The sequence below is a fragment of the Ipomoea nil genome, unplaced genomic scaffold (assembly GCF_001879475.1).
Source record: "Ipomoea nil cultivar Tokyo-kokei standard unplaced genomic scaffold, Asagao_1.1 scaffold2735, whole genome shotgun sequence".
Lineage (NCBI taxonomy): Eukaryota > Viridiplantae > Streptophyta > Magnoliopsida > Solanales > Convolvulaceae > Ipomoea > Ipomoea nil.
The window spans coordinates 1733302-1797500 of NW_017619163.1; the positions used below are offsets into that span (position 1 = coordinate 1733302).

At 40.0% G+C, this 64199-nt stretch overlaps 1 protein-coding gene and 1 long non-coding RNA gene across 4 annotated transcripts; one reads left to right on the forward strand and one right to left on the reverse strand.

The window, feature by feature from the left end:
- Positions 1 to 40678: 40678 nt before the first annotated feature.
- On the forward strand, positions 40679 to 43597 carry LOC109156549. 3 transcript variants are annotated; one of them, XR_002050040.1, is made up of 6 exons: positions 40679 to 40949; positions 41045 to 41094; positions 42302 to 42391; positions 42655 to 42724; positions 42819 to 42876; positions 43427 to 43597. It is a non-coding gene; the product is annotated as an uncharacterized LOC109156549 (long non-coding RNA). The 3 variants fall into 3 exon arrangements; XR_002050042.1 differs by lacking the exon at positions 42655 to 42724; XR_002050041.1 differs by lacking the exon at positions 41045 to 41094.
- A 4196-nt stretch (positions 43598 to 47793) lies between these two features.
- LOC109156503 lies at positions 47794 to 51331 on the reverse strand. The gene is made up of 4 exons (XM_019304357.1): positions 51118 to 51331; positions 48777 to 50605; positions 48558 to 48676; positions 47794 to 48424 (listed from the first exon to the last, which is right to left on the reverse strand). Exons 2-4 carry the CDS (start codon positions 50560 to 50562, stop codon positions 48017 to 48019), a joined length of 2313 nt encoding a protein of 770 aa, XP_019159902.1. The 5' UTR covers positions 50563 to 50605; positions 51118 to 51331; the 3' UTR covers positions 47794 to 48016.
- Between the last annotated feature and the right edge of the window lie 12868 nt (positions 51332 to 64199).

The window sequence follows — 64199 nt, forward strand, 5'->3', positions numbered from 1 at the left end:
GTCGAAACCCTAGCTTCGCGACCGGACTTCTCCGCGAATCTCCGACCATCCATCTGTGCATCCCAATCAGTCCCAAGAGGTCCCTGGACCTCTCCGCATCCATTAGAAGGGCCTTCAGAGCCATGGATGGCCGGCGACGAGACCTCGGCCGAAACCCTAGGTACGCGATCGGGAATCTCCGCCTTCGTCCGATCCTTGCGATTTCGGTGGCGATCAACAGCCCTTGGGTTGACGACGGCTTTGGAGGGCATTGGGAGAGGACCGCCGTTGCGCATGGCCATGATCGCCTCCTCGGACAGCACGTAACCCGCGCTGCGTAGAAGCTGTGCACGCTCCCGGAGCTCTTTGATGGTCTGATCGACGGAGAAGGGCCGTCGATCACCCATCTCCTTATTCGCCTTGATGAGACGCACGCTCTCACCTGATTCAATTTGCTCTCGCCTTTCCTTGCGTGTTAAGTTTCATCAAAGTGTATTTTTACTTGATATTCAACTTACTACTCTTCTTCATCTCCGATTTTGGGATTATGCTCTAAGGAAAAATCCTTGTACTACCCTTTGTTTTCTTTTGGTTGGAATTATAATCTGAGGATTATAAATTTCATTTTGGTTGATATACATATATCTTTTTCGTAGATGTAGATGTATATAACTAGGGGTGTCAAAGTGGGCCGAAGCCCGTGGGTTAGCCCGCACCCGCCCCGCAATGGGGCGGGTTAGGACCGCAAGAAATTAGGCTCGCGAAAATGCGGGCCTAATGGGCATGGTCCGCGGAGGGACAGAGCCCGCGCGGGCAAACTCGCGCGGGTTGCGGGCCGACCCGCGGGCCAGGCCCTATTTAAAAAATAAATAAATAAATTATATGTATAATATCTTTTTTTTATAAAAATCATATATATAATATCTTAATTCTTAGGCAATGTGTAGATCTAACTATCTAAGAGTACGCAAAAGGGGAGAAATCCAATAGTTCTATAATCCTTCGCCAATTCTTAATTCAATAATTCCTAGAGTACGTAGTTCTTCGGTTCTCTCGTCTCCATCCGCCTCCAACTCTATAAAATAATTACTAAAACTAAATCATCAATTCATACATATTTATGAATTACTAAATCGCCTCCAAGTCTAGTAAAACATACATATTTATATATGTATTATACACAGACGGGAATTGTAGAGGGAAAATCTGAAGTCGAGAGAGAAATCGAGTGTGCTGTTGAACCCTAGCTTTGATCACCCTTCTACAGTTCTGCTGAATGCGCCGTATCGATCCGGGAGATTTGGGCGAGGTTTATGGATTTTATGGAAGTTTCCGGTGCCATATCTCAAGCGGTTTTAACATGTTTATATACTATTTAATGTTTTTTTAAAAAAAATTTAAGTGATGGCCCGCGGGCCAGCCCGTGAGACCCACAAGCCCGCATGGGGCGGGCTTAGGTTGTATAGTTCCAAGCCCGCGGGCTTTGCGGGCCGGCCCGCCAAAGCCCGCCAAATAAAAAACCCGCGGTGGGGCAGGCCTAATGAGGCGGGTCAGCCCGTATTGACACCCCTATATATAACCGTGGGGTCTGATTTATATATATTTTTGTGTGTGTGTGTGTGTGTATATATATATATATATATATATATATATATATATATATATATATATATATATATATATATATATATATATATATATATATATATATTTCGGAGATATATCGAATAATATTTTGTACACTTTCGTGTGTATATATAAATATTATTTTGCGATATTAAATCGACTTTGGTTCATTATCACCAACAATCTTAAAACCTTATTTCTTTTTGCATATAATGAACAAGTCGATGGATTCCAAAAGTGTTGGATCCGTGAATGTTGCTCGTGGTGCACATTCAAATGGTCGGAACGGCAACGATGTTGCACATTCTGTGATGCCGGTTGATGGCAGCAATGTTGGAAATGATATGATATTTCCATGGGAGTTGTAAAATCACACGATAGTACTCCGGAGAACTTTGGTTCACGAACCGGTAGACTAGTGGCTAACGACACACAATTGGTATCTATTGTGATGCCTAGTGGATCGGCTACAAGCCACGAAGGATCCAGTGTTTATGTGACCACTACATGGTCTGAGGACTATTGTAGTGTGACCAGTGACTTCAACCGTAATCAAAGGAAAGGCAAGCGTAAGCTTAGCTTTGAAGAAGATTATGAGAAGAAGGAGAAATACCACTATGAAGCGAACCGTCATCCTGGTGAAACGGTTGAGGACAATTTCGCTTGGGTTAAAACATGTGGATGGTCGGACGAGTGAGGTCACAACCGAGGTACCCCGATGTGCGCTATGAGACCACCCTTCGTGGAGTGGACGATTGGAAAATAGAACAAGGCACACGGGTTGAAGGATTACTGCGAGATAGGAATAAGGAAATTTGTTTCCAATGAATTTTCCTATTTATTTATTTGTTAAATAAATGTTGTAGTATCCTTGTGATACATTTTTATTGTTGAATAAAAATGAATTGTTCCATTGAGTTATTGAATCATAGTACATACGAATTATTTGATGAAATAATGTTAATTGTATGTAATGATTCAATATGGATGCCTACTGCATCAAGTAGCATTATTTGGAATAATGTTAAAATGACTTAACGGCTGGAACGAAATGTAACAAGCGTGTTAAATGTTTGAAATCTCATAAGGACTTCGGTTCTAGTTCATGATGAAGGATATAGATTTCAAAGTAGAATCACTTTGTCAAAATTTGGGATAACTATATAATCGTGAGCGTCACAGCTCAAGTGTTGAATAGTTTAAATAATATTCTGAGAACAATTATATGAGTTTGAATCAACTAGTCGGAAATTTTGTTGATTTGTTCTTGTTAATTGTGTTATAATTAACTTGATCAAAAAATTTGAATTATAGTAGTATGAAATATAATTTGAGACAAATTGATTGGGACATCAAAATTAAGCTTGAGCTTAACGGAAAATGATAATTGAATTTAGCATTGTTGAAGTGCTAATTGCAGTGCTTATAAGCACTGGACGTCTAAAATATTAAATTAGCACTATGCAACGGGCTAATTAAATTTAGCATTGTAAAGTGCTTTGTGACTAGCACTTTAGGAGGTTTGGCTAATTGTGTAATTAGCTAATAATCTTAGTGCTAGGTAGCACTAAATTATAAACTAACCAGCTGAACGGTGCTGTGAGTTTATAATTTAAAGCAATAGAATATTGCTTTAGAATCGGTGCGTTAGTTTGGGAGCAATGATTCGTGCTTGGTAGAGCATGATTCGTGCTTCATTCCAAAGAACTGATTAGTGTTTCACATTTCGGAAGCATTGATTCGTGGTTTTGACCTTTCGGTCAATTCCGAATGGTTTCGTAAGGGCTAATCCAGTGGTCCAGATTTTCTGGCGTACATGTTAGAAAGTGTTGCGCATGTTCTAACTTGTTTACTAGAAAATAAACTGAATTTTCTAACAAGGTTGTTAGAAAACGAGCCTCGAACGTATATAGAAGTGGTGACTTCTACAGATGGACCAACACGAGAGAGGCTACCGAGGTGAAGTAGATTCTATCTTAGAGAATCATACTTGGAACTGGTTGTTTTTCCTCCGGGTTGTAAAACCTCTGGATCCTAAGTGGATCACGTGTCGGAAGATAAAACCGGTTGGTTATATTGAAGTAAAATGTTCGGGCTTGTAATTGTAGATTACATGCAACGCGAGTGCCACAGTTACTTCGATATATATTCTCTCGTGATGAGAACGAAATCCATTAGTATGATACTTGCCATAGCCGTTTAGCGAGACTTGGAAGTTCATCGAAATGGATGTATCGCTTTCTTAGTAGACAAGGAACGACATGAGGGTTTGTGGTTCCACGCTGTGAAAAGAAAATGTGTAATTGGTAAGATCATTGTATGGCTCGAAACAATTTCCTTAGTATTTGGCATGTAGGTTTTATCATACAATGATGACTAACGAGTTTAGTATAAATAAAAGTGACAAGTGGGTTTACGTATTGCGTACGATAGACATTGATATCACTGTTTGTTTATACACGATAAACTCATCTTGGGTAGTAATGATCAGATGGTCAAGTCTACCAAAAACATGTGAAATTCGATATTTGACACGAGAGGTGTGAGTTTGGCAGATTTAATATTCGAGATTAAAATCCTAAGAAGACCGGATGGTCTGCGGTAAGCCAATCTCATTGTGTTGATTGAATCCTGGGAGAGGATATTAATCAAGTGGCTTGAACACCATTAGATACTAACGTACAACTAGCTAATAATCACGGAGATTGTATGTCTCACGGAGAATACATTCAAATTATTGGTAGTTTAATTGTATCTGATGGGTTGTACTAGACCGGATATTGCCTTTGTTGTTAACAAACTCGGTAGACTATACGAGTAACCCTAGTGATGCGCACTAGAAGGCAATAGTGAGAGTTATGAGATACTTAAGGTATACTCGTGACTTTGGACTGCACTACGTGGGATATCTAGCTGTACCTGGAAAGTATAGCACGTAAGATATCAAAGGATGCTAAGTCCATTAAAGGCTACGTGTTTACGTAGGCTAGTGCATTCGGCTGTATGGAAATTCCTGAAACAATTTGTGATAGCTAAGATCTATTACAGGATCTAAGCTGAGAGCCTTATACTCATGTCTCGAGCAAGTAGGCTGAATGGTTATGCCATTTTTTTGGGAATGTTCCTAGAGGTAAACTCGTACCTCCAATTTGTGTGCGCTGCGATAGTCAAGCCAAAATTGGTTAAGTACAGAGTTAGATGTGCAATGGTAAGTCTAGACTTATGAGTCGTAGACATACTACCATTAAACAATTTCTCACAATAGGGGTTATCTCTATTGACTACGTGATGTCAAAAGATAATGTAGCGGCTGCTAACTCGCTAACCCCGGGGTAAGCAAATGGTTGTGGAGAATTTGGAACGAGGAATGGGTCTAAAGCCCTTGGATTAAAAGTTCTATAGTGGATACCCAACCTAGCTGGCACCTAGGTTCAATGGGACAACTAAATTATGGAACGGAGCGTGTCACTGTGGGGGTCTCAGACTCCGTACCACTCCTCGTTAGAAACAGTAACTCCGGCACAAGGCTAGCACGTTGATGCTTTAATGATTCGAATGTCGTTTGACATAAGTGAGTATGCGAGATACTCGAGAAAGAATCACCTATGTGAGAGAGAAGTGAGGGTCGCTTCAAAGGAGAATTGATGGGCACAATTCTTCACAAACTCTTGCAGAACCAAGAAGGTGACCCACGACCAAAACGGGCATACTCATGAGAACAGAGCATGGTTGGGAGGTTCCTGTGTGAGATATGTCATCGTTTACAAAAACGGCAGTCGGTTCAAAGACATCGCGTTCTACCATACAACCAGTAGAGTAAACATAACTTCACAATGGAAGGTTCAAAGGGTATTGTGATCCCTACCTATCCTATGCAGGGATCGACCGTTGAACACAGTTGTTGGAAAAATAGCATTAAAATGGCCTTTTAAGTAGCTATTTTGTGTTACAATTATCAGTGGGGTCCACTTCCGATTTGGGTCGGGTCAAAGTGGATTCGGGTTTTTCATAGTGAGACGAAGAGATTGATATATTGTACGCTCAAAATGGATAATGGGTGAATGAGATATTGATTCTCAAAGTAGACACATTAAGTTGGGAAAATGAAGGGAAAAAGTGAAGCTTTTGTCCCACATTGGTTTGGGAAGAGGATTTTCCCCACTATTTATACAAGAGCTCTTTTTAGATTTATTGAATTGTAAAGCATAGAGGCTCTTTCTCTCTCTCTCTCTCTCGCGCGCACGTGCGGGGGCGGGGGGTGCAAATCAAATCCCAAACCGAGATTGAAAAGGGGCATAAGTAATGTAACTTTTCGAAAATATGCGCCTTCGTCCGTGCAGCGGTGCGGTCCGGTGCACGGTGAGCGGTTCACGCATGTCTGTACTGTTGGGAGGATTAATTTTCAACCGTTACGGAATTAATTCTATATTAATTTCAGAGTTAATCTCCATGCTAAATAGTCAGTTTTGAAGGTTATAATATGATTTAAAATCATATTTAATGCTATTGTTGAATTCTATTTACACCTCAATCTCCTATATAAGTTTGTTGTTGGAGCGGCAGATTTACAACAAGGAAGAAAGTGAATGAGACACAACACACACTAGTTTTTACTCTCTCTCAAAACTCTGCTCTGACTCTTGTCTTGCTGCTGTGTTCTGTCCATGCTCTAGTTCGCCGGGTTCGTTCGTTTGGGTGTTCAAACGTCGAACCGTAGTACGTTTTATCCTGGGAAGCCTAGGCCACAACGCTGCTAGCACTTTTGGGAGGTGGCAAATAAGGTTTTAAGAAAAATGAGTTTACACTCGACTCGTACTTACCACTCTTCTTCATCTCCTTTCATCTCCGGTTTTGGGATTATGCTCTAAGCAAAAATCCTTGTACTACCCTTTGTTTTCTTTTGGTTGGAATTATAATCTGAGGATTATAAATTCCATTTTGGTTGATATACATATATCTTTTTCGTAGATGTAGATGTATATAACCGTGGGGGTCTGATTTATATATATTTGTGTGTGTGTGTGTATATATATATATATATATATATATATATATATATGTATGTATGTATTTCGGAGATATATCGAATAATATTTTGTATACTTTCGTGTGTATATATAAATATTATTTTGCGATATTAAATCAACTTTGGTTCATTATCACCAACAACTAAAACATTAAAAATGATAAGTGAAATAATATTGTATAGAATATATATTGGCTGTATATTTGTTAGGCTAGTCAAGTTTTTAGTTAGTATTATTGGTTCACATTAATTAATTATGTCATCGATCTTTTAATGCATGGAGACAAAAAGATGTGGTTCATGTTTATTCAAGCAAAGTTGGTTTGTGATGAGATTGATCGCACAAAGATTTGAGTGGTTGTCTCACCATGATTCAAGTAGATCTTCATGCAGCATTATTTCAAGAGTTTTAAGTATAAATAGATGGTGAATCTTCGGAGAGTTTTGAAGCTAAAAAATACAGAAAAATTAACGACACCTTCCTTGTTGTTTTAACATTAGCCCTACTATTTTAATATTCAATGTTTGTTAAATTAATTCAGGCTTAATTTATTATAGATGGCAATCTAGTCTAGAGGTGTGTTGTAATATGATATTCTACAAGGAGTGGAAGTCTTATCAATTGGTCCAGGAAAGGTGAAGAAGTTGGGAACCTTGATTCCTACATCATTACCAACTTAGAAGATGATGGTGATTAGTTGGTGTTGGAGATTTGGTCATAGCTATTGTATGGAAATCTATTGAACCTTGAACCTTGTACCATATGTGATCATCTAGTGGAGTTGAATTTCACCTGTGTGTGGGCCCGCAGATGTAGGAAAAGTTCTCCGAACTGCGTGAACATATTCTGGTTCCATTTTTTTCCTGCACTATTTTTATTATCTATTTTTTTTCCTAATACAGTACTAAATACAAATGAATAATTTGTCTTAAAAGCAAAGTAGGAATCAGATAGGATTTCACTTCCATTGAAGACTCACAATTTTAACAATTAGTATCATAGCCTGGGGACTTAATTTATTAGTCCATAGATCTGGGTGTTTTGTGTTTCTTGAACTCAGGAACTCCTTTTATTCATGTGTCTTTATTAATTTTTTTCTTCTAGTTTGAACGTTCTAACTGGTTGTTGAATGTTTCAGAATGGATAGACATAGGCCACCAGAATTAACTGGAGTAACTATGCCTATTGGAAAACCCGCACCAAAATGCACCTCAAAGCTCACGGTGAATTAGTATGGAGATCTGTCTTAACTGGACAGAAACATCCAACTAAGGATGGAGCAACACCAAATGAACCACCTATGTCAAAGCCTGAAATTGAGTGCTTCAAATCACAACTGGGGATCATCCTCTAAGAGTTCACAATCAAAAGAAAACACCAAAGAAATCCGCTGCTACGAATGTGAAGGATACGGGCATGTTCAAGCCGAGTGTCCCACATATTTTAGGAGGAAAAGGTCCATGTTTGCATTAACATGGAGTGATGATGAACCCGAGTCAGATCACTCTAAAAATGACTAAGAAGAAATTACAGGAAACTTTGTTGCATTCACAACTGTAGTTGGAACCGAATCAGAATCAAATGGGAAATTTTGTTAAAACTTAATTGTTCACTGTTTAGTCAGGTTAGAACGTTAGAAAATGCTCAAAAAGTGTATAAGAATCGAGTCTCTGACAGAGACATACTGATAAAAGAAGGACAAGACTGTGAAGACAAGTTAAAACTGGAGCTGGAAATGCTAGAACGACGAATAAAGATGATGGACAATACATCCACTCTAGATCAAATACTTGATTCGGGAAGGAAATCCACCACAAAGTATTGTTTGGGATTTACCGGGGACAAAAATCAATGCAACACCGTTTTTGTGAAAGCGGCTATTGGAAACACTAATATCCCTGAATCTAGCAAAACTCAGCAAGAATGTCGTAAAGTAAGACAAAGTAAACCAAATTATAAGACTTATAATCCTGTTTGTCATTATTGCAGGTTACGAGGGCATACAAGGCCAGAATGCTATTACTTTTATAAAGATCAAAGGCCGGAAAAGTACATTCACAAACATATTGCACCATTTGTAAAATAAGTTTGGGTTAAAAAAGCAGATTTTATCCCAAAAGCATCTCAAGGGAGGCAAAATGAGATTCAGGAACTAGCTGAGGATAGAGAGAATCTCCAAATTCGTTGTTTGCGTATCGCAATCTAAAATAATAAGGTATCTCTAAAATTGAATCAATTTCGTTCTTATCTAATAAATTGTGTTAATATTTTCAAAAACAACGACATTATTTACAATCAAATAGGGATGGCAACATGCCCCGTCCCTGACGGGGATACCCAATCCCCGCCTCAACGGGGATGGGGATAGGAAAAATTTTCGGGGAACGGGGACGGGGATGGGGAATGTGAGTGATTCCCCGTCGGGGACGGGGACGGAGACGGGGATACCCCTCCCCGCCCCGCCCCGTCCCCGAATAATATATATATATATATATATATATATATATATATATATATATATATATATATATATATATATATATATATATATATATATATATATATATATATATATATATATATATATATAGTACAACATTAATAGAAATATCTATATATTTATATTATAATTATAAAATACATATGTAATATACATAAAAATACATGTACATATATACTAATAAAATAATATAGTAAAAATAGTTTATTTAAAATAACATTTATATAGTAAAATAATTTATAATTTACTAAAAGAAATAATATTTATAGCAGAATATTAAAATAACCGGGGTATCACAAGCAAAGGGCAGGCAGTTTGTTCGAAGTTAGAGGTTCTAATAATGAAGAAAGGGTAGAATCTGTGTATGTCTATAACAATAAACAAACCGAGTCAAAGCATAAATGGGGGAATGATTAAACCAATTAGTTACAAACGCACAAAACAAACATATAAGCGAACAATAAAGGGAACATAATTGAGAAGAATACATACTGTAAAAGAATAGGTTGCGGCTACAGTAACTCGCGTCAAACACGTTCCGCATACGCAAGTAAATACTCAAAGAATGTACTTGATGATTTCTTGATACACAACATTGTCTGTAACATTTGTCAATTGCAATCCAGCTGAATTATCGCATATTACCATTTTCAAAGACGCACCAGTTTTTGCACGAGACATAGCTACATATAACTGCCCGTGACTAAAGACTGGCTCCTTCAAGTAAATATCAACAAAATCGAGAGTTTGGCCTTGAGCCTTATTGATTGTCATTGCAAAACAAAGTTTAATTGGAAATTGAGTTCTTCTAAACGGAATCGGATACCGTTCATCCTTCGATGGTTGAAGTGGTATCCTCGGTATCAATACATGTTTACCTTTGTATTCTCCTACTGCAATAATGCAACTCATAGTATGATCTCCAAATACATCACATATAAGTCTTGTACCATTACATAAGCCTTCGCATGGATTGAGATTCCTTAATAGGATCACTGGACAGTTTTCTTTCAGGTTTAAAATATGAGGAGGTAATCCAGCAGGAGACAATGTATGTAAATAGTCCTAACAATGCATATACTTTGTTTCGAGTGGTTCATAATAGTTAACGTAACAGTTTGTTTCGCCTGGGAATTTTTCGAGCAACAACATATTGACCTCATCGACAAATTCATTTTTGGGAGTCAAAATTGCTCGGTCCATTAACAGGAACGGGTCGCTTAAAAAATAGCATATATTTGGATAAACAGTCTTACACAGTTGCTCCAGCACAAAGCCGGACCCAGTATTTTGGATCAGAAATTCTAGGGGAACTGTTATTTTGTTTTGCTGAACGGTGGGCTCTGTTCCATTACCAACTCGCATCAAGTAATCTGCAAACTCAGGATCTGATTGCGCACGCATGTTCTCTACCAAGGTCAATCGAGAAATGTGCGGCCATATAGAAGTTGACCTGACCAATGATGCGCCAATGAAATCATCTTTTTTTCCAAGCCTCACAATCGGCAATGTTTACCTAAAATCTCCACCGAAAACAACAACTTTCCCTCCAAATAAATCATTGCAATCCATAATATCTCTGAGTGTTGTATCAAGGCTCTCAAGAATGTTCCTGTGTGCCATCGATGCTGTAACACCCCAGATTTTCGAAACTTTTGAAACTTATATAATAAAGGTAATTTCTCATTAGGTCCCAAAATAGAGCATTACTAAACATAAGTGTTCGGGGTGCTATGCGACATCTGAGCTGGAGAACTCAGATGCACAGGCTATACTAACTAAATATCCTCAAAGCAATGTCAATACATCATCATGGCACGCAGGCCGAAAGGAAAACTAGCTATCTACGCTTCGGATCTCTAGCGCGCTCCGGAGTCTGCTCATCTGTGCCTGAAAGCCAAATATATTTGTTCAGCGAATAATGCTGGTAACCCACTCTAACGCGTTAAAATACAATATAGGTAAGTATATATACATAGATATAGGAAAAACCCATTTTGAAGCAGGAAGATATATACCTAGGAGACTCTAGCTTTAAAATCGAGAATAGACTAAACAAGTAGGGACCAGCACATTCAACAGTTATGATGACGCATATAAAGATACTAGCATATATCCTAAGGTCACAAGATTATTTCACATCATTCATATCATCATTCAATCATTATCTCAACACAAAAGCACACTTTGGTGGCGCCACGGGACCAATCGCATGCCCAAACATGAGGGCTAGCGCATATAGCGCTAACACGGCCCCGCAGCACCCTACCTCATACCGCAGCATGAAGGAATTGACCGCAGCCAATTGTATAGACCATCGATGAATTCAACGGCGGACCACAGTCCTACACACCGCTGACGCGTTCAGTCGGTGGACTGTGATCCTCTTTTGGGGACTACGATCCTACACACCGCTGGCGAGCTCAGTCGGTGGATCGTAGCCGATCATAGCCCTACACACCGCTGAGGGATTCAGTCGGTGGACTATGATCTTCTTTTGGGGACTACGATCCTACACACCGCTGTCAAGCTCAGTCGGTGGATCGCAGCCGACCATAGCCCTACACACCGCTGACGAGCTCAGTCGGTGGACTATGGCCTTCCTCATGGCCTGTAGCCCTACACACCGCTGACGCGTTCAGTCGGTGGACTACCGCACACGAGGCCCACTTGGTGAACTGCAGCCCTACACACCGCTGATGAGCTCAATCGGTGGACTGCAGCCTATGAGAACCAACTTGACCGCAGCCAAGAGTCATGCACATATATCACGTAGCAAGCACATGCAATTCACATTAACACGTTGGGAAAGGGAAGAAAACGTATAAAGAAGCCTATGTGTGGTCATCCACGTAGTAGGAAATATCCTAAAGGTTCATGCACCTTTCACCTAGGACCACGGAGTACCAATTCAACTAGCATGCAATACACGAGACTCTTTTATCTTACGAATGGTAGTCGAAACATCAAACTAGACTTTAGGCACGATAAACGGAGTCCGTCGGGACACCACGAGGGTCGGGAAACATCAAACGGGGAAGCCAAAATCCCAAGGTCGGAAAAATCCAGCGGGTGGCCGGCGGGTGGAGGACCACCCGCCGGCGGTCCGGGCAGCGGGTGCCCGGCGGGTAGACGTCTACCCACCGGCTGCCCGCTGCCGACGAGGCCAATTCAGGCAGCGGGTCCCCCTACCCCCACCTACCCCCCACTGGCTCTTTTTCAATATTTTGGTCCCGGGATCTTTCGTGGAACCCGAAACCATGTTTAGACACTTTTAAACACAAACGACGACACCACGTAGTCAAATAATGGATCGAAATCAAGAATCATACTGAACATATCCTAACATGACTTCTAAACATAAATAACACCCTAACATGCAAAATCCCACCCAATTATATCAAGAATATTATAATACGAAATCCCCAATTTTAACCTAGGGCTCTAATCATATTCAAATCATCAAAATCATAGTTTATCTTTAAAATCAAGAACATCAAGATTTATCATGAACATCACACAATCATCAAGACCCTATTATAATCATCAAGATTATCAAGATCAACACATAAAATCATCTCATCAATTATCAAGATCGTATCATCATCATAAAAGATTTTATCAAGACTCAAGCAATAGAGAAGAAGCCAAAGAAGAAGATTATAGCAAAGAAAATAGGTTTTGTTGAGACATGGGTTACCTCTTACCCTTAATTAGATTCCTTGGCTAATAAGGTTCTTTCTCTAAGATCTCTTCTTCTTGATTTCTCCTATGTTGGTGATAAGAGAATTCTTGGAAATTCTTGTGTGGTGATATCTATTGTGGTGTGACTTCTAGGTGCCTCTTATGTCCCTATTTATATATCTAAGAGTCCTAATTAGGGTCTGAATGGTATGGGTTTGCTAGTCCCAAAGAATGAGTTTGCTACAACGAAGTAGTCTAGCCGTTGATGTTTGTTTACCTATGTTGCACACATATTTATCTGCACCATCGAGAGGGAATTTAAATCGAGAGTGCGCAGTACGACCACTTGGCAAGATTGAGGCCGATATACCAGAAGTTGTTGTTGCAAGAGCAATCCAGTTCTTGGACCGTACAGCAACCAGTAAACACCGGTACAAAAAAAAAAAAAAAAAAAAAAAAAGTCTTGTTAGTCCCACCTGGGCCATCAACAAAGAAAACTGTTCCTTTGCCCTCAATGACTGCATCCAAAATTGTTTGAAACGCAGCACGTTGGCAAACATTTAAGTTTGTGAGTAGCCAACAAGTCAGCTGCATCAACTTGCAAGCTATGTTCGTGTGCAATTTCATTTGTAATAAGACCAGGTACATCACTGCGCTTCCACAGATTTGCCAAGTTGTAATCTTCTAGTGTTTTGCTCATGTCATGCAAAATATTTGTGACAATCTGAATGACCATTAACTATGCCTGATTTGGCGAGTGCAATCCACTCTTCAGGAAATCTTCAGACATATGCGTCTTGTCACTTCATCCATAATGCAAGTGGATCTGAAACATCGCAAGACACCAAAAGCATCACGAATAGCCTACGCAAGCCTGATGGAATCTGAAACAAGACACCCGCATTCAATGACTCTTGAACAATAAAGTCACCTGCCAAAAGACCAAGCTTCTCAGCTGCCTCCCGGAAAGATCAAGCGGTACAACCCTTAATGGTTTTTAAGCAATCAAATGACGTTGGCGCCCTAACATTAAGCAATAACAAGCGCAGATAATACCGTTCTCCTTCAGTCGGTGTAACAGACATAAGCCGACCAACAACTTTAAGCTGTTTACGCGGTTTCCATGACCTAGTCGATATACACCAGACAAAATGACATGGAAATTCTACATATAGCAAATTCAACAACTTTGCATACTCATTTGTCAAAGTTCATCGAAAAGAATTCAGTTAACATTGTACGACAGGATTCTTCCCTACTTAGTATATAGGTGATCCTCTCATGGCCATACAAATTAATATACTGAGAATTTTCTAAATAAACCTACAATTGTATAACAGGCGGCTCATCTCAGCAATTGCGAACCCAAAAATGCGCCAAGCAGCATCGAGAGGAGATATCCACCTTGCGTTTTGGTACTCTTTAATTTCATCAATAATCTGAGATTCCTTATTATCAGCTAAAGACATGCTTACCCTATCATGTCCTTTATAAATATATTTGTAAATATACTTCACAATCTTAATACTTGCACAGACCTCAACATTGATGTGGCAATCAAACATAAGCAATAGCTGTGGATTATAAGGGACAATCCATCTGTTATCAAGTTTGGCCCCCTTAACACGAATAGAAAATGACGTCTTACGTCGCCGATAAACAGGATCAGAATCATCAGCAAACAAAGTTTGACAAGAAAATGGCAGCGGGTATTTACTCTTGCAAGAAGGCAAGGTTGGTATCTCTGCTTAACCATACAAGGGTAAGCAGGATTGAGAAAGCCACAAGGACCATGGACCATATGTTTTTTAACAAGTTCATACAGTTGAAGATGAATTTGTGGATAAGGTATTTCTACAGAAACAAAAGCATCGACAAAAGATGTCAACGCAACAAGAGATTTGTTCCTCAGAATAAGAAGAAAGTGATTATGCGGCAACCCTCTTTTTTGAAATTCAATAACATAAGTGTATGCCGATACATCACCAAAAAAGGAATTTTTTGTAAGCTCATCTTTTAACGCCTGCAACTTAGCATGGAAAACCCGTTCAATGAGGTCAAGTCTATTTTGCGATTCATCAGCGTGTCGCAAAAGGCTCCTGATTTCTGGCCAATTAGGATTACATGTAATAGTTAAGAACATATCAGGTTTTCCAAAGATTTGTACAAGATACATTGCATCCATATACCGACTACGCATATCCCTAGGGCCTCCAATGAATGAAGACGGCAAAATAACTATGCGGCCAACATCAATTCCAAACACAACACCAACACTGTCCACAAGGTCCTGATAGTTATACGCCCGGCAAAACTGTTGTTTTTACCTAAAGTAATCCAGCCGCTGTGTCTCAACTTTAATGTAAATGTCAACAATAAATTATTGGAACAGTCGTCCGCTATGGAGCAGCATAGATCTGTCTCCTTGACGTATTTGGAATTTATAAGCGTAGTATTCTCTACAGGACACACTTTGCCGTTTACGTCCTTCACAGAAGACCGCATCCTCTGCCCTAATCAATTCATCGGCAGTCAATAGATCAGCAGCAGTAATAGAGACCGACTTGGTATAGCCAACAGGTTGCATATGTGATGACCCTCGAATTTTCTAAATACCCTCATGCCATCCGACATCACCAAGGGGAAACAAAAGTGGATACAGTAACGGATCATAACAATCGTAATAGTATTGAATATTTTGACTACGACCACAACGCGCATATACGTGAATATTCCTATCATCACGAATGCGATCAGAGTCTTCACTCCAGACAACTGTGACCTGCGAAGTTGTTGGGGTATTATAAACTCTCTGATCAAGTGAAGGTGAAGAGTTCAAACAAATACTGAACTCATCAGAATGAACCACATCCTTTAGACTCCTAAAAACACCTTGCGTACAGATTGCAACCTAGGAGCTCTACCAATTTCTTTACAGTATTTTCATTCAACCGCGCAACCGACCCGATTCTATTTTGAATCTCATGATCCGTATCATAAAAATACAGTTGAAGATTACGCGGCGGGCAACCATCAGGCAACATGTCATTGATAAAATGATACATCTGACCTTGAATTTGGAAAGTATAAATGCCCTTATTACGCTTGCATAAGTTCGGGTCGGACTTATGTATGCCAAGAGAAGTGAACGCAAATGTATTATTGTAAGCCCTAACAGATGCCCTGAAATTTCTGGCCTCATCATCATTTTCAGTATACATCTACTTTAATAATGTTGGCATCTCATTTGACACAAGTACTACTTCACCCTTGCAACAGCAGAACTGAGGTTGTTCATAAGCCATATCAATTGCTCCACAGTAGCTACAATCAGGGACAGCCGGCAAACTAAGAGGTTCACCTGTATCGCACTCCCGGTGGATAAAGAAGTCCAACGATTAGGTTTGTATTATCAATCATCAATCTGAACAGGAATACATACGTGAAGTATATACAGAGAGTAGAGACATATACGGACTAGAAGTATATTATAACAAGAGTCCTAACACTCCCCCTCAAGCTCAGGTAGGAGCAACGACCTGCAGCTTGTCACGCAAAAAGGCAAACCGCGGAGCAGCAAGCGGTTTTGTAAATATATCAGCAAACTGATCCTTTTTCGAAATAAAATTAACCTGTAGATCACCCGCAGCTACCTTGTCCCGAACGAAGTGATAGTCAATCTCAATGTGTTTCGTACGGGCATGAAACACCGGATTGGCACACATATAAGTTGCACCTAAATTGCCACACCATAGCTTGAGAACAGGCACAGGCGAGATACCCAACTCACGTAACAATGCCACAACCCAAGTGACCTCAGCACAAACATCAGCAAGAGCCTTATACTCAGCCTCAGTGGAGGACCTGGCCACCGTACGCTGCTTCTTGCAAACCCACAAAACAAGATTGGAACCCAAGAAAACAGCAAAGCCACTAGTAGACTTCCTATCCGTAAGGAAACCAGCTCAGTTCGAGTCAAAGTACGCATGAATATCAGTGCTAGAAGACTTACGTAGCAGCAAACCGTAGTGCAAAGTCCCCTTAACGTACCGCAACACTCGTTTAAGAGAAGCCCAATGAGCATCCGTAGGAGCATGCATGTTCTGACTCATAAGAAATTGACCGCATAAGACAAATCAGGACGAGTAACAGTGAGATACTGCAAGGCACCAGGCAGACTTCTATACTTTGTCGGGTCCGTAAACGGCTCAGCAACACCAGTTACAGGCCGGGACACCGGAACATGGCTCACAAGACTTTAAAATCTAGACTGACTAACCAAACAAGACTTTAAAATGACGTAGAACCCATTGATGAGGGTGACCCAAACGCCCATGCCAGACAGACGTCGAAGCACGAGCAGTCAAGAATGCAGACGGTGAAGATGAAGACAACGGAAGGAAATATAGGCCATTCGAACTACTACCCCGTAGAAAGACCTCCTTGGTTATTGAATCCTTCACAACAAAAAACGACGGATGAAATTCAAAAAATACATTATTCTCATAAGCAAATTTCTGAACAGAAAGCAACGACGCAGACAACTGAGGAACATGAAAAACACGAGACATAGAAAACAACCTAGAGAGGGTAGAAAATGAAGTACGACCAACACTAGAAATGGACAAGGCCTTACCATTACCGACATGGAGAGTGTCAGTACCCACATAATCCTCAGAGACACTAAGAGCATGAATATCCAGCGTGGCATGATCCGTGGTACCAGTATCTGGGAACCAACTCTGGGACGTCAAAGCTGCACCTGAACCAAAGTCATCGTGATAAACAAAATTAGCCTGGGGACCATCCGAATACCGCCTATAACAAGTCACGGCAGTATGGCCAAACAAATCACAAATTTGGCACTTAGGCCCATTCCTTCGCTGCCAATTATTAGAATTGAAGCCACGTCCCCTCATATTATTATTATTAAAGCCATGGGAGGAATTAGTATTAAAGCCACGGTGGGACCCTCCAAGCTGCGAACCAGAGCCTGTTCCACGCTGCGAATTTCCTCCACACCAATTACCGCTTCTAGAACCTCGCCGGTCACTACCAACGCGACTACCACCGTGTCGCACCATGTTCGCAACCGGATCCGGAATGCCACCAGAGGGCACCGCCGGAAAGTCATCCGCCATGAAAAATTCCTGAGAACCCAGGAAGTCTGCCAACTCTTCAAGCGTCGGTGGCGAAGCACGCGTGGACAGAGAAGCCGTAAGAGACCGGAACTCCGGACGGAGACCACGCATCACCTCTTCCGAGGGGGAGGAGATAAGCATGGAGAGTAGTTGCTGATCCTGCTGGACCCAATAGGTGTATGCCGGATTAACCACCAGCTGGGGAGCAGACGAGGCCTCACCGGACGGCAGCGACAATGTTGACGGTGGGCATGGATTTGTTCCGTCAACGTAACCTACCAGGTTCTGACCACGAAGAAACGAAACCAGTTGAGTCCGCCAGAACAAAAAATTATGGTTGGTAAGCTTAAGGCTCACAAAGTGATGAGCCGTGGAGAGAGACGGGGTTAAGGTAGGCACAGGAACGTCTGAAAAAATCAGCTCGGAAGAAACACCGACAGAGCTGTCGTTAGCCATGGAAAAACCCTAGCTACTGATACCAGATTAGGTTTGTATTATCAATCATCAATCTGAACAAGAATACATATGTGAAGTATATACAAAGAGTAGAGACATATACGGACTAGAAGTATATTATAACAAGAGTCCTAACACCAACAAACAGAACAGAAAATCCCGGCCGTACAAATACATTTTGTACAAATACATTCTATACAAATACATTTTTATAAAGGAGAGTAATCAAATAAATGAATAAATGTTGGTGGTTGAAATTGTTAGAAATATGTGCATTTATAAGCAAAGAATACAAATGAGTGGATTTGTGTGAGTAAACATTCGCAAAAAACACATTCTAGTAACAGCAAACCATTCCACATCGTGAACACAGGAAACATAACAAAAGAAGCAAAATGAACACAAGTCAGCTATAACACCATAAAAGAATAACCAGATAAATTCCAAAATACCTAATATGATTGTGCACCTGTGTTATGTGCATTACACACAAAACTTGATGCCTGGCCATTTGATAGCCTAGCAACAACATCCCGTGGTGGAATAGTACTGCGTTGATCAGCAGTCAGCTTTTGCCATTCAGCTGCAGCCCTGGTTCTTTTCCGTTCGCGCGCCTCCTTAGCACTAAAACGCTTTCGACCTTTTGCCTGCGGCTGCATTGTTCAATACAATTGCAAACACAACCATTTTTTATCACAAAAAATGCAAAGAAAAACATAAATATGTAACAACAACAATTATAAATAAACAAGGTGACATCCAAGAAGGGAACAACATTTCAATAAATCGTTAAATAAATTGGCCTGTTTCTTCGAATGTACAGAACACAAGCACAATTTGCTAGCAAATAAATATATACACAAATGTAACATTTATGTGTATAAAAACTTTTCAGAAAAACACGCATTGCACAGCATATAATTAAGCTACGCCGATCACTAATTATATGATGAATCTCTGTAGCCCCGACAATTGCACTCGGCGTCCCCAAGCGGTACCTTTGGCCCTGGTGCAGCTAATGGCTGAGCCCTAGAACGGACAACGCGTTCATAACAAGTCACAAAGTCCATATAGTCATTGTCAACGCTAGGGTCCCTCAGCATACAACGACACCATCCAAAATGAAACTCTGTATTGACCAACTGCAGCACCCTTTTGTCCATGACCGAGGTAGGCACACCACACGCATGTTCAGGTCCACGGATCGGCAAGATCTGCTTCAATGGATGCGGCATGAGGTCCTCATCAGAGGAATCACAGAAAAACCAATCCCTGACCGCCCTAGAGACATTGTCTTCGTTTGAAGAAACGTTTATCGGAAAAGTCTAGGAGTCGCCTGCATAGGCACGAACTTGAGGGCGGAATTGCGCAGTCGACGGTGAAAATCGTCGCCGATATTCTTTAGGCGTAATGTTTACGCTGTCCTTTTTGTAATCCATTAAGGCTTAAACAAGTGAAGAACAACAAAAGACCAATAGAGTACGCAACCAGGCGGCTGATTAATGCGGTATGTTTATGGCGCAATTTAGAACTACGGCTAACCGGCATACAATGCGAATATAATAAAAAAATAATTATAAATAACTAATAACTAATTAATGAATAATAAGAATAAGAATAAGATAATAATAATAATAATAATAATAATAATAATAATAATAATAATAATAATAATAATAGTAATAATAGTAATAATAGTAATAATAGTAATAATAATAATAATAATAATAATAATAATAATAATAATAATAATAATAATAATAATAATAATAATAATAACATGGGACCGGTTAAAGCCGTAATGCATTTCAAGGTTCGTTTCAGTTCCACCAAGTAAGCAGGGGCAAATGACGTCGTGTGCATGTCTACCGCGGACACGCACCTTGAACCGATTACCGAACAAAATTTTGGATCAGCAGTGGATCCGGTAGAGGATAAGGCACACAAATCGGGAATCGGCCGACGCGCAGCCAAAAGATAGATAGAAGGGCAAAAGCAACGACAAGAAAAAAGAACTTAATGAGGACAGAACAAACGGCAGTATTAATTTAAGTGTATATACCGTAGACGATATATATCAGCAACATGGTAGTTTCATGACGACAAAATGCACACCCAGGTGCATCTCAGACCAAACGACCAAGAGGCAATGAAACAACCTAAATACAAAAGGCGGTGAAAATATAAGTCAATCGTAGCAAGTTTATCTGAAAAACCTAGGGCGTAATAAAACAACGGCAATTAAAATTCACAACAGACACAATGAAAAAAAAATTACCGGTCAAACACACACCGAACACAGAAGAGTGTATTTGCGAAACGAACACTTGCGACAGAGATATCGCACAACCCCTAAAAATAAATGACAACCGAAGAGGCCATCTGCACATGTGCAAAACATAAACGTTAGAACGAAGAGAAGTTGTACTCCAGTCAACACATAAACAAACAACAGATTTCTGGGCTGGAATTTGAGCAAACGGTAGAAAACCCGCAAACGCCAGGCGACGACCTTAAAGCAAAAGGAGGCAACTTGTATATCTCTATGAACTGATGAAGCGAACGCGCATTAGAAACATCCAACCCAATCATAGTATAATGCGCGACGTGCGCGTCCGGTAAAAGTAAAAAAAAAAAAAAAAAAAAAAAAAAAAAAAAGAGACGCAAAGTCCAAAGAACAGTACATGTTAGAACGTTCATTGTTCCTTTCGGCGAAGGCTTGGGCCACAACAACAGTACTTCAGTTGTACCCCAAGTAGACGGAGGCAAACCGGCAACATTTACAAGGGCATAATAGAGAATTCAAACTGAAGAACCAAGGGCAGAGTAGGGAATACAAGTACAGAAGCACACATGCTAAAGCACAGCGTAAAAAATTTTAGCTTATGTCATGGTCAAATATCATCTCATCAGTACAGTCAGTATGGCCGAAAAGAGATGGCCAAAACATGGATGACGAAAGCAGGTGTCATATGCGGGCCAGTGTCCCCCGGAAGACGAACCGATTTTGTCGGCCCTATTAACAGCCGATGCATCGGTAAGGGCAAAAGAGTCAAAGCGCGCGAATGCATCAGTAAGGGCAATACCGTGATAGATTATCTCGAGTACTAGAGCAAAAGCACAGAGTACAAGGAAAACCGTCTGAAATTGTCATGGACAAATATCACTGAGCCTTTATATATATATATATATATATATATATATATATATATATATATATATATATATATATATATAATTGCACTCAGGTGCGAATGCTTCACCCAGGAACGAAATGGGAATGGATTCTGTCCGTCCACGTGTCCAGATCTAATGGATGAGAAACGCTGATTTTTTTAAAAAGCGCGGTGGCATTTTCGTAAATAATTGAACATCGAAGTGCAAGCAAAATGTATTACAAGTGCATGTAAAATGTATTATAGGTGCAAATAAAAATTTACACTGAGCATCAATACAAAGTGCACCTATAGTTATAAGTAGTTGCACGTATAGTTCTAAGCAGTTGCACATATAGTTATAAGTAGTTGCACCTAGGTGCATGAATGTTTGCGGGTGGTTTTCAGGGGTATTACTACCTGCTGAACTCAGATCAATGAATGTTAACAAGACAAAATTACATGCACTTATAGGTGAAAGTAGGTGCACCGATAGTTATAAGTAGTGGCACCTATAGTTATAAATAGTTGAACCTATAGTTATAAACACACCCAGGTGCATGAATGTTTGCGAAAAGTGAATGCTAACAAGGCAAAATTACATGCACTTATAGGTGAAAGTAGGTGCACTTGTAAGTGATTTTACTTGCACTTCGATGTTCAATTATTTACGAAAATGTCACCGCATTTTTTTAAGGTATTAGATCTGGACACATGTTGCGCGCTGATTCGTTCGCATATTCCTTCCTGGGCACTTATTCGCACCTGAGTGCATCCCTATATATAATCGCACTCAGGTCCGAATGCTTCGCCCAGGCGCGAAATAGGAATGGATTCTGTCCGAACACGTGTCCAGATCTAATGGATGAGAAACACTGATTTAAAAAAAAAAATGCGGTGGTATTTTCGTAAATAATTGAACATCAAAGTGCAAGTAATATGTATTGCAAGTGCATGTAAAATGTATTATAGGTGCAAGTAAAAATTTACACTGAGCATCAATACAAAGTGCACCTATAGTTATAAGTAGTTGCACTGATAGTTCTAAGTAGTTGCACAGATAGTTCTAAGTTGTTGTATCTAGGTGCATGAATGTTTGCGGGTGGTTTTCAGGGGTATAACTACCCGCTGAACTCAGATCAATGAATGTTAACAAGGCAAAATTACATGCACTTATAGGTGAAAGTAGGTGCACCTATAGTTATAAGTAGTTGCACCAATAGTTATAAATAGTTGCACCTATAGTTATAAGTAGGTGCACCCAGGTGCATGAATGTTTGTGGGAAGTGAATGTTAACAAGACAAAATTACATGTACTTATAGGTGAAAATAGGTGCACTTGTAAGTGATTTTACTTGCACTTCGAGTTCAATTATTTACGAAAATGTCGCCGCGTATTTTTTTAAGCTATTAGATCTTGACACGTGTCGCGTGCTGATTCATTCGCATTTTCCTTCCTGGGCACTTATTCGCACTTGAGTGCATCCCTATATATATAACAAGCGAGCACTTCGATGTTTTATCAAAAGTGTGAGTAGATTTTTTCAAGGTGGAAATGATTTACGTGGAGGATAGAAGGATAAAATAAAAAAAAATAAAAAATAAAATTAAAAAAAGGTTTTGATACTTCAAAGCCAAACAACCAAAAAATCTGCCTAACACCTAGGTGTTTATATAGTCGAATTAGAATTAGAATTTAATAGCATTAATTAATAGCATATAAGTCCAATTTAATAATAAGATTATAATGTTTAAAACGGTCATAATTATTATTGAAATAATATTTGCGCTTACGAAATTAAGTACAATTAATTCAACCATAATAATTTGTTTCGAAAACACTTGAGTAACTGAGAAGTCCATATATCCAAAAGATTGATTTAACTTTTCAAAAATTACCAGGAGTTAATTAACTCTTTGGAATTTTCAAAAGGAAACCTTGATAACCTTTCGTAATTAAGGTGTTAATGCATAGCACCTTTCGTGAGGTGCTTAATGTTGCACCTTTCGAAAGGTGCACTCTTCGGAGGGCCATCGTAAGGTAGGTGCATCTTCTCACACCGTAATATTTGACTTCTCTTGTACAAGTTGAAAACTTATTTCATAAAATTGGTATGATGTAGCACGTAAGGCTTGTCAATTTTCGAATGACATACATATACTTAAGTCGCGGGTGCATACGAGACAAGTCTTTCCAGATGTAATTTTTTAATTTAAATGGGTGACCCATTATCCATTTTGAGCGTAGAATAAATCGATTTCTTCCTCTCACTACAAAGAGCGTGAATCTACTTTGACCTTTCCCAAATCATATCGAAAGTAAATCTCACATATATTTGTACAAAAAAATAACTACTTAAATATCACTTTATGGTAAAATTTTAAAGTTCCAACATTAAATCTAGAGTTAATACCCAAAATAGTCCCTCGACTATGTTGTAATTACCAATTTGGTCCTCGACTATCATTCTTACCCAATTAAGTCCTCAACTATACAATTTTTACCCAATTTAGTCCTTTGTCAATTTGACTGTTTGTTGACTGTCAAAAGTGGAAATAAAGTTGTAATTTTACAAGTTTTCTCCTTCCTCCTCATTTAGTAGCGCCAAACCATGTAGCAATAAGCTCCGGTTGGGTTCTAAACCTGTCAGTATCGAAGTAGTGGTTATGCATCGGATAACCCATGAATTTGATTTCCAACGATTTTTTGACGATCGAAATCTGATCGGAGTGTATTGCTGCATGGTTTGGCGCTGCTAAATGGAGAGGAAGGAGAAATCTTGTAAAATTATAATTTTATCCCGACTTTTGACAGTCAACAAACAGTCAAATTAATACAGAGGACTAAATTGGGTAAGAATTGTATAGTTGAGGACTAAATTGGGTAAGAATTGTATAGTTGATGACTTAATTGAGTAAAAGTTACATAGTTGAGGACTTAATTGGGTAAGAATGATAGTTGAGGACCAAATTGGTAATTATGGCATAGTCGAGGAACCATTTTGGGTATTAACTCTTAAATCTAAGTATCAGTAAGAATAACTTAAGAGTAGAATAATTTAAGATTTTTTTTTTTTTGTGCTGCTTACTCCGATGCAGCGTTATTGTATCGGGTCTCACACAACTTCTCGTTCCTATCCATTATAAGTCTAGAGATAGCAAAGTAGGCTGGGGACGTCAAAGTCTTTTTCTGAAATTTAATTCCAAATGCAGACAGGGCCGGTCCAAACATTTTATAGGCCCAAGGCGAAATTTAAATAAGGGCCCCTATATGAAAAATCGGCTGACCAAAGTGACTTGCGATTGTCGATGAGTGCCAACGGTATTGGTAGAATGGGTAGATTTGCAAAGAAGATTTGTTATTTGGCGACAAATGTTGATTGCCCATTGTTAATTGACTTCTGAGCTTTTAATAACTTCATTATTATCGTTGAGAGGAATTGAATTGTTGGTGTGGCGTAGGCGCGACCGGCGAGGCGACGGCTCTTACCCTCTTGGGCAGCATGGGTGTGCGACATCTCTTCTTCAGTTCTTCCGTCTTCTTGACTTCGATCAGAAGTCATCAAGTCAAAAGCAATTAACCAATTTTTTAATATATACTCCGTACTAAGTAATATATATTATATATATAATATTGATACTGCTAATTCTACGTAAGCAACATAAAATAAACCCGAGACCAATTAAAGCAAGTAAAAATCTTTATTGATCACGGTAAAGGCCCTAAGTACAATCTACTTGGTTGCTCTGAGTGCCGACTGACTGCGGTCGGGATTCTCTAGCAACAACCTATCGATCGTCCAAAAGTCCTCTATACTGTAGCTACTGTGGGTATTTATAGCCGCTGTGCCGGGGACAAGAATCCGGTCGTTCGGCATGTTCTCCACGTAGCCACCACGTGTCATCCTCCCGGGTGCCCTGTCTGTCGTCGTAAAGAGCTGCCACGTGTCCTTTGTCAGCTCTCTCGCCAAAGGGCTACCGCTCGGTGGTCGACACTACTGCTCGGGCAACTCCCGGTCGGACCCCGACCGGTTTCTTCACATGAAGCCCGACCTGTTACCTGCAAAAACAAAGAGAGAAAAACAAAGGCAAGTTGGTCGGGGTAAAGCTTATGTCGGTCGGGATACTCCCTACCAAAAGCCCCCCAGCCCGGGCCTTTTTGACCGTCCGGGAAAAAACGGGACGGGATGAAGAAGCCCAAACGTCGGCCATCAAACCGACCGGCCAGCTGTCATTCCTTTCCTCGCCACGTGTCGGCCACTGCCGGCCTCTACGACTGCAACGGTCGCCTCGGAATCAGCGCTGGTCGTGTCACGCAAGTGGATTGGTTTCCCGCCCAAATGCTCTCCTATAAATAGGCCCTTGAGGCCTTCAAAAGAACTTTCCTCAATCTTCTGATCCAATCGGCACCCTCTAAGAGTCCCGAGCGAGCTACTCAGCAGATCAACCGAGCAACTTATCTACCAACTTCAGCCAAGTTTCTCCAATCGGTAAACTCTCTATTCTTTAGCTTTTACTTTGCTTTTAGCTTTGCGTAGGAATAGGATAGAACTAACTTCGAACTAACTTCCCGAACCCTGTACTAACCCCGACCGACCTTTAGGTAGAAAACATGTCGGATTCGGATAGCCAGAATGCCTCGATCGCAGACTACGACAACACGATCGAGCACAGCAGCGAGGAGGTGGACATCATGTCCTATTCTCCAGAGGTCAAGCAACGACCACAACACATACCCGACCGAGCCCCCGAGCCAAAAGGGTCATCGAGCTCGTCGGGGACATCGGGGTCGAGCTCCAGCAGGTCGGGGAGCGACGACACGTCCGCGAGCGGACGAAACTCCCCGAATGAAGGCGTTAAGGAAACGCCTACGAGGGTAATAGGGGATTACCCTTAGGTCGAGCCCGAGGAAGGACATCGGGCAAACGAAACCGAAGCGGACGAGGAAGACCCGGCCGGGCCGGGATCGCCGAGCGGGGACGGGTTTGAGTTCCTCAATAGCGAGAGCGTCGAAGGCCAGACGAGCTTGCTGCAAAAGGAGAAGCAAGCAGAATCGCGGCAACTCTCGCTGGTCGGGTCGAGTTCGACACCAGCAGGCAGCTCGGGAATATCATCGAGCGGCATCAGGGGAAGTGGATCGGGATGCATTACGATTCGCTAATGGCCCCGATCACGTTCCCCTTCTCCAGCCTCCTCACCGCATTCCTGGGCTACTACCAGGTTATGCCCGGGCAGATTTGCCCGAACGCGCACCGTATGATCGCGTGTTTCCCCCAGATCTGCAGTCGGCACAACTTAGCCTGCACCATGGAGCTCTTCAACTTCGTCTACCAAGTGAAGGTGCTGGCGGCCGCGTACGGGGGTGGATTTTTGATGACCCAATCCCGAGCGGATAAATGCTCGATTGAGGGGCTGCCCGGGAACAACCGGGGGTGGAAGAACCGGATCTTTTCTGTAAAGTACGATCCGTGGATCTGGAGTCAACGCTTTCGAAAGCAAGTCATCCCAATCGAGACCCAGGCCCTCATAGATGCTGTGACCAAGACCTCGAGCGAGATTTATGAATATCGCATCTTCAAATCGCCCGAGTGCTACGAAGCGGCCCGGCTGCCCGAGCCGGTCTACGATCTGATCGAGAAATACAAACCCGAGCCGGCGGGTGTAACAATTGCACGGATGCCCGCTCGGGGCAAAAGGAAGGGTAAGGGTTTGAGGCCAACCCTATTCCGGACCCTCAACATCCCGATCACTCTTAACTGGACCTAACCCACTTTGTTTTTGTTTGCAGAGATGGCCGGTTTCGGAGACGAGGATGTTCCTCTACGCCCGGTGACCAAGATTTCCCTTGGCAAGAAGAAGGCCCAGGCCAAGCCGGCCGGGGAAAAAGAGATTCCAGTTGCCCGACCCATAGGGGCATCGACCGTCACCACGACTGAAGGCTACGTGGTGGACGCCTCGGAGGTCCTGGTCGCCCGAGTGGCGGTCGGGAAGGGAAAAGAGAAGATGACGGAGAAGACCACTTCGGAGACCGGGGCCCTAAAACGGCACCGCGAGCAACATAGCCCGACGCCCTCAGGCGGGGGCAGCAAAGGTGGTTCTTCGATCCTCACCCGGATCGGGAATGCCGGGTCTGCTAAGGAGGACATCTCTAAGCTGACCCCGAGCCAGGTAGCCGAGAAAATAGGCCAAGACTTGGCTGAGGTAAGCATATTTTCTTATTTCAAGTTTTCTCTTAAGTTAGTCCACTCGGCTAACTTGATCGTTTGTGCACTGTAGATCTCCCGAGCGGCCCAGTTTCTTCAACAGCGGGCGTTACAGGCCAACGAAGCTGAGGCCTTGAAGAAAGTCGCCAACTGGCGATTACAGGAGATCCGGGACCTGGAGGCCGAGCTCAAAAAGTTTAAGGCCGAGCGGGATCTCTCAGAGCAGGTTGCCCAGCAGGCGATCGGGGAGGCAGCCGAGTTAAAGGCTCGTCAGAATGACCCGGACAAGCTCGCCCAACATCTCTTCCAGGACACCGAATCGGGCGCTCGTTTTCTCCAGTCCGTTCGGGGTACAGAGGTCGGGGAGAAACTGGTGTGGACGTTTGGCCGGTGGGCGTACAAAGCCGGTCAACGAAAAATGCGCGACCAGACAAAGAAGATTATGGAGCAAGCCCTTGAAGGGGATGATCTCCAGTTGGTCTTAACTACACTCCCCGACGACGTAGCCGACCCGGGGCCAGCACCTTTTGATCCGAAGGATCGGACCAAGGCGAGCGGAGCTGGGGCCGCCCCAAGCGGAGAGGGACTGCCGAAGAAGGGCGATGCTGAGACCACGAAGAAGTAGGATAGGTTTAAATTCTGCTTCCTTGTGTAAGTGATGCTAATCGGGAGCCCGGTCCCGAGTTGTACCGGGCACGTTTTTTGATTAATAAATCTCTTTTGTGTTCAACTTGTGCCGTTCGTTTTTTACTTTACATCTTTGTTTTCAACGTGCGTACACCGATCGTAGATGCTCGACCTTACGGCCTTTTAGCCTGGTCGTGCACTACTCGATATCCGACGTTGTGGCCTTATGGCCCAGTCGTGCATCCAAGATTTCGACGTCTCATTGTCCTACCAGACCGAGTTTACCCGATCCTCAGGCCTTGTCGAAATTTTGAGAATAGGTAGGCCTCCACGTTCGGGATATCCCCGAACGACGGACCTACGTCGACGTCATACTGGCCAACCTGATCAGGTTTACCCGATCTCCTGGCCTTGACGAAATTTTGAAAATAGTTAAGCCCTCACGGTCGGGTTTTTCCCGAACGACGGGCCTACAGACACTTCCTTATCCCAGCCCCCACACTATTGTGCTCTCGAGGCACGAGTGAGTGCGATAGTGGAAAGAAGTTGAATGGATCGGGGAATTATGCTGAGCGCTCCTGGCTTCCCCGATCAATGGCGTGACCCGAATGTCCGCCGAAGAGGAGCGTATTTGACCGGTCGATAAACTCGCTCGGTCGATGTAACTTGATCTGTATGTATTAAAAGTATAGAAAATAACCGACTGGGCCGCCGCATGCAAGCGGTCGAGCAATCAGCGATCGTATGTACATTAAACCTTCCCGCTCGCAGGCGGTTAACAAATATTTACAATAATAAATCCAATTACAAATGACGACCGGGACTAACTCGCAGGTCGAGCCCCGACTTCGTCCAAAGATTACAAAAAATAGGCTAATGCCTAAACATAACGAGGTGCTCGGAATTCCAAGTCCCCTCGATTACTCGACCGGTTGTCGTCTCCAGTCGGTATGTCCCCGGCCGTATGATAGCGCTGATGACGTACGGCCCTTCCCAATTTTGAGCTAGCTTTCCGCCCTCCAAAGGTTGACTGGCCTCCCTTCGTCGTAGAACGTAATCTCCCACCTGGAAATAACGAGGATTGACCCGGACGTCCTTTGAACTATTGACTCGTTTCTGATACTCGGTCATACGCCGAGCGGCTAGCTCTCTTTTTTCCTCGATCCCATCTAGATCCACGACCATCGCATGTTCGTTCTCTTCAGCATTGTAGGTTCTCTCTCGATCGGTCGGGATCCAAGCCTCGATCGGGAGTCGGGCTTCTGCTCCATAAACCAGGGCGAAAGGGGTTTCCAAAGTAGCTTCCCTTGGGGTCGTCCGATAAGTCCACAACACATATGGCAACTCATCGGCCCAACTACGAACAGCCGAGTGTAGCTTCTTTTTTAGACCTTCCAAAATCGTCCGGTTAGCGTTCTCCACTTGTCCGTTTCCCTGTGGGTAAGCCACCGACGACCGGACGTGGGTCGTCCCGATCGTGGCCAAGAAGTTCTGGAAATACTGGCTTACGAATTGGCGGCCGTTGTCGCTGATGAGATGCACGGGCACACCAAAGCGGGAAATCACATTGCGCCAAAGGAACCGAGCACACTGCTGAGATGTGATCGTGGCTAAGGGCTCGGCTTCTATCTACTTGGAAAAGTAATCGATGGCGACAATCACAAACTTTCTCCGACCGGAGAGCTGAGGGAAAGGGCCCAAGATGTCTACCCCCCACCTAGCGAAGGGAATTACAGTCGTGACCGGCTGATATAAGGTTGCCGGTCGTCCAGGCATCCGGGCAAACAGTTGGCACGTCTCACATTCCCGAGCTAACTTTTCACAGTCTAGCTGGAGGGACGGCCAATAGTACCCGATCAGCATGATACGACGGGCTAACGATCGGCCTCCTTGATGTGAAGAACAAATTCTCGAATGCAATTCCTTCATGACCAGATCGGCCTCAAATGCGGTCAAGCAACGCATAAGAGGTCCTCCGTACGATGGTCTGTAGAGACGACCGTCCAAGACTTGGAACCTTGGGGCTCTAAGCTTGGCCTTCCGAGCATGCTGGGGGTCGTCTGGGAGTCGACCATGCTCGAGGAACTCCTTTAGATCGGTGATCCAATTGTCTTCTACCGGTTGGATCGGATTGACCGGTAGGCGATGGATGCTATGTCTCGGGATCACCAAAATTCGTGCTATCTTCGACATATGTTCCGGGGCGTCTTGAGCCAACTTTTACAAGATGTCCGCGTCGGCATTATCCAATCGGGGTATGTGCCGGACGGTATACCCCCGAAACTGAGCAAGCTTCTCCATGGCTAGGTCTCGGTATAACTGCAGACGCTCTCCATTGACTTCATAATCTCCGAGAACCTGCCCGACCACGAGCGCGGAATCTGTTTGAGCTCGAATGTATTCAGCCCCCAAGTCCCGAGCGCACTGTAAGCCATTAACAAAGCCTTCGTACTCGGCTTCATTATTGGTCGGATGGAACTGATACATGAGAGCAAAATAGACTTTGAATCCTTCCGGGCTTGTAACTACCACTCCTCCTCCTGCTCCTTTCTTGCTACTCGACCCGTCGGTAGCTAACGACCACCACTCAGCCTCGGGATCCGCAACCTCGGGGGGTCGGGTATCCCGGGTGGTGCACTCGACCAAGAAATCAGCGAGGGCCTGACCTTTGATAGCTGGTCTCGGTCGGTATTCTTTCGCGTACAGGGTCAACATCAACACCCACTTGACTAGGCGACCGGATGATGAAGCAGTTCGGAGGACTGGCCCGATCGGCTTATCGGTCAACACGCGAATTGCTCGACCCTGGAAGTAGGGAGCCAACTTCTTCGCGGCAATGTATAAGGCGTAGACGACCTTCTCTAACCGGGAGTACCAGAGCTCGGGACCATGTAGCGCGTAGCTTACATAGTACACCGGTCGCTGGACCCCTTCCGGATCGGTTCGGCACAATACTGCGCTTACTGCACGATCGGAGACGGCGAGGTACACGTCTAGCTCTTCTCCGAGCTCGGGCTTTGAGAGCACGATTGGTGACACGAGATACTCCTTCAGCTCATCAAAAGCCGCTCGGCACTCCTCGTCCCAGACGAATCCATTAACTTTCCGCAATACCTTGAAGAAAGGTAAAGCGCGCTCGGCTAACTTGGAGAGGAATCGGCTCAGGGCTGCCAACCGACCGGTCAATTGCTGGACTTCCCGAACGGTAGAAGGTGGTTGCATGTCCAGAATCGCTTTCACTTTGGCTGGGTTGGGCTCGATTCCTCTCTTGGTCATCATGTAGCCGAGGAACTTGCCGGTCTGAACCGCAAATGTACACTTGGTCGGGTTCAGCCGTAACTGGTACTTCCTCATGATCTGGAAGCACTCCTGGAGATCCCGAGTGTGGTCGGATCGGTCCCGACTCTTGACCAGCATATCATCAATGTAAGCTTCCATCGTTCGGCCCAACAGATCGGCAAAGAGCATATTGACCATTCTCTGGTAGGTCGCTCCTGCGTTACGGAGGCCGAACGGCATCACTCGGTAACAATACAGCCTATCCGGGGTCACGAAGGCTGTCTTGCTCTCATCTTCATGGTGCATCATGATTTGATGATAACCCTTGAATGCATCCATGAAGCTCATCAATTCGGCCCCAGCCGTCTCGTCGACCATCTGGTGGATACTCGGTAAAGGATATGGGTCGAGCGGACAGGCCTTATTGAGGTCGGTGAAGTCTATGCACATCCTCCAAGCTGGGGGCTTTGGAACAAGAACAATATTAGCCACCCACTCGGGATAGATTACCGGTCGGATGTGCTCGATCGCCGCCATCTTTTTAACTTCTTCCCTAACGAACTCGTGGCGATCGGAAGAAAGATGTCGGGTCTTCTGCACGACCGGCTTCGCTGCGGGATCGACGGCTAACTTGTGACAAATAACCGATCGATCAATCCCGGGCATGTCTTCGGGCCCCACGCAAAGATATCAGCATATTCCCGGAGTATGGCTAAGATATCCACTCGGAGCTCGGGGGTGAGGGCCCGGCCAATCTTAATCTTCCTATCCGATCGGTCCTCGGATAGGGGAACTTCTTCTATCTCCTCGGAAGGCTCAGGCTGTTCCTTCCGATCTTTAGCCTCCTCTTTGGCTATGGTGTTCACCCGGGAAGACGAACCGGAGTCACGTCTGTTGACCGCTCGGGTGTAACACTTCCGGGCGGATTGGACGTCTCCACGGACTACACCGACCCCATTGGGGGTGGGGAATTTCATGCACAAGTGGGGCATGGAAATTATCCCACCGATCTTCATAATGGCGGGTCGGCCCAAGATAATGTTGTGGACGCAATGGAGGTTGACCACAACAAATTCCAGCTCCGTCTTGATCGACTTTGGAGATGTGCCGATCTCAACTGGGAGCATTATTTTTCCCTCGGGGTAAATAAGAGCCCCTGTAAAGCCAGACAGTGGTACACCGACCGGAGTCAGCTCCTTCCTGTCTAGTCCAAGCTTTTCAAAAATGTCCAAATAAAGGACATTTACACTGCTGCCCGTGTCTACCATAACCCTCTGGACATCCGTCCCTTTGACATCAATTGTAACCACAAGCGCCTCCATGCCATGGTCACCGCTATTGGGTTGATCTTCGAGGGTGAAGGTTATGGGCTCCATCTTTTGCCTCTTCCCGGTCTCCCGGGAATCCACTACGGCGACCGGGCAATTACTCCTCGGTCGGGAAGCGTCATCCAATCCACCAAATATAACGTGGATGGTCGGCTTTCCAGCTGGTCGGCTGCTAGATGGAGGGTCAGGGTCCCGTCGGTCATCACGACGATCATCTCTTCGATCGTCTCTTCGGTCCTGACCTGATCGATCGGAGCGTCCCTCCCGATCAGAACGATCGGAACGGTGATGGGAGCGCCGGTGATCTCTCCGATCGGTATTCCTCTTGGGGTCTTCTCTTCTCCCCACACACTTGTCCAACTTCCCAAGATTGAGCAAATCCTCCAACAGTTGGCGCAAGTGGGTACACTCTTCAGTGTCATGCCCAGCACATCGATGGTAAGCGCAATGCTTACTCTTGTCAGGGCCATCTCGATCGGGATGGGGAAGCTTGATGAGATTGCAAGACTGGGCATACTGCATGGCCTCCGCCGCAGATCGGTTCAAGGCCGTAAACTCACCAGGCCTGGTGCGGGATCGGGGATGGTCATCACCCGATCGGTGTTCCGCCCGGCCGGCCGGTTTACGGGACGAAGACCCGACCTCCTACGAGCGTTTTACGGCGTTCGCCTCGCCGGCGTTGGCATAATCTGTGACCCTTCGAAGGGCCTCCTCATAAGTGACCGGGGGATGTAAAATGAAATCTTTATATAAATACCCCGCCTGGAGGGAGATGTGCAGCATGTGGGTGGCGGTCGCATCATCCATGGGCTCGACCTCCCCGACCGCCGCCTTCCATTTGATGAGGAAGTCGGTCAAGCTCTCGCCTTCAAGTTGCTTGGCCTTCTCCAGATACATATAGGGCTTCCTCACCACTTTGGAAGTAATGAACTTCCTCACGAACTTGATCGCCAAGGTATCAAATTTATCAATCGAGCCCGGCTGCAAAGTTCGGAACTATTCCACCGCCCGACCGGTAAGCGTGGAATAAAAAGCCCTGCACATTACGGCGTCTGACACGCCCTTTAGCATCATATTGCTGTAGAAATCGTTAACGTGGGCTTCGGGGTCTGTTCGACCATCATAACTCTTCTCTCCAGAGACTTTTAAATCAAGCGGGTAAGGCTGAGCCATCACCGCCGCTGTGAAAGGCGTCTGGTGCAAGGTCGATTGATCGACCGGGGGTGTTGCAGGGTGCGCGTTTCTGAATTGCGCAAACTCCGCCTGGAGGTTATAAAGCAATCCTCGGGTCTCGTTGAGCTCGGCGGCTTGGGCAGCTTGAGCTGTATCCCGAGCGCGTCGTCGTCGATGAGATCTCGACCCGCTATGCCCGGATGAAGCCTCCTGGCTGGCTTCCTGCATCTGCACGTCTTCCGGTTGACGGTTTGGGTCTTGGGGCCCCAAACGTTGTTGAAGCTCCGGTCGAAGACGATCGAAAGCTACCGCTCGGGTAACTTCTTCAGGGTCCTCCGCTCGGGTAGGATCCTCCTGTGCTTGATCGGCCTGCCGTGGTGCCTCCATCGCAACAGCATCCCCCGACCCCAACCGCGAACGAGCCGAGCGTCGAGCCGGGGAAGCGGGCTGATGCTGCGGCTCTACATGAGCGGCCGGGTATACTGGAGGGGCGGCGGCTGGAGCCGTGTACGCAGGTGTGAACGGTGGATAACCAACCGGGGGTGTGTAGTACATCGGTTGGCCTGGCCAATACCCGTACGGTTGAGGTGGGACCGGGTATGGATACTGACCGGGATACATCATCGGTTGTGGATATTGCTGACCGGGTGTTGGGTAACCCGGTTGAATGTAGTTCACCGGCTGTTGGGTGGCCGGGTATGTGTTAGACGGATGCGGTGGTGAGAGATTAAGATTCAGATCCACCGTCTGACCTTGTTGTTGGGTAGCATGGTGCTCAGATGAACTCGCTGCATCCGCCTGGTCGTCGGCGAAGTTGTTGTAAGCCCACGGATACATGATTGCAAAGAGACCGGGTGCTCGTCAAGACGTTGCTTTCTCGCACGGGTCCCCACGGACGGCGCCAAAATGATACTGCTAATTCTACGTAAGCAATATAAAATAAACCCGAGACCAATTAAAGCAAGTAAAAATATTTATTGATCACGGTAAAGGCCCTAAGTACAATCTACTTGGTTGCTCTGAGTGCCGACTGACTGCGGTCGGGATTCTCTAGCAACAACATATCGATCGTCCAAAAGTCCTCTACACTGTAGCTACTGTGGGTATTTATAGCCGCTGTGCCGGGGACAAGAATCCGGTCGTTCGGCATGTTCTCCACGTAGCCACCACGTGTCATCCTCCCGGGTGCCCTGTCTGTCGTCGTAAAGAGCTGCCACGTGTCCTTTGTCAGCTCTCTCGCCAAAGGGCTACCGCTCGGTGGTCGACACTACTGCTCGGGCAACTCCCGGTCGGACCCCGACCGGGTTCTTCACATGAAGCCCGACCTGTTACCTGCAAAAACAAAGAGAGAAAAACAAAGGCAAGTTGGTCGGGGTAAAGCTTATGTCGGTCGGAATATTCCCTACCAAATATAAATATAATCTAAAAACATAATAAGTGTGAATGAAAGTTATATCCTTTATTTATGTCTATTTTTTTTTTTTTTACATTTTGCTATAAAAGTTGTATTTTACAATATTTTGGTCAAACATACTCATAATATAATAACTTCTGTTATCTTTTCACTATTGTTACTATGCACATGCATCCACCATATATTATCTTATCTTCAATTATAATAATAATATATAGACATTATATATTGGAGTTATATGTTAGTTATTTCTTAAAATATAAATATCAAATTTATAAAAATATTTTACATTATTATTATTTACAATAATTTAAATATCTAAAATTTAAATAAATTTAAATATAAAATACTAATATTGAACACCTTTTTTTTTTTTACGCATTATGCATAAAAAATACTAATATATTAATATATCTAATGGCCATTGAGGCCCCCTCTAGAGATGGGCCCTGGGCAAGGGCCCAGCCTGCCCTTGCCCTAGGGCCAGCCCTGAATGCAGACTAGGATAGAACAAAACATTACAGTCCTAGCATATGGTTGGACGACATTAATAAATTATTCACAGCAGACAAAGTTGAAAGAGTACAAGAAATTGGAATCAACCATTTTCCACGTTTGCTTGAGGAGAGAATATAGATATAAATATATATTGATAGAGAGAGAGAGTAATATATATATATATATATATATATATATATATATATATATATATATATACAATTTCTACATCTATATAATTTTAATAAGAGTCAATAATGTTAGGCCCTTAACTGGAACAAAAAAATGTTGGTCCTATTGTTTTTTAAAATGAATGGTTCATATTATACTATTGTTTCTTAAAATGAATGGTTCATATTATTTTTATTTTAGCATTTTTTATTTATTTTCTTTATTTACCCTCTATTATATTATTTTCTTCCCTTAAATAACCTAAATTCCGTTAGCATAAACTTTAGTCACGGAATATTCCGTTAAGTATTTATTATTTTAACTTATACATTAATTTTTATAAAAAAAAAAGTCTTAATTTTGAACCACATCCCAATTAGAGTTGGCATAATTGTTAAACATATACTACGAATATGTTAAAATATATATAATATAAAATTTAACATAAACTTTGTTCAAATAATTAGTCTGACTAAATACATAACATTCAAAGTTAAGCATTAAAGATTATAAATCAAGAACTTTAAAAATCATTTGATCAGAAAAAAAATTTAATATTGTTTTGATTATTTAGATCAGAAAAAAACTTAATATTTCAATTATACTTTTGCATTAATATTTTTTGTATGTATTTTTTTTTAAAAAAAAATCAATGATTGCATTATTGTTGATGAAAAGTATATACGCCACTTTATTACTCTTATTAAACTAAATAAAGTAGTAGCTACAACAAAAAATAATACATATGCATTTAATTAATTTAGAATTAGATGTCTATAATGCATTTATTTAAAAAAAAAAATTATTCATTATAAAAAATTTAAAAATAGATATAATTTCATTAGTTATATTATCTTTATTTTCTACAATTCAAAGATTCATTACCTTCAAATTTATCAATTTATTATATTCACTGCATTGTCCATTGTCTTCTTTTTACATTATCTTGTAATTAAATATCAAAGTTATAATACAAAATACATGATATATATTTATTTACCAATTAAGTATTTTATACAAATATAATAAATATTAATATTTTGTTCAATACTTTCACATGATAACCTACACACACATCTCACAATGCATGAAACATGTAGCGGAAAACTACCACTACCAAATATCGATTAGAAAATTCAATAAATATTATCTTGCATTTATATATTTTGAATTACCGATTTAAATAAACAAATTCAATATTTATTTACATATGCATGAATATCTCCGATATGCATGTCCACCTTGCAAGGTGAACACGGTTCCATAGCATAATTTGCCCACTTTATTGCTCTTAAACTAAATAAAGTAGTAGCTACAACAAAAAATAATACATATGCATTTAATTAATTTAGAATTAGATGTCTATAATGCCTTTATTTAAAAAAAAATATTCATTATAAAAAATTTATAAATAGATATAATTTCATTAGTTATATTATCTTTATTTTCTACAATTCAAAGATTCATTACCTTCAAATTTATTAATTTATTATATTCACTGCATTGTCCATTGTCTTCTTTTTACATTATCTTGTAATTAAATATCAAAGTTATAATACAAAATACATTATATATATTTATTTACCAAGTATTTTATACAAATATAATAAATATTACTCCGTAATATTTTGTTCAATACTTTCACATGATAACCTACGACACACATCTCACAATGCATGAAACGTGTAGTGGAAAACTATCACTACCAAATATCGATTAGAAAATTCAATAAATATTATCTTGCATTTATATATTTTGAATTACCGATTTAAATAAACAAATTCAATATTTATTTACATATGTATGAACATCTCCGATATAATATTGCATTGATATACTTTGAAATACTTATTTAAAAATAATCATTGGGCATTATCCTATTCGCGCAAAGCGCGTAAAAAAACTAGTATATATATATATATATATATATATATATATATATATATATATATATATATATATATAGGTAAGAGGAGAGTGATGATTGAAAGCACATGAATCAAGCAGCAGAACATGTGGCAGAGAGGTTGATGGGAACATTTGATCAATTTGGTTGGTCTAACGTCAAATTCAAACAAGAGATGAGGTGCATGGTATGTGTGTATATGGTATCCAAAGAAATTATGATCTATGGGATAGATCGACTCCGACTCGCATAAAATCCAACCTAGTCAAGCCAAGATATATTCATGACTTGTAACGTCAATATTTGTCCATTTTTATTTTGGGGAGGAAGCTAAGGGGGTTTACCCATCTATCCTAGTTACAACTAGTAATAACAGCTAAAGAAACTCATTATATTTTTATTTACTCAAGACAACGACATTATTGCAGTAATTAATTTAATTAATAGGTATTAAGGAAGTTATTATATAATTAACGTGAAATGGTAAAACTGTCAACTACTATAAATGGAATATTGCACTGCTGGAAATTATCCTTTTTCCGATCTCTTTTCCGACCACCCAAAAATTTGGTTGGAAAAAGTAACTTTTTAAATTTTTGCGACGAATGGTTAAAGTGGTCGGAATTTCCGACCATATTCACTAAGTGGTCGGAATTTCCGACCATATTCACTAAGTGGTCGGTAATTCCGACCACCTTTAGAGGATGGTCGGAAATATTTTTCGGCAATTTAATTTTGTAAACTAATCTTGTTTCCGACCACCTTGGTGGTCGGAAATATTTATTTATTTTGTAGTTGTAGTTGTGGTATTGTTGTGGTTCAATGATATGAATACTACATGATTTATCTATTTATCATTGATTATTTTACTTATACTTTTTTTTTCGATATCAACTGACCACGACGCAGAGAGTTTACTAATAGATACTATCTCACCATTCTTGCTATGAAAAATAAGACCGTGCCCTTTTCATGTAGATACATGAAATCATTTTCTTACTTCAACTCTTTAAATCGTTTATTCTTGTTAGGACTCTACAATCCTAGTTCTGTTAATTTTCATCATCTTATATAATGTATTGTATATCATCGTGTATTATACTACGTATTATTTTTATCACAGAATACAAACATTCATATGGTATTATTAGTCTATGTTTTCTCATGACATCCATTCCTGATGGCTTTGCCATTGTTTCTTATGAGCGAACCATATCTGACGCTGCTACGGTGTCTCCTACATCGGTGGCCATGACTGTCCTTTCAACGGCACAACACTTTGTTTATATCCAACCGACGTAATGGATTGTATATTATCGTATACTGTATTACGTATTATTTTTATCACATAATACAAACATTCATCATTATAACTTACCAAAAGTTCATACTATATCACCCATAATTTATTGAAGGGATAAAGTACAAATAAGCCACTGAACTATTTGGGAAAAAGCAATTAAGCCATCGAACTCAAATAACCCTCAAATAAGCCATTGAACCCCGAAAAAAAGAGCAATTAACATTTTTAACAGGTTAACTCCAAGTTTTTACTGATTGGATTGCCAAATGTTTATTTTATTTACGTTTTTTTATTATTATAATCCATCTACATAGTAATATATTTTAAAGTAATTATAATCAAAGTAGTTTTGTCTTGTCTAGATCTAATTTATTTATTTATTATTATTTTTTTAAACAAAAGATCTAGTGAAAAAATAATAATAAATAAACAAATCAAATCTCGACAAGATAAAACTATTTTGATTATAATTATTTTAAAATATAATACTATCCAAGTGGATAATATTAATAAAAAAAAAATAATAAACGTAAATAAAATAAACATTTGACAATCCAATAAGCAAAAACTTGGAGTTAACCTATAAAAAATGTTAATTGCTCTTTTTTCAGGGTTCAATGGCTTATCTGCTCTTTTTTTCCGGGTTCAATGGCTTATTTGATGGTTATTTGAGTTCGATGGCTTAATTGCTGTTTCCCAAATAGTTCAGTGGCTTATTTGTACTTTATCCTTTATTGAATGAAGTGGAATTACCTCAAAGCGGAAACTAATGGTCTGACGCAAGGTGTTCAAACTGAAGATTCAGAAGAAAATGATATTGAAGAAATTGAAGAAGAGGACTGATGATTCTGTAGAAGATGATAGTGGAGATATTGATAATGTAAATGATAATGAGGAATCTGACAATGATGATGATAATTTTTAAACTTAGATTTGTAACTTAAATGATTTTAATATTTATTTTAAAATTTTAATTAGTGTTTGAGATGATTTTAATTAATGTTTAAAAAATATTGTGCCAAATTTAGTAAAAAAAAAATGGCGTCATTCTCAGTTTTATTCCCAAAATTTCGCCTCCTTAAAAATTTTGCCATTCTCAGCTTAAAAAATATTGTGCCAAAATTCACTCCACTCCTTCACTTCTTCCTCCACGCCTAATCTCCCTCCTTCCTAAAATTTTGCCCTAAAATTTTGCCCAGGTACTCCCTAATCTTCCTCCTTCCTCCTTCGCGCCTCCGGCACCAGTACTGGCACTCCAACGGCAGCAACCCACTAGCACTATCGTCTTCACTCTTCAGTAAGCAAATTTTTTTTTGGTTGTGTTAATCTGTTGACCTAATTTTGAGTTTTAATCTCTTGAAGAATCCAAACTTGGTAAGATGCATTTAGCCAAAGGTAGGAGTGGAAGCTCTTGGTAGGGTCAAACCAACTGGCGAAGAACAAGAAGCCAACGATTGCTGGGTTGATCTTTTCTGCTGGGTAATATATAATTCTGTTCTGTTTTCTTTAATTTATAATCTGTACATTATTGATGTCAACTATAGAATGTGGCTCTGAAATGGGTTTGCTTCTAGTAATGTAGAGAGGCTTCGTAATTTTGAGAGGCTATCAGAAGAAGAAATTGGTGGGTTGTTATTTTCTTTGCTTTCTTTGCTTTAATTTCTGTTGTTTTCATTGCTTTCTTTGATCTGAAATGGGTTTGTTTTTTATGCATGTAATAATTTTTTTTTTTTTTGCTTTCTTAAATGTGATTTTATGCTCTAATCTAGGCTGAATTAGGATTTGAGTATTATTTGTAAGACATGAAAACAGTGCCACTAAGATGGAATCCTTTTGATGGCAGTGTGTGGACAAAATCCATTAAGGGGTAGAAGACATTTTAAAAACAGCATAATATATTGTCATGTAAGGTGCAAATTTACCATAATATACTGACATTTTGAAAGCAGCATAATATATACTGTCATGTTAATGAGGTTTTAACACTGAATAAGGTGTAAATTTACCATAATTGATCAATGCTATAACAATTCCTCGCAAGAGATTTTATATTCTCAAGATCAGGGATTAAAACTCTTAACTCTTTTAACTCTTTTTAGGTTAATTTACTATTTAAGATGCACTTCTTCATTTATAACTTGTGGTATTTGTTCTAAGCAATTGAGCTGTAACTCCATCAACTATAAAAGATAAAAATAATAATTTGGAAACTTCTGGAGGGAAGTTTCTTTTGTAATCCTTTATTTTCAAAGAAATTTGTATTTTGTAATCCTTTATTTTCATCTTTGTTTAGGGTGGGGCTTGTAGCAAGTTGTTAACTTTTATGAAGTTCATGATACAACTTAAATTCAGAATTCCTTTTTGATCCTTGTTCTGTTTAATACTTTTATTGTCATTTGATATGATGATTGATAATCCAGGTCAAAGGATTCAGTTTGATAGCTTTTTAAGGTTGATAATCACACATGTATTGACCTTCTCATCTTGCAACTTTAACAGAAATTGTTGAATAAAGTTCATGTAGGGAAATTGCTAATGAATACTGTATCTGGTTAAGTGTGTAGCAATAGGATTTTATAAGTTTCCATAGCTTGAGAAATTTCTGAAGTTAACCTTATATGTCTAGTAGTTTCTACCCACAAGTTGGCTAAATATTTTAAATTTTTTGGGCTGTCCAAGTAAAGATCAACCGTGGTTTTAATTTACTTACTTTAAGTTCTTGCTTCAGGTGGGATCAAGCCTTGAGTAGTTGGGTTATGTAAGAAATTCCTTTAGAATTATTCTTCTATTTTGTTCTTAATCTCTTGTCTCTGATCTGGTTGGAACTACAGGTTTATCTTGATCCTGTTCGGGTTTAGAATATCTCCTTACTAATCCAGGATATGATGAATGGTTATCAATATCTGCAGAACTCTGTGGTGGTATGTTTCTTCTTTTTATTTATTTTATAAATTTCCTGCAAATTGTAATACACTAATACCCCTAATTGGTGTGTGTGCACATTGCGTCTATTGAGTCTATCTAGGTAAGGGCTAAAGGAAGATCATTATTAGTAAACTCCCCTTGTAATAAAAAGTAAAGGTTATGAACAAAAAGATCTTTAACTCTCTCAATAGGCAACATCTTTTAAAAAAATGTTGATGCATGTAATGGACTATGACATTGGCAATTTGTGGCTGTGTAGGGATGCATATTTCAATTACACGTGAAGCCAAGGCATTTAGTCTTAACTCCCAATACATCTAAATTTGAAAGTACATCTGAACTATCTTTCTCACGTTTGATCCTATTATTGTTACGTTAGTTAATGTGCTTATGATTTTTGGGATGTATTTAAACATGATTTAGGATATGTGGAAGGCAATCCAGTGATCGACCAATATCCAGACCACAATAATAGAGTCAGGTATGCTCATCGATGACTTGCATAAGTTTATCCAAACTAGTTCGATGACTTTTAACATGGCATTTCATTTATTCAAGTTAGTTATGAATTTGTGCCTTAAGGAAAAATAAGCTGCTCCAAATTCTCTTGATATTTTCAACTATTGACCTTTGTTGGTTGACTTCTTTCGCTAAAATAATAATGTCTTTTGGATAATCTTTCTCCTAGATTGAACTGAAGACTGCTCTAGCTGATTTTCGATTCCCTATAGCAAACTAGACTAGGCATTGTTTCACACGTTATGTTGTATGTTGAGTTTCACAAGAAAATCTCCATTGCTTTTTATTTTGTACAGCTTGCATATGCTCCTAGGATACTTTTCCCTCCCATATTAATACACCTTTGTTAGCTTCATCTGAACTATGAACATTTCAACAATTACACCTGTTTAGGTGATGAAAATTTTTCAAATAGGAACTTGTGATGTAAACGTGAGTATAGTCTTTATTCTGCAGCAAGCGGCATGTTTACAATGCTGGGTCTGACTTGTTTTTCCATTTGTATACTCCAGCTGTGTGGCAACTAAAGGTGGGGAAGTTGGTCATTGTGAGAAATAAGTTAGGTACTATCAGCAACTAAGTAAGGGAGTTTAGATGTACTTTTAAATGATGTACACTTTCCTGAGAGACTATAGGAATGACAGATTTTGATTGTATATTGATGAATGAATTCTCTTCAAGCATATGAAGTGTGTATTTTATATTTTTCAACATATATCTTAGCAACTATATTATATATTTCACTACAGAGATTCTCTATAGTGAAATAATTATTATTTTTTTTATTTGGGTACATATCCGACCACTTTTAGTGGTCGGAAATGTTAACTGTTCTTTGCATTAAGTTTTCCGACAACCGGTGGTGGTCGGAAAACCCGGGCAGCCCAACTTTTTCAAGCGACGAACTTTTCCGACGCCACTATATTTGTGGACGGTATTTCCGACCACTGCATCGAGTGGTCGGAAGTACCAACGAGGGTTTTTCCGAACCCCACTTTTGGTCGGAAAGTTAGTCGGAACACTAGTTTCCGACCGGTTTTTGGCGATTTCCGACCACTTTTTGGTGGTCAGAAAATCGCTGAATTCCAGCAGTGTTGGATTTGGAACCGGAGAAAGATTGAGCGTAGGAGTTGGCTCGAGGCGTCGGTGGCTCAATGCACGGTGTAGTGTGGGGTCTGTGTCCCATGAGGTATAGGTGGTCTCTCTTGTTGTTGTTATTGTATGGTTGTGCGGTGTTCAAGGGCGACTGTAATACTGATTAAAGTCTACTTTATAAGAGTTGTTGGACACTTCTTGTGACTTGAATTTTTTGATGGCAAAATTAATTGGCTCAAGAAGCTTATAAAATGCAATTAACATAAGTTGTTAAGCATTCAAAATTAGTTCAAAATCGCTGTACTAAGTATCCTATTACATCAATTTGCAAAGTTGTAATTTCCTGTTGCAATTAATACACAAATGAGGTAAAAAAAGGCACAAAAAATTCCCACGGTCTCATTTCTAATTTATAGTGTCTTATCATTATTGACTAATATTAATTTTTTATTAAAAATATTTCATTCAAAATTAATTTTGCGGGACCCAAATTGTTCGTGCCCTAAAATTTTCATTTTTGAACAATGTATCTCAACTTTGAAACTTATATGAATCAACAATTGTTATATGCAAAACTTGATATGATTGCACATCAAAATTTAACTTTTTATTCCACCGAAGGTTCATGTATACAATAGGCCTTTTATATTCATTTCAATTTGAAATAATAATAATAATAATAATAATAATAATAATAATAATAATAATAATAATATAAAGAGAGAGAGACAAAAATTTAGTGCAAATATATATTAAATCATGTAAAATATTGTGTTATTATTATTTTTCTTTATATTTGCCTTTTTCTACGTGAGTGTTTTATCATCCTGACTACAAATGCATTCTATAGCTCAAAATTTTTAAATCTATATATAAAAAAGAATAGATATTTTTGCCATGTAGATTTGATAAACCTATGGTGAATTTTCAATTCATTAAAAATGATACTATATGTGTGGTTGCAGTTGAATAGGTATATAACGACTATGATAATGACATTTGAGTGTAGTAAATTTATGAAATAATAATATGATGTTGGAAAAAATAGCTTAAAATGGCAGAAAAGGTATATTAAGTGGCTATTTTGTAGTACAATATCAGTGGAGTCCACTTTTGATTTGGGTTGGGTTAAAGTGGATTAAGGTTCTTCGTAGTGAAATGAAGAGATTAATATATTGTACACTCAAAACGGATAATGAGTAAATGAGATATTGATTCTCAAAGTAGACCTATTTGAGTTGGAAAAGTAAGGGGAAAAGCTTGAGAGTAGCTTTTGTCCCACATTAGTTTGGGAAGTGGATTTGCACCACTATTTATATAAGAGCTCTTCTAAGGTTAATTGAATTGTATAGCATAGTGGTTTTCTCTCTCGTGCGCAGGGGTGCAAATCAAATCCCAAATTGAGACTGAAAAGGTTTCATCCGTTGTAGAATTAAATTTTTATTAATTTCAATTTTAAATTTTGAATTAAACTCAGTGGGCTACTGTTTCAGGTGTTATAAATTAGTTTTAATACCAGTTTAAAAGCCATACATTAAAAACTATTGATATCCTCAAGCCCTATATAAGAAGGGGTAGAGCAACAACTTTTTAATAACAAGAAATATAGTTTTCTAGCTCCAAAATCTCTGCTTCTACTACTTTCTTAGCCTAACTGTGTTCGAAGGCTTGCTCTAGTTCGCCGGGTTCAAAGTTTGGGTGCTCAAATGACTGAACCGTAGTACGTTTTATCTTGGGAAACTTAGACTACAACGCTCCTAGAACTTGTGGGAGGTAGCAAATATGGTTTTAAGGAAAGAGTGTTTTGCTCGACTCGTACTAAACATTTTTCCTCGGTATCCTTTCGTTCTTCCCATCAAATCCGATCATCCTTCCCATTTTTCCATAAAATAATAATATTTTCGTAGGATTATTATTGGGCTTTTACCAACATATATCCAACATATGACATATATTTTAACTGTTTAGTGTATTTTTTAGGTGACGAGCTGAGAGAAACTAGCAGTCATTATTTAAGGGTGTGCAAGATACTAGTGTAATAATTCATAAATCTTTTAGGGTGACAAGGAAAACTTGCATTCGCTATCTAAATGTGTGTACAAGGCAAACCCCACTTCGTACACAAGAGATGTAAATTGCACTAATTAAGAAGATCCTATGTAATGGACTTAATCGAGAAGGTATTGGCAAAAATTGAATTCATGACTTTTAGATATAAGAGTTATGCTCCACCAACTAGATCACCCATTTCGAGATTGTTTAATTTACTGTATTCTTTCTTTCAAAAAGGTTGAACCCCAACCCTAAGGGCTCCCCCCACCCCGGCCGGACAAAGCATCTGGGAGGATGTAAATCATGGTAACTCAACTGAACATGAACCACAGAGGCTAGACATTTGCTTACTGCGCATAAGGAACCCCCCTCACTTTGAGAGGTTGCTCCCACACTGCCGCTAGTGTGTTTACTGTATTCTTTATTTTTTTGATGTGGTAGCTAGAATATTTTAATTGATTTTAAAAAAAAAAAAGTGGACTACATACTACAATTTTTATTCATATCTATCTTTCTCTAATAAAATGTAAACATATGATGAGAATTTTACTCTATAAAAAATAAAGATTATTTTCTTTATGAAATAAAATTGGTCAAAATATAAAGTTGGATGTTGTATTAAAAAAAAAAAGTCCATGAAATATCTTTTTCAAAAGCAAACTATTGGGGAAGGCAATTTATATCCTACACCACGGCGCGCGTTGCACTGTGCGTTCAGATGCAAAACGACGTCGTTTTAATTTTTTTTTTTTTTTTTTTTTTTAATTTCGCGCCCCAGTGTATGGCAGTTAATTTTTCTTTAAAAAAAATCATGTTAAAAAATGTACATAATGTTATACTAGAATACACATAATTGTATACATGAATGTACATAATTATATAACAAAATATACATACTCTTTTTAAAAGGTAATACACATAATCTAACATAATACATAATACACATAAACTTTTAACATAATACACATCAACTCTTAACATAGTACACACAAATTTTCTGATTCGGATGTACATAATTGTATAAAAAGAATGTACATAATTGTATAAAAAATGTACATAACTGTATGAACAAATATACATAATTGTATGAATAAATATACATAATTGTGTGAAAAAATATACATAATTACAACAACTTCCTATCGCGCCTCCCAAAACGACTCCAAAACGACATCGTTTTGGGAGGCGCGCGACACACAGTGCTACGCGCGCCATGGTGTAGGGTATAACGATTGATTGAGGAAGGTACACGTTTACAACTAGAAAGTGGAGACATTTATTGGGCTAATGGAATAAAATCCATGACTACATGTCTCTTCATTTGGATATTATATGTTGGTTCATTGAATCATCCAATAGTAAAACAATTACAATTTTTTAAAGATATAAATAGTATATTCTAGCTAATTAATAAAAATAGTTAATAATACAGTTAGTTACTATGTGGTCTAATCAAGGTTGCAGTAGGCGCTAGGCGCTAGTCGGGCGGCCGGGCAACGCCTAGCGCCTAGGCGGGCTAGGCAGGGCCTAGGCGGAATCTAGGCGGCGCTAGACGGACTCTAAAAAAAAAAATAAAAAAACAGTAACAGACTTGCAGTTTGACAAATTTAATGAAGTTGTTTTCAACAATCAATCAAATAGCACGTCCAAATAATAAAACTATCATACATTCCTTGATTTCCTTCAAACAACTAAACAAGTCAAACACTCAATTACTCAAACAAAATCCCACATTTAATCATCCAACTAATGAAACAAGTGAAACAACATCCAAGTAGCATAGTTTAAACTTACAAGTTACAACTTACAACATAATTAACATTCAACAAAAATTCAACATCCAAGTAGCATTGTTTAAAGTTTAAACTTACAAGTTACAACATAATTAACATTCAACAAAAATTCAACATTCAAGACCAAATTTTAAAGTCTTGAAATCCAAAGTGATTCATGAATCATGATTGAATAGGATCATTGCCAATTTCTTCATCTTGTCCATATTGCTCAATAACACGTAGCCCATCATCTTCAAACTCCACTTCATTTATTTCCTTGAATTCCTCCTCACTTTCCCCTTCCGATTCAAAGTTATCTTCATCAAGATCCCTCAATCTAGCACTTCTACGGGGTTGTAATGCTTCATCCACTTCCATAGCATTATTATTGCAATCCAATCCCGGCTCAATCTCATCATTCTCCAGATTTTCCACAATCCAATCTTGTACTAAACTTGCATCACTACCAACCAACTTTTCAATATTTTTATCTTGCTTGCTCTTGTTCATCAAAGTAGCATTAAATTGGACAAAAACTAAATTGTTGAGACGATTTGATTCAAGTCTATTTCTCTTCTTTGTATGTATCTACAATTCAAGTAATAAAAATATTCAAAAGTTTAAATAATGATTAATAAAGTATTAACTATCATAATTCATATTTATATTAACATACCAAGTTGATAAAAAACTAAATAAAATATCATACAAAGTTACTAACCCCTCCAAACGTGCTCCAATTTCTTTCACACCCCGAAGAACTAGATGTTAAAGAAAGAATCTTCATGGCTATTCTTCTCAATAAAGGGGCTGAAGTACCAAAGTTTGACCACCAATTTGCTACAAAACAAAATTCATAACAATTAATAACTATAAGTCTATAAATAAATAAATATAATTAAGTAAACAATAAAGTATTAAAGAATAAAGAATGACTTACCGGGATTAAACTTGTCATCATTCACCTCACATGCTTTGATTGTGATACTTCTTCCAAACATCACCTCCTTCTTCTTATATTTTGGCAATTCTTCACTTAAAATTTTATTTTGCATGTCAAAATCATTGACGAATAGAATATCACAAAAATCAACAACTCCAACAGCTACAACTTCGTCCAAATGAAGTTGTGGATCCTTATAATGGTAATAAGGATTCAACAAATATGCCATCAAATGAAGAGGAGAGTCAAGCCTATCTTTCATTTTTTCTTCAATAATGTCAATAATCGATTTATAGTTTCTTGGGACATCGGATAAAGCATGTTTGATTTCCTCTTTTGCTCTCATAAGCTCACCATATACAAACCCCATTGATGGCTTGCTATCACAATCAACAAGTCGAAGTACTCTCACCAATGGTGCAAAAACCTTCAAACATGCCGTTACACCTTGCCAAAATCCCAAACTTGTTACGGTTCTGTGTGCTACCTTCCCTTTAGCTATCTTGGAAAATTTACATGCCTCCCATTCATTGCTAGAAAACATTGCCCTTAGTTCAATATTCTTCTCGGCTAAACTTTGCAAAGTAAGGAATGAAGATGCAAATCTAGTCACACCGGGCCTCACTATATCTCTCTTGTTTGTGAAAGTTCTCATCATTGCCAAAGTCTTGTGATGAGCATAAATAAAGATCGTTAAAGCCTTTGCTTGATCAAGGACTTTCCTGTACCTTGAGATATTTCCAATGCTTTGAAGCATTAGATTTATCGTGTGGGTGGCACAAGAAGTCCAAAAGATGGTTGACCTCTTCTCTTTCAACAACTTTGAAGCTCCCATGTTGTTTGAGGCATTATCCGTGACAACTTGAACAACATTTTCAACTCCAACTTGTTCAATACCATGCTCAACAAACTCATAGATATATTCACTTGTGTGTGAATCAAGTGAACATTCTTTAGAAGTAAGGAAAACGGTGCCTAAAGTTGAATTCACACACAAATTCATTACACTTCTTCTCTTTCTATTGGTCCAAGCATCCGTCATGATTGAGCATCCATTTTGCTTCCACTCCTCTTCATGTATCTTCAAAGACTCTTTCACTTTATCAACTTCTTTCTTCAAGAATGTTTCACTCATCTCATATCTACTTGGTGATTCAACTCCGGGACCAAATTGTGCAGCTGCTTCTAACATCATCTTAAAGCTATCTTTTTCAAATGCATGAAAAGGAATAGCGGCTTCATATGCCCATCTACATATATATTCTTTCACTTTATTTGACCTTTCCTTCCATATTGCACCATCAATACGTTGTTGTTGCAATGTCTTTCCTAAAGATTCGGGATTGATGCCACTTGCAAACTTATCCATTGGGCCAAGTGAACGTGGTGGCTTCATAGATCCAAGAGACCCTTGCAAGTCCTCAACATCAATTGACTCACTTCTACCATCAATATTCACCCCGGCTCTTAAATTATCTTCATTCACTTTTTTATTTTTCCTTCTCATCTTGGCTTCATTGAGTGCATTTCTACACTTAAGTTGATCATCTTTAATAGCTTTAGAACATGGACTAACATTTCCTTGTATATGAGCAATATGCTCTTTTATTCGATGCACTCCACCGGATAAAACTTTCCCGCACAACAAGCATTTTACTTTATCCAAATTTTTCCCATCAACTAAAATACCATATTCCCACCCTACATCATTTGATCTCCTTTTAAGTGTGATTGCTTCAGAAGAACCAACACTTTGAGTAGCCGAAGCACTTGATGAAGCCATTAATTACTAGGTGGTAAGTCAATAATTGAATTGCTTGAATCAACTAACAAATGATGAAATGAGATATAATTAACAATTTTTCAACTAAGATAAATTATGGAATTAGTTCAAACTAAATACACAGAAAGAGGATACAAGCAAATGGTAAAGGACCAAAGAATTAAAGATCAATTAACAAACAAAATCTTACTGAATATTTGCACTGTCTTAAACAATAATGTCACCAAAAGAATTTTGACTTCCAAGATTTTAAACACACACATTTTGTGTAATACAAATATGCATTAAGCTCTACTGTTGAAAAATACAAGCCTCACAGTCAATGACAGTATAATACACAGCTTCAGATAATACACATTTCAGTATAATACACAGCTTCAGATAAACCGGGCTAACAAAACTAGGATTCTAGGAATGTTGCAGCAAACACTAGCATGGAAGACGGTTTACAGTCAATGACATACAGAGTGACAGACAGTAGAGTAGTAGACAGAGTGCACATAAACATCAATAACAAAAATGAAGCCAAAAATGAATGGAAAGTTGGAAACTTACAGACGGACGGAGCTGACGGGGCGACGGCGACGGACGGAGCTGACAGGGCGACGGCGACGGACGGAGCTGGAGCGTGTGGGCGACGGACGGCTGCAGCTGCGACGGCGACGAGGCTTCGATGGAGGTCTCTGGGGTGTCAGACTGTCGGCGACGGAGCTTCGATGCTCCCGATTCCCGTCTCGTAACTCGCAACTCGCAAGAATAAACGACAGTCGACAAATAAGACTTAGGGAGTTAGGGTTAGCCGGTTAGAAGTCAAAATTAGGAATTAGAAATCAAAAATAGAAGTCAAAATTTTTTTAATTTGGGTTTTTCGCTCAAAACGACGTCGTTTTGAGGGAAAACCCCAAAAAAAAAAAAATTAACTCGGCCGAGTCGGCCGAGTTGGCCGCTGATAGGCCAAAACGGCAAGGTTTTGGGCCGCGTAGCGCCTAGGCGGGCGCCTAGGTGGCTAGGCGGCCGAGTTTTACAACCTTGGGTCTAATGGTATCCGGGTTGGACTTCCATTTGGAAGGTTACGAGTTCGAGCTTTAGTGGAGGCGTTATTGGTTCTTTGTGTTTCAGTAGGTTGAGAAAGTATATGAACAGATACTAATGTATATACACGTGGGTTGAATATTTTAAGAAAAAAAACGTTGTTTTTTATTCATCACATATTCATTATGGTTTTATGGTTAAAAGTTACCAACTATTGTAATTTTAATGTATATTCTAGCTAATTAATAAAAATAGTTAATAATGCAATTAGTTACTATGTGGTCTAATGGTATCCAAGTTGGACTTCCATTTGGAAAGTTACGAGTTTGAGCCTTAGTGGAGGCGTTATTGGTTCTTTGTGTTTCAGTAGGTTGAGAAAGTATATGAACAGGGCCATCAACATTCAAAAAAAAAAGTAATACACGTGGGTTGAATATTTTAAGAAAAAAAATGTTGTTTTTTATTCATCACATATTCATTATGGTTTTATGGTTAAAAGTTACCAACTATTGTAATTTTAATGTATATTCTAGCTAATTAATAAAAATAGTTAATAATGCAATTAGATACTATGTGGTCTAATGGTATCCGGGTTGGACTTCCATTTGGAAGGTTATGAGTTCGAGCCTTTGTGGAGGCGTTATTTGTTCTTTGTGTTTCAGTAGGTTGAGAATATTACAATTTAATAGGGCCAGTAACATTCAAAAATAATAATAATAATAATACACGTGGGTTGAATATTTTAAGAAAAAAAAATGTTGTTTTTTATACATCACATATTCTTTTTTTTTTTTTTTTTTTTTTACAAGCAAAGGAAATGTATATATCATCAAAATTGTAGTTCTACAAAGTCTATGGAGCCCAAAAGTGGGTCCTAAATACAAAGCATACCAAGGCCATTCGGCCTTGGCTATATACAAGAAGGCCGAAGCCTATAACACCAAGAGGGCACATGTCCCTTACGTACAAGAACTAGCTCCAAACCATGAGTATCTAGTAAAGCCAATGGCTCAAAATATCCAAGGGAACCCCTAAGTGGATTTTAAACTTTAACAACCCTCTCCTTTCCAAAACTTCCACAATCCTTTTATCCAAAATAGGCTCCCCGTCCCACACGAGTGATGGGACCGATGCGTGAGCTCTCAAGATCAAACCTACCCACTATACTTAGACCAAGGTCCCATCCCCACCGGCACGGCGTACCGTGTTTTAGGCCCGGGGGGACTTTTCGGGTCCCGACCTAAGCCATAGTGCTCACCTCTTCCATCCTCTAGCCAAAGACCCACCCCCCACGGCGAGGCGTACCAAGTTTTAACCCGGGGGAGCTTCTAGGATCCCGACTAGAGCGATGGCTCCCTAACCCACCTCCCTTAGACCAAGGATCAACCCCCTCGGCACGGCGTACCGTGCTTTAGGTCCGGGGGGCCTGTACAATCCCGATCTAAGCAAAGGTTCTCCAACACTCAACTCCCTATTCCCCCAATTCCTTCTTTTCCTTTTCTTTTCTCATTCATCTCTTTTCCACCTTCTTATTCTCCCTCTTCTTCTTCCTTTTTCCAAACATACTCTTTTTCTTTTCTTCTTATTTTTCAGCAAAATTCACTATCAATCTTTCAAGCTCAACGCACTCCCAACTCCAGGTGTGTGCTATACTTGGAGGCCATAAGGATTCCACCATCTAAGCACAACCCCCAAGAGAGTTGCAAAAAGCTCAAAGTCAACTAAAGGGTTCCCTTTGATAAGCTAAGCCTCTAGCTCAACCAGACATCACTTGCAAACTAGAACCCTTGTACTGTCATAGCTTTCTGGTGCATAGACCCTGACCCTCTGTAAGCAGCAGATCAAGGCCATTCTTGGACCTGCATCCTCCATCTTCCAGCTGCTCCAGTGCTGCTCCAGATTCCCTGCAAATCAAGAGGTTTCATTTCCACAACACAGTTGCAGATCAGCCCAGCAAAATCTGCTCAGCAGGTCAGCTTATAAAGCCTCATCCCCGCTGCCAGTTCCCTCAGCAACCTCTGTTAACCCTCCTGAATGCCCAGAGATGCATCCAATCATTGGGTTGCTAACATCATGAAGCAGCCCCAGGCCCTCAGTTACCTACACTGGGCCATAAGCATCAAGACCACATCACATATCTCACTCACCTCCTTCCTTAGAACTCCCTCTTCCCCTCATAGTTTTTCCACTTTCTTCTCATCTGTTTTACTCCACATTTTCCTTATTTTTAAACCTTCCTATTCTCCCTCCTCCAGCCTCACTAAAAGAGCCAAAGATCTAGGACCCTCAGTATCCTTCATTGGGTCCCTCTCCCTTTGGACTTTACACAAAGATGACCACTCTTCACCCCCAGAAGAGCAGATCAACTTACACTATCAATTCCAGGACAAAGAATAAAGTGAGGGACACCTTCTAGTGCAAGAATTCTCCCCATCCCCTTAGGCAACCCCCCCACTTTCCAGAAAAATATACACCCACCCCTACATCTTCTAACCAAACATCTGGCCACAGTATTGACTTTCCCATTGCACCTGCTAACTGAAGGCTGCCACTCCTCCTGCTCCCACTCCATATCTTGGTCAGATTCAAAGCATACATCCCTTATACTGTTTTTAAAACACCAATTCCAACAGTCATGAATCATCTCCTTAGCTAATGCCTACAAGCTCTCCCCATTTTGGCCTGTGTAAACCCCAGCAGCACAGAACATACCCCTTGAGTTTCTAATGAAAAAGACACAACTCTGACCCTCTATTGCCCAGTTGATCTTCACACTTCCTGCCACTGGTCTACACCAATTTGCCCTTTGTATAATTCTCCCACATCCAAAACTCTCTGCCTTTCTCACTATAAAACTAATGTTTGGAGGGAAAGGATCCCACTTAGGCCATCTCCTCTGGATACACTCAGCTAGATCTTTAGATATCTTATAAATAACCCTTGCCACAGATGGTCTCCCATTTCCATACTTACACTGTGTGTAATTTACCCAAAGCTCCCACATAATCAAGACTGCAAGCCTATCTGTTATGAACTTGATCATCCTATTTTTAGACTTCCTTAGCCACCACTCATAGCACACATGCCTCTCACTTCTTATTTCAATTTTAGCCCCTAATGCCCTTGAAAAATGACCCCACACCTGTTGCGCTGTCTCCCCCATCCCAAAGATATGTTGAATATTATCACAGCCAGGCCTAATGCAGCATGCACACCTTGGAACAGTTTGATAGCCCATTCTTCTTAACACATCATCCACAGGCAACTTCCTCTTAAATACTCTCCAAGCCAAAAATGACATTTTCCATGTTATCCCTTTGTTCCATATCTTCTTACACCACATCCTAGTATCCCCAGACTCATGTTGTCCCATGATCCTCTTTGCAGACTTAAAAGTGAACTCTGACTTTGATGGTTTCCAGATTGGCCTGTCCACCCCATCCCTTATCCTTATGTTTTGTCCCAATTGTAACTCATGAATCCCAAATCTGCTTAAATCCAAAACTCCATTTATCCATCCATCCCTTAACCTTTCCTTAGACCTCCTTTTCCCCCTCATATTCAGCCACATAGCTAAAGCCCCTTTCCCTGACCAATTATCCCACCATATATTCAAGTCTCCACATCTAACATCCCATTCAATTTCAGGTTCCACTTTATCCCTTATAGCCACCATTCTCCTCCAAATATGTGAATCTTTGTAATTACAACCCCTAGCTACTGGATGCACTTCATTACAGTACTTAGCTTTCATAAACTGGCTCCAAATTGATTCACCCTTCCTAAAGTTCCACCACAGTTTTGCTCCTGCTGCATCAATCATCTCTTTCAATCCAGTGAATCCCACTCCTCCTTCCTTTGTTGGCTATGCCAAAGTCTTCCATGAACTCCAATGATGCTTCTTTCTATCTTCTTGTTTTCCCCAGAAGAAGTCAGCAATCAAACTCTTAATCTGCTTAACTACAGCCTTTGGGGGGTTTATAGCATAAACACATGTGTTGGCATTGTTTGTAACACAGATTTAATCAAGACAGCTTTCCCCCATTGAGATAAAAGCCTGCCCTACCATCCTCTACATCTTGCAGCCACCTTATCCACCAAATTCACAAACAAGCTTACTTTCTTTCTTCCTTGGTAAACAGGACATCCCAGATATGTGAATGGGAAATTTTTGTGCTGACATCCTGTCACTTCTTTCATTCTTTCAATAGCTACCCATGATGCCCTCTTGTGCATATAAAAAGCACTCTTATTCCTATTGATCAACTGCCCTGATTGACCTTCATACCTCTCCAATGCCTCTATCACACCTCCAATACCCCCATTCTTTCCAGAAGAAAACACCACCATATCATCAGCAAATGCCAAGTGTGTAATCTGTGGCCATTTTATAGACTGAGTGAACACAGCTGGCTTTTGGCTTATCAACCTGGACAACAACTCAGCAGCAAGTATAAATAAATTGGGAGACAAAGGGTCTCCTTGCCTCAATCATCTAGAAGAGTGAAAGAACCCCTTTGCCTCACCATTCACAATAACAGAATACCAAATGTTGCTTATTGAATTATTAACCAAGTCTATCCATTTTTGACAAAAACCCAGCTTTTCAAGAACCAAGTTTATACATCCCCAATCCATTCTATCATAGGCTTTAGTCATGTCAAGTTTCAAAATAACATCCTCATTTGAAGATGTCATTCCATGACAGACCTCCTGTGCCAAAACAATATTATCAATTATACTTCTTTCTTTCACAAAACCAGACTGGGTTGGGGATATAATCCTTGTTAACACACCTGCCAGTCTTTGCACCATTATCTTGGTTATTATCTTACTACAAAAATTGTTCAAGCTTATTGGTCTAAAATCATTAAAACTGGCAGGATTTGACACTTTTGGGATCAAAACAATAGATGTGCTGGTTATGGCCCTTGGGATTCATCACATATTCATTATGGTTTTATGGTTAAAAGTTACCAACTATTGTAATTTTAATGTATATTCTAGCTAATTAATAAAAATAGTTAATAATGCAATTAGTTACTATGTGGTCTAATGGTATCCGGGTTGGACTTCCATTTGGAAGGTTATGAGTTCGAGCCTGAACATATATTACAATGTAATAGGGCCAGTAACATTCAAAAAAAAAAAGTAATACATGTATATACACGTGGGTTGAATATTTTAAGAAAAAAAATGTTGTTTTTTATTCATCACATATTCATTATGGTTTTATGGTTAAAAGTTACCAACTATTGTAATTTTAATGTATCTTGTATCAATCTTACTTTTCAATAGGATTAAAAGTCACAAATGTTGTTTTTGGCTCAATTACCCTTTTCTTGAATCAATTAGTAGCTAGTGCTTGATACGCCCCGATTCCTTGTGGATCGATAACCCGATGCTTCGGGTAATTATTTGTTTGAGAAATATACTGCAATCAGTGTTATATTGGGTTGCCTCCTTAAATATCTTAAGCTAAGAAAATCCAGTGGGAAAAAACTTAACTAAAGGAAAAGGAGTTAATCAATCATAAACCTTCAGTATATAATCTTCAGGATTTTGGGAGTTATCTATTTAAGTATTTATCTGCAATTTTCCCCTTTTGACATTATTATATCATCCTCATGTTGTAACACCCCTAATTTTAAGGATATTTTAATGCAATTTAAACTTAAGAAGTAAGGCAATCTAACCATAAGGATTATAAAAACGCGGAAGCTAAGTATATAGTATAGGGTGTTATGCCACATCTATGCAACATACTTAGATGCACAGGCTAGCAACAATCTAATCCAAAATCATCATAAAATTCACATGTCTAAAGTTTAAGGCACGCGGGCCACAATGTCTAGACTAAGAGAGAAAGGTAGGCTACGCTAAACAACACCTTCTTCTAGCGCGCTCAAGAACGAACTACTCTTCACCTGAAAAACATTAAGGGGTAGCACCCGTTAGCGAATAATGCTAAGTAACCCACTCCAACGCATTGAGTACCATATAGAATAGATATAAGAAAATCATTTGAGACTTGGAATACATAGATATAGGCTTAGCAACACTAGCTTTAAAACAAGAGATAGAGACATCATTTGACTCGTCAAGAGATTCATTCAATTATACCGACCAACAACGGTTAAGCAATGGAATCAATCCAAGAAGACAATGATAGAATTTCAACGATAATCAATGATAAGGTATACAATAAACCATCATCAAGGTCACATATAAAGAGATGCTCATAAGCAACGAATTCCAAGAAACATTATCAATGATCAAGTTTCACGTTCCAACCTTATACCAAGTTCCAACCTTTACACCGCTCCATCCTTATTTCAGTTCCAACTTGTACCTCCAGGCCACCCTGTACAACCAGTCCAACCTTATCCCTCCGGAGACTATGCTAGCTCCCCGCCTGCTTTACCGCCGGCTTTTCATTAATAATAACATATCACGTGATAGTTTACTGCCAATCATTTTGAGCAAAGCTCATATCCGCCAGCTTTTATACACATAGTCACATAATCATTGACATAGATAATCAAGGCTCATTCATAGCCCAATCAAAGAACAATCATGACAAGGTACAATCATTTGTACAAGTTCACAAAGATAGGTTCAATCGAAGAACTCAAGAGAGAATACAAAGGAAACATTTCAAGGAATACCACTGTAATTTTGCATATTCTCAGTATAAGAATATTGATTTAGTTTCTATCAACCAGAATCCTGGACTGACTAACTCAGATACTTAATTGACCAGTCATCCGGATAGAAAGTAGATTAATTTAAAGCGGAAGACTAAGGCAGAAAGTAAATCAACACATATGTTTGTTTACCTAGTTCGATACAGTGTGTATCTACATCTGGGGGACGATCACCGAGGCGTCCAATCCACTAACTCATAATCCAATGTACAAAGGTAGAGAAAAGAACAATCTCACCCAAGTGCCCCACACAAGGTCAGTACCCAGTCTACAAAGGTTTAGTGGATTGTTGAAGTCGGAGAGCCACGCATGCAGAAGTCCAATGAAATCCCTTCAATTGGAGAGCTAACTCTGATGCAGTCCGCTTCAATGACGCAGTCCCACGTTGTTCCCAAAACTGAGTGATCTTCGCATCATATCGTTTAAGCAACGTTGATACTTCTCAAGTTCTTCATAATCACCAAGAACTTATTGTCTTGAGAAGAGGCATGACAACCAAATATGTGTATTCTGTTTAGTATTGAGTGTTGCGGCTTCAATCAGTGCAACCCTAATTCTCAAACGAATGAGGATACATATACTTCTTTGATTTGGACACTCTCCAAAAATATCTCTGATTGTAGATGGTAGGACTTTTTTGTGAAGAAAGAAATCTTTAAGTTTCGATCCATACCTTTCACGCTGATCCGCTAATACTCTTTCCAAAACTGTCATCTTGAAAACGCATCCCAGCTTTTTAGAAAACTTTCCTTTATCAGATCTTCAGTGGCTTGTTCTAGCAGTCCGTCTGTTGATTGTACTGTTCAGTCAGTCTTCTAAGGACAAACAGACACCAAGCTAATCCCTATCTTAATTTTCCATAATAATATTGCCAATTATATTTTGGGGTTTTTTTTCTTACATAAATAAAACACTAACAAACTCCCCATTTGGCTATTATTTGGCAAAACAACCCAACTAATGATAAAACATCTCAGCTAAAAATAGAGAAGTGCATAATAAAAAGAAATACTGGTAAAGGAAATATTGTTTGATTTACAACCCATAAAGAAACATCAACACACAAGCCGTGCTGGAGTAAAAACATAGATCCAATCCAATTCGTCACAGTTTTTCACAAAAAAAAAAAAAAAAAAAAAAAAAAAAAAAACACGCCCAGACAGGGCCAGAAGGTACTTCATCCATCCACAAAACACCAAACACCATCACAATCACAAAAACTCCCACTGAGTTATAGCCCTGATTTATAGCAGTTATAGCACTCCCCCTTTTTGCCAAAGATAGACAAAGAACACATTAAGCATTCGAGGGACCTTCACTGTAAGACTTCATATTTTCACCAGTAGCAGACTCAGTCAAACTCATCCGGAGTAGAACCGTTGCAAGTTCAGTGCGGGCCGCATTGAGCTGATTTGAGATAATATTACTCACAGTTTCTAGTTCAGACACACGAGCCTTCAGTCGCAGAGACAGCTGCACATCGCGAGCATATGGGGTATCATCAACAGTAGCATCAGCCTCAGAGGTATGCGGAGGATCAACAGGTGTGACATCCCTGATGTGTTTGCCAGTCAACAGGCGTGGATCCACGGTATATAGGAGAGAAGGAGCAATGACTTCACTTGGCATCGGAATCAAGCCCTGGGAAGTTAGCACACCAAAGATGAGATTAGGATACGGAAGTCTTACCTTCTATTCCCTGGGATGAGTCAATGTGAGAAGATGATAGAAGATCCATCTCCCTAAATCAATGGTCATTTTGGTGCCAACTCAAAATAGAAGAGCTGCTAGAGATTTTCCAACTGTATGGAAATGTGCTGATGGAAGCCAGTTGTGCAAGGCAATCCGGTGTAGAATAACAAACTTGGAGGTAAGTTGAGAGCTGGACACTGTATCATTATCTCCAGTTGGCCAAACAGGTGCCAGTCCTCCAGTGAGGGTCTTTGCAATCAAATCCCAATCAGAAATTTCTTCTTCTTCAACGGTCTTCAACCTATAGTACTGATTGATCATGTCAGGTCCAAACGCATACCACTTACCCCTGTTGAAGATTTGTCGGTACTTCTCACCATTAATATTATCAATCTCCTCATTTAGGTTGCAGTAGAATTCGTAAGTCAGCAACTTTGAGTACTCACAAATGGATGTTACTGTCTTTAGCAGACCAACCTCACTCAGCAAAGGCAATACATCACATACGGAATTCAATTGATTCTCATCCACTGATCTCTGTATGATCAGCTCACGTCTCACCATTGTAGACCACTTATCTTGAGCAGTTGCAGAGACAAACTATGGTTTGTAGACAGAAGCATCAGGACTATCAGCAGCATTCTGCACATCAGGAGTAACACTCCTTCCTCTCGGTTTTGAAGCAACTTTCATCTTTCTGCTTGTTGTTGATGGAGCAACTGTTGGAGCCTTACTTTTAACAGAAGACCTCAGGGTCTTAAACACTTGTCTAACCGGTGGGTCACTTTCAGCCTTCTCAGAATCAGCCGACCTTCTTCTCTTCTCAGGTTGAGTGGATTCGGTAGGTGCATCACCGGTATCCATAACCACTTTTTCTGGAACTCCTTTTCTTTTGGACTTTCGCCTTTCTCTGACAGGGGAACTCTTGGTAGGGCTTGGAGATACAGAATTGCTGGTCTCAGACACGTGGATAGTAGAGGATGCAAGAAGCTAGGTGACTTCTCTGATTTCGAAAGATGTAGAATCTGGATGTGCTGTCTCTTCCACTGTTAGAGACCCAATTGGGTTAGAGGATGGAGCTTGTGAACCATAGACTTCAGCCAGAATTCTTTCATCATCACTGTCTCCTGGAATAGAAGGATCATTCGTCGGATGTATGACTCTGTATGGTTCAGGTATTGAGGCAGAAGGTAATCCGGCAAAATGACGAATATGGTCAAGGCTCTCATCCAAATTGGAAGATGTATAGACAGGGACACCAACAATCGACTAAGAAGGACGGGGGCTCTCTGACTGTTCAGCAATAGTCTCAACAGACTCCTTTTGTGGATTCTCAACTAGGCAACTCTCAACAGAGGGCTTATCAGATAGAGTAGACACAGGGTTAATAGAAACCATCGAACGATCAACATCCGCAGAATATACAACCAGACTCAATTTATCAATATCATCAGACTCATGAACATTCCCCTCAGATTTAGTATCATGAACAGGTTTAGCAGACACAGATTTCACAGTGGGCAATTAGGGTGGATCATCAGATACAATAGGCTTAGCAGACAGTAAGAGAGTTGCAGACTCTGGACTAATATCAGACTTCTCAATAGGTAGCTCAGACTCATCATCAACAGATAACAACTCAGAAGCCTTATCAGGAGAAATTTCAATAGGAGTGTCAGAAGTATTTGACCTATTTTGTAGAAACTCGATTCGGCGCTTAGCTTCCTCCTGGGCTGCTTGAAGATATAGAGGATGTGCTTCTGCCCGTCGTCAAGGAATTTCCTCCCATTCAAGAGCCCTTTGTGCAAAGAATTTGAGGAATGCCCCTGCACGATTCCCGTCTTCTGGTTCGTCAACAGAGGCAGGGCTAATATCATCATCTGCTTCAGAAGCCATCACCAAAAGGTTGCTTGTATCATCGTCTGACCAGTTCTCATAGAACTTAGGGTAGTCAAATATCACTATGACAAGGATCTCGTCTCGAAGAACAGGGTCCAACATCAGCTTCTTCTTCATTGCTAGTTGGAGAAGTGTATTCACATGCTTCCAAGCACTATCTGGTGAGTGATTTTTCCTTCCCAACTTGATAATGATGTTTCTCACTGCATCGGCCATATCTGCGTGTGTTTTGAGCGAGAGGGTGTGGAAAACCCTAGGTAGAGGTATTTGAGAGAATGTTTACAGAGAACAGAGTTGTGTTGAGGGCTTCTTTTTCACTAAGAACGATCAAGCAAAATATATAATCCCAAGGGTGAAGAACGATAATTAATGCGACTGACAGGATGCATGCCGCTATGAAGTGATTGATGCAACGGTATAGCTCCTTTTTAGGGATAAAACAGAATATTTGAAATTTGAATGATGCAATTTAATTTGGGTAAGCTAGGTTAAGATATTTTCTTAACAAAACAGAAGAGGGTTAAATTAGGAAGTCAAAGATTTGAATTTGTGACTCGAGGCTGAGAAAACCAAAAACCCTTCTTCTGATGTACCGTTCTGTCTTAACAGTCTATCCTGCAGATCCCCAGAGCAGATCTGAGAATCTCAAAACGATTCGCGTCTAGAGGCTTAGTCAGTATGTCTGCCAGTTTCTTATCTGTCTGAATGTATTCCAACTCTATCTCTTTTGCTTCGACCAAATCACTGATATAGTGATGCCTTATATCAATATGTTTTGTCCTGGAGTGTTGAACAGGATTCTTTGAAATGTTTATGGCACTGATATTGTCACAGTAAAGTGTCATAAAATTTTGAAAAAGACCATAATCCAGAAGCATCTGTTTCATCCAGACAGGTTGAGTGCAACATCCCCCAGCTACTATGTATTCTGCCTCAGCTGTACTCAGGGAAATTGAATTCTGTTTCTTACTGAGCCATGATATTAAGTTCTTCCCAATAAAGAAACATCCACCAGATGTGCTTTTCCTGTCATCAACCAATGCTCTATTTCGCATCCACCAATGCTCTATTTCGCATCAACGCCTTCCGGTAGTCTTCTTCTGCATCAAATCGAATGAGGATAGTCCTCACATTTAGAGAACCTACGTGAATCTCCCCTGCAACTTGTAGATTCTAACGGAGCCCAGCCCTAATTCGTTCTAGAGACAGTTTATTGCGTCCAAATCGACCTATTAGAGAACACCTTCGCTCAGCTTCTGCCGATCGCACCCAGTACTCTTCAGATATTTTTACAATCGATCCTTTATTTCCAGCGATCTCATCCCGACGACCTTCCCCATAAATGTCAGGTCGCAAATCATCTTCTCTTACTCTTTGAATTTCTGGAAATTGATCGCAGGTTTGGGCTCCCGATCGAGACTCCAGAGCATTAGAGCTGCAAAATCCAAATTCTGGCGACAAAATAGTCGCCGGAAAATTTTCCGCCACCGTCGGCAGTTCGGCGCCGCTAGCAGTCCTCCACCCACCGCCAGTATTGACTGTTATTATTATATCACCAAAATCAAATGAGACCAAAATATGTGATATACGAAAGATATAGTATGGATATTATTTAATATTCATATGACAATTATAAATTTTTGGCATTTTTGGAATTATGGAATATTAGGGGTATATGGGTTATTTTTAGAGAGATGGGAGAGTCTTTTGGAATAATGCAAGTTTTACTTTATTACTTTAACATTGTTAAATCTAACCGTTAAGTTATAATTAATTGTAATTAAAATTATGTTAATGCATGCGATTAATTACATTTCTGAGTTTTGTTGAATCTAATCGTTGAGTTTTGCCCGGTAATGGGGTCTTAACTCTTTGGTCTTCAACAATTTGAGAAAGTATAGAACATATACTACCTTATAATAGAGTTAATAGTATTCAAAAAAAAATTGTATTCTTTAACAACATAATTTTTTTTTATAATGTAGGTATACACCTAGTATAAAATTTTTAGCTCAAATCCTGTGATTGGTTTAATTTTTTTTTTTTTAATATTTCCTCTATTGTTTCTTTGAGTTTGAAATGAAGTCATTTATTATTCAACTACATAGAACTATATATTTGATATAGTAAATTGTTGTGTTACATATGAATACGAATATTTTGTTAGCATAAAATATTTTAAATTAATATAAAATTCTAAACAAATTAACAATTTAATTACCAATTGTACATGATCCAATCCTATTATAGATTTATAGTTTTCTAGTTATTTTTTTAATGTAATTATACAATTACTTTTTAACATTA

Excerpts from the sequence above, each read along its gene's own strand:
- LOC109156503 (XM_019304357.1), bottom strand. The coding sequence starts at position 50,562 with ATGGCTTCATCAAGTGCTTCGGCTACTCAAAGTGTTGGTTCTTCTGAA. Across the intron at positions 48,677-48,776 it reads TGATGACAAGTTTAATCCCG|CAAATTGGTGGTCAAACTTT; the intron begins GTAAGTCATTCT and ends TTTGTTTTGTAG. Across the intron at positions 48,425-48,557 it reads ATTGGAGCACGTTTGGAGGG|ATACATACAAAGAAGAGAAA; the intron begins GTTAGTAACTTT and ends CTTGAATTGTAG.